This window comes from Mustela lutreola, chromosome X (assembly GCF_030435805.1).
Source record: "Mustela lutreola isolate mMusLut2 chromosome X, mMusLut2.pri, whole genome shotgun sequence".
Taxonomy (NCBI): domain Eukaryota; kingdom Metazoa; phylum Chordata; class Mammalia; order Carnivora; family Mustelidae; genus Mustela; species Mustela lutreola.
Window position 1 is genome coordinate 121,275,787 of NC_081308.1, and position 72,089 is coordinate 121,347,875.

The following is a 72,089-nucleotide window of genomic DNA, read 5'->3' on the forward strand; positions in this document are numbered from 1 at the left end:
CTACTACTGCCCCTGGCATCTAGCTTGGAACCTGAAACCATTCTCTGTAAGAGTTGCACGTGAGCAAATGTTCAGAGCTGGTAGGAAGGGGAATTTCCTACATGGTATTAAATAGAGAAGCCAGGATACAAGATGAGGACCCTCAAGAGAGAGCTAAGGGGTCCGCCCATTCCAGAACAGAGGGTATCCCACAGAATCCAAGGCGGGGGGCTGGTCTTGGCTAGACATCAAGGTGAGGATCCTGAGGGAGGACCAAATAGACCCAGGGCCCAGACAGAAGTGCCACAGAATCTAGTCTTTTGCCTGCTTTGGGCCCTGGGAGGCCCTAGAGCATGGCAGCCAAATGGGGTGTTCCCCTGATGTTCCACTAGGGCATCAGAGAGAGGTGAGAACTTTGATGTGAGGGGCCCAGTTTCCTGTCAGGAGAAGGGAGGGGACTCTGGCTCTGCCAGGCATCCAGAGGAGGATCTTAAGGAAGGGTTGAGAAGACTCCGCAGACCGAGGGGGACTCACAGAAAGCTGCCTATGTAACGAGAACGGGGGAGCCCAGGCAGGTCAGTCAGGCAGAAGTGCCCCCTCTTTGCATAGAGGGTGTCTCAGGAAAACAAGGGCCTTGGGCTGAGGGGTGCATCAGGTCTGCAAAAGGGAGGACAAGCAAGCCCTGTCAGTAATAGATACAAACGCTTTGGACACGTCCCAAGGTTTGTCTACAATCTCAGACGGCAGGGTGGTGACACGGAGCTTGCCCTGCCCCTGACGTCAACCCTCAGTTGCCCCGGTGCCAAATGGCCCATAAGATGCTCCCTCACTTTCATGTTGATGTTCTCGGAAAGGGGACAGTCTTCTGGGGCCAGTGAGCTCAGCTCCAGAGAGAGAAGTGGCTAAGGCTGTGCCGGGAGTCAAGAGGAGGCCCCTGAGCTAGGACGGAGGGGTTTCCCCACCCCAGACGTAGGGTCCCGGTTTCGCCCTGCCCATGGAGTCACTGCAGGGAGACCCCAAGCGAGTTCCCATATGTGGTGTGTCTGGACTTTCGTGTGAGGCGTGTGAGGGACTTGAGGCTTGCTCTGAGCCGAACAGACTTGGGTCAGAACAGCGATGACTCGTAGGCTCTGCCCGACTTCGAGGTGAGGACCCTAAAGCGGGAAGGGGGAGGCTTCCCCTGGCATGGGGTGGGGGCCGAGCTCTATCCTGCCGGTGCCATCAGTCCTGGAAAGTCCCGGGCACGGGTGGTCGGATTTGGAGGAACTTTCGTCTTAGGACGGGGAGGGTGTGAGGCTTCGTCTGAGGGGGTCTGACTCTATCAGGGGAGGGACGAGTCCCAGGCCTTGCTGGCACTAGAGGAGGACCCTGAGGGGGGGTGAGGGCAGCTCCACAGATAAAGGGGCCCCCACTGCCACCTTGCCCTTAATGTCAACCCTGAGAAGACCAGGCAGGGTCCCCGGATGTTCGGTGTCCTGACCTCTGAGAGCTGAGGGGTGGGGCTTCAGATCACCAGAGAGGGAGGAGTCATAGGTCTAGCCAATCACTGAGGTGAAGGCTTTGGCGGGAAGGCGGGAAGGCACCACCCATCGCCTCTAAAGGGCCTCTAGCCCGCCTCGCCCTCTGCAGTCATCCCGGGGAGACCCCGGGCAGAGTTCCCGTATGTGGCGTGTCTGGACTTTCGTGTGAGGAGTGTGAGGGACTTGAGGCTTGCTCTGAGCCGAGCAGACTTGGGTCAGAACAGAGAGGACTCCTAGGCTCTGCCCGACTTCGAGGTGAGGACCCCAAAGTGGGAAGGGGGAGGCTTCCCCTGGCATGGGGTGGGGGCCGAGCTCTATCCTGCCGGTGCCATCAGTCCTGGAAAGTCCCGGGCATGGGTGGTCGGATTTGGAGGAACTTTCCTCTTGTGACTCGGGGGGTGTGAGGCTTCGTCTGAGGGGGTCTGACTCTGTCAGGGGAGGGACGAGTCCCAGGCCTTGCTGGCACTAGAGGAGGACCCTGAGGGGGGGTGAGGGCAGCTCCACAGATAAAGGGGCCCCCACTGCCACCTTGCCCTTAATGTCAACCCTGAGAAGACCAGGCAGGGTCCCCGGATGTTCGGTGTCCTGACCTCTGAGAGCTGAGGGGTGGAGCTTCAGATCACCAGAGAGGGAGGAGTCGTAGTTCTAGCCAATCACTGAGGTGAAGGCTTTGGCGGGAAGGTGTGAAGGCACCACCCACCGCATATAGAGGGCCTCTAGCTCTGCCCCCTCCTTGCCCCTGCGATCATCCCGGGGAGACCCCGGGTGGAGTTCCCGTATGTGGCGTGTCTGGACTACGGTGTGAGGAGAGTGAGGGGCTTGAGGCTTGCTCTGAGGGAGAAGGCGGAAGCTTCCGCTGGCAGAGGGTGGGGGCCGAGCTCTGGCCTGCGGGTTCCCTCGGTCCTGGAAAGCCCGGGTACGGGTGCTCGAATGCGGAGTTTCCCGACTTTCGTCTTGGGATTCTGGAGCACCTGGGGCTTTCTGTCAGGGGTGAGGAGTTCCGTCCGGAGAGGGCGGAATCCCAGGCTCTGTGAGGCGTCGAGGTGAGGACCCTGAGGGAGGAGGTGGAGGCGCCCCTCCGCAGAGGTGGGGGCGGAGACCCGCCCACCGTCAACCCCGGGAAAGCCCAGACGCGTCAGACAGGGCCTGTGGTGACAGCGGTGCGGGCGTCCAAGGGTCGGGACACTTTGTGTGAGGCGCCTCCGACTCCGGTCCGCAGCCGGACCGCCTCAGGCGTTTCCCGGCAGGGGGTGAGGCCCCGGAAGGACAGCGGAGCCTCCGCTCACTGCAGATGAGGCGGGTGAGGTGGCGGCGCAGGGCGGGGGTGCGCGGGCAAAGCCCGCCGCGCTCGCTGTGGGCGCTGAGGAGCCTCAGGCCTGGCTTCCGAGTGTTCTGTCTCGGCTTCCATTTGGGGCGTCTGAGGGACGCGAGGCTAGTTAGAGCTGGACTCGGGGCGGCGGAGGGACGTGTCCCTGGCTTGCCCGCACGAGGTGAGCACCCCAGGGTGGGGGCCTGTCACCACAGAATGGGCGCGCGGCCCCCGCCCCGCCCCTAGCGTCTTCCCAGAATGCTCTGCTCAGCGCCCCGTGCGTGTTTTATCCGGACGTCGATCTTGGGGGTCTGAGGGACGCGAGGCTTTTCCTCAGGGAGGCCGATTCAGCTTGCGGGAGGGAGGAGCCCCAGGCCCCGGCAGGCGTTAAAACGAGGACCCTGAGAAAGGACTGAGGGGAGCCCCCGCCGCGGAAGGGGTGCCCCCAGCCCTCCGCCCCGACCCTGTGGTCTGCCCCGAAGGCTCCACGCAGGGCCCAGGTGTGGTGTATCCAGGCGTGGTGTACCCCGACGTGCATCTCGGAGCCTGAGGCAACGAGGCTTTTCCTGAGGGGTGTGGGCTCAGGTCAGTAGAGGGAGGATTCCTAGGCCCCGTGAGGCCTCAAGGTGGGCACCGTGAGGGGACAGTGCAGGGACCTCCCAGTCCAGACAGTGGGGGCTCCGTTAGGAGCCAGCCCCTCCTCGTGTCGGCCCTGAGGAGACTTGAGCAGGGCTGTGGAGCACAGGGACAATTCTTTCTCCCCCTGACTGACTTCTCTGGCATCTCGAGGAGATGTTGCCCATGGGGGAGGGGCCATCCTCAGGTCAGCAGAAGGGAGGGGATGCAGGCCCTGTCAGGAATAAAGATGAATAGATTTGCGCGGGTGATGGCACCTTTTACTGCAGACAGAGGGCTCCACTCTGCCCCCGCTGGCAGCCACGGGAGGACTCAGGCCGTGGTGGGCCGACGCCGTGTGCCCTCAGTTCCTCCACGATGTGGGGCGGCTTGTCTCATGGCAGTGAGGCCTTTGTCTGAGGGGGCGGTATGAGTACCTTAAGGGAAGAAGGACCATCTCCTCCCACTGCAGAACAGACGGGATTCAGCTCCTGCTGTGAGTCCTGGGGGTGGCAGGATGCGGTTTCTCTTTCCTTTTGTTTGGAGGTTCTCAGGGGAACGAGGACATAGGTCTGAAGGGTGAAGGGGCAAGGGCAGCTTCTTAAAGGGGGGAGTCCCAGGCCCCATCAGGGTTCAATTAAAGGACTCAGGACACCCCTGTCACCAGAGCAGACGGGACCCAGTGCTTCTCCACCCTTGCTGTCAACATGGGAGGACCAGGGACATAGTTGCTGGATGTGGCCACCCCTCCATTTTTTTCTGGTTGGGGGTCCAAGGGAAGCGAAGACCTTGGTCTGAGGGGTATAGCCTGAGTGCAGCAAAGGAATCCTGAGCCCTGCCAGGTGTCAAGAGGAGGACTCTGAGGGAGGATTTAGAGGACCTCTCATCCTAAAGACAGAGGTCTTGCAGAAACTTGCCCCTGCGTGAACCCTGGGAGGCCACACAGCAGGGTTGCCAAATATAGTGCTTCCCCATTCCCACTTTGGGAGTCTGAGGGAGGTGAGGCTTTTTCTGAGGGTTATAACCTCAGGTTAATAGAGGATACAGTCCAGACCCTGCCAGGCATCAAGGAGAGGACCATGAGGGAGGATGGAGAGGACCTTCCACCCTAGGTAGATGTGGTCTTGGTCTATCTTGAAAATGCCCCAAGAGAGAGGAGGTCCTAGCCCTGCCCTGCCCCTTCTGTCAACCCCAGGAGTCCACAGGCAAGGTTGGCTAGATGTGACATTTCCTTTTGTCTGGGGGAGAGTCTTAGAGAGGTGAAGACCTTGGTCTGAGGAGATGACACATCAGTTCAGAAGAGGGAGGAGACCCAGGCTCTGTCAGGAATCAAGTTAAGGACCCTTGGTGAAGCCTGAAACCACCTCCCCTCCCCTAAAAAGAAGGATGCCACAGAATCACAGCCCTGGAAGTGTGAGCAGGGTGGCTAGGTGGGAGGAACTCTCACTTCTGCTACAGACTGTACCAGGAATCAAGGGGATAGAGTGGCTCATAGAGCTGAGGTCTTCTTTGGAGGGGGAGACTTCAAGTCAGCAGAGAGTAGGACAGGCCTTTCCAGAAGTACAAATATCCTGAGGGAGGACTGGGTGTATTTTCCATGCTGGAATGGACCCCAGGTAGGAGTGGCTGGGTTTGGTGTCTTTTTACTTTTGTTTGGAGTATTCCAGGGAGGTGAAGGGCTTGGTCTGAGCTGGTGACTTCAGAGGGAGGAGTCCCAGGATCTGTGACAAGTCAAGGTAAGTTAAGGACCTTGAAGGAAGACTGAGGGTACCCCCAACCAGACAGAAGGAGCCTCACAGAAACTTCACCCTGTCCCCACTCTGGGAGGATCTGGCTAGGATGTCCAGATGTGGTACATCACTTCCTGCATGGGGTAGGTGGAAGAGTTTCTGGGAAGTGAGACCTTAGTCTGAGAGGTTGATTTCAGGTCACCAGATGGAGTAGGCCCAGGCCCTGTCATAAGTAAAGAATACCTTGAGGAAGACAGAGGGACATGCCCCCCCCCCCCCAATCTGAGACAGATGGAACCTAGCCCTTGCCTTCAGCCCTTGGGAGACCCTGGGAAGTGGTGACTGGCTGTGATGTCTCTACACTTTTGTCTTGAGGGACTTGGAGATGAGGTCCATTGTTTGAGTGTGAAGACAGGTCAGTTGAAGAAGCCACATCAGGTCAGAAGAGGGAGGAGTCCCAAGCTCTACCAGGAGTCAAGGTAAGGACCTTTGGTGAAGAACAAAGGTACTTCCCATGTCAGAAAGAAGAGACCCCATAAAGACTGGCTCACTTCTTTTCTCAGCCCTGGGACAACCAAGCAGGGTTGCCTGGATATAGTATGTCCTCACTTTCCAAGGTAAGGGAAGTGTCCCAGAGAGGTGAGGTCATGGCCTGAGGGGTGATAGTCAGTCAGCAGGGAGTAGCCTGGGCTGTTCCAGGAGTAAAGATGAGTGCCATGAAGGCAGAATTGAGGAGAACCCCACCACAGAACAGGTGGGGCCCTCCCCTTGCTTGTAGTACTGGAAGGATCTAGCAAAGGTGGCAAGATAAGGTTCTTCTTCTTTTTTGTGCAGGGGTTCTCAGGAAGGTGAGGGTCTTGCTCTGAGGAGGAGACACATCAGGTCAGCAGAGGGAGGAGTCCCAGTCTCTGCCAGAGTTTAAGCTAGGGACCCTGAGTGAGGACTGAAGGCATACCCAGCCCTACCCTGCCCCTGCTGTCAGCTCTGGGATGCCCTGGGGCATAGTGAACAGATATGGTATCCTGCCAGTCCCATCATGGTGGTCTCAGGGAGGTGAAGGCTTGCTCTGAAGGGGCCAGACCCAGGAAAGCAGAGGGAGGAAAACTTGAGCTGAGCTGGCTGGCTGCACCCTAAAGAGCTTTCTCATATCCTCCTATAGGTTTCTAGGAAACAAACCATCCAGGAAGACAGAAGCTCTCTGAGGCCCTACAGCACCACCCCCCACCCCCACAAAGAGCCTGTAAGTTGGCTTTTGTTAGAGCTGCCCAGTGTGTGTTTCTCTGCTGAGACCGCTGACCACCTTCCTCCCTCCCATAGGTCTGTGGTACCCCATCTCCCACTGTCTGGCTCATACTTCTTGGTACTGCCAACAGGAGTCATCATGCCTCACTCTCCAAAGCGTCTACGCCTTGCATTTGAGCCAGACTTTCAAACCCAAATTGAGATACAAGGTCTAAAAGTGGCAGATGTTCTCATAGCTGAGGACAAGGAGGAGACTTCCTCTGTTTCCTCTTGCTCTTTCAACTTCTCCTACCCCTCCACTTCCTCCTCCCCGCCTTCCTCTCCTGTGATTCCACTCTCCCCAGAGAAGGAGGAGGAAGAGGAGCCTGCTGCAACACTGAGTCCTCCCCAGAGTCCTCAGAGCTCCTTCTGCTCCTTCTCTGCATCATGGAACACATCAGAGGAAGTCTCCAATAGCCAAGAAGTAGAGGATACAGGTTCTCTGGAGACCTCAACAGACAATGAATCTTTGCCCAGAGACCCACTAGATAAGGGGGTGGCTGATTTGGTGCATTTCATGATCCTCAAGTATCGATTGAAGGAGCCCATCACAAAGGCAGAAATGCTGAAGGTTGTTGTCGAAAAATATAAGGAAAAATTCCCTGTGATCTTCAAGAAAGCTTCTAAGTGTTTGGAGGTGATCTCTGGCATTGATGTAAAGGAAGTGGACCCCACCACCCACTCCTATGTCCTTGTCAACTCACTGGACCTCACCCATGATGAGATGCTTAGTGACAACCAGAGCATGCCTAAAAATGGTCTCCTGATAATCATCCTGGGTGTGATCTTCATAGAGGGCAATTGTGCCCCTGAGGAAGACATCTGGGATTTCCTGAATATGATAGGAATATATGCTGGGAGGGAGCATTTCATTTATGGGGAACCCAGGAAGCTCATCACCACAGATTGGGTGCAGGAGAATTACCTGGAGTATCGGCAGGTGCTTAACAGCCATCCTCCACGCTATGAATTCCTGTGGGGTCCCAGGGCTCATGCTGAAACCAGTAAGATGAAAGTTCTGGAGTTTTTGGCTAAGATCAAAGGGACCGACCCCATTTCTTTCTCATGCTGGTATGAGGAGGCTTTAAGAGATGAGGAAGGGAGGGCCCAGGCCAGAACTGAGTCTGTAGATAATACTGCTACCACGTTCATTGCACAGCATTGGTCAGCAGCTTCTTCTGCCCCAACTGAAGAGTGAGCCCAAATATTCACTCTGTATTTGAAGAGGGAAGTCTTGGCTCTGAATGGAGGAGGGTTAGGGTCAAGCTAGGGAGAACACAGTATAGAACTTTGTGTTCCTGTTCTATATGGATGATTTGGAGGTTTATTTTTTTCCCCCTCTTGATATTCTTCAAATGCTGTTTTTTAAATATATAGGGTGTATTAGTTTTAGAATTGAAGTATATAAATGAATTTGTCACACATCTATTGTTTATCAGATTTAAGAATATGAATTTTGATATTTTATAAAACAAACTGGGGGACCTTCCCTCTTATTTTATGATCTGGAACAAGATAACATGATACTGGAATAGGAATTTCCTTTGAAATATGAAAAAAATGTAAAGGTGGTTAATTTTTGCATTCCCTTAACCACTTCAATTTATTGTTCTGTAAAATTAAAAGAAACCTACCTGGGTTTGCTTGGCTTACTGAAGAAAGTAGGCATAATCTTAATAAATCTTCTTGTAAAAAACCCTGCTTACAGACTCTTTTATTCGCCAAAGATTAATTAGATATTTTCTCCTTGGAAAGCACTGTGTTAATAGTGGAAATAGTAGGATAAACAAGACATCCTTAATCATAAAATGGTAAATGCTAGGAGCAGCAGTCATCAGGAAAATGGTGAGATGTCTTCTAATACCTAAAGAACAAGTAAGAACAAGGAGTGATGAAGTGGCTATCCAGATGTGGGCAGTCAAGTAGAAATGCCCAAAGCTGAGGCAATTTAGGGCTTTGGGAAACTGCAGTTCCTGCTTTGAGTGGTAGCAGGGGCCGGACTGTCAGGTGATGTGTTCTAGAAGTGACAGAAAAGTCTAGAATAGAAAATTTCTATTTCTAGGAATAGAAAATTGTGTAGTAGTTCCTTTTTTTTTTATCATGGATAAGTTAGAGAAATCTTCACCTGGAACAAGTTTGGAAAATATTCTGAACTCTTGTCTCAGTGCAGTTAACACAGTGCACTGAACTAGGTGTTTTACATACATCATCTGAAATGATTTCTTGAGAATAGGGGGATATTCCTTTGAGGTGGTATCCAGAAGTCACTAAGTTAGCCCTCTTCCCTAGCCAGAGAGAGCCAGAGCCCACTTCATTAAAAGAACATTAAAGGTTATCTTGAGTGTAATTTGGCTAAATCTAAGCATAACTAGGTTTTGGTGGGAGAGAAATGAGTGAAAATAGTGTTCTGGATGGATGAATAGCTAGGAGGGGAGGAAGGAGTTGGTCTTTGACTCAAATTTTAGAACCCTTTGAGTTATATCAGCTAAGAAAGACTAACTCAGAGCCAAATTATATATCCTCTAAGGGAAAATTTAATGCATTTTATTTGGTGAAGCAACATTTTTACCTAATTTGACATTTTGACTCCTATTTAGCTACATACTATCTGAGATGTCCTGGATGGACACAAAATCCCAGAGAAGAGGGCAGTAGGGCCTGGGGACAAAATACTATTAGAAATAACTGCTGTTCACTAAAGACCTGATAAATGCCAGGCACTGTACAAGATACTTTACATACATTCCAGCAGTCTTAAAAGACAGGGCTCATCAAATGCATTTTATAGATTATGAATCTGTGCTTGCTTTGGCAGCACATATACAGATGATGAATCTAAGGTTCATAGCAACGGGTAATTTCCCCAAGATTATACTGCTAGTAAGTGATGGGGCTGGGACTAGACCGTGGTCTGAATTTATCTAGGGCCCATGTTGGTTCTACTCATAATCTGAGGCAGGTTTTCTGTCTCTTAGCTAATTCTCAGTACTCCATAATGTTTCTCAGGCAGCAAAAAGAAGGGCTATGTGACAAGGTACTAAAAGCTGGCCCCTAAAGAAGGAAGAAGAAATGAGAATAAAACATAATTTGGGAATTGACTACACTTTATTCATCTAGTGTCCTCCTGCTCTGAACCCAATGATAACTTAATAGCTGATTCTGCCCAGCTTCTGGAATTTGGGTCCAGTTCTTAAATTTGGGTCCAATTTCTTAAATTACAGCACCTTCCCCCTTATCTTCCCCAGTGTACCCTCCTGTCCAATTCTGGAACCTGGCCTACTGACCAGCTCTTCACTGTCTTCTCTGAAGGCTGTGCTTTGCTCCCAGTGGACAAGCTATGGAGGCCAAGAAAAATTAATGTCATCCCACCTCAGGTTTAGCCTTAGCATAAGTACAGCCATCTCAGACCCCTGTGCCCAAGGGCTGAACTTTCCCCTACTTTACTTTAGTTCTAAGAACCCCCACCCTGCTTTAGACCTCAACGCTGCTTTAGTAACAGGAATCCCCACCCTGCTTTAGTAAAAGGAACCCATAAATACCCCTGCCTTAACTAAGCTCGGGGTCCAAGTCCCTACTCCGCTGTGTCGGGTATACTTGGCCCCAAGCTTAAGCTTGTTAAATAAACCCTCGTGTGATTGCATCGGTGTTGGCTCCTTGGTGGTCTCTCAGATACAAAAACTCAGGCATAACAAACTCAGAATCACTTGCCATCTCCCAACGAATATTCCTACTCCAGCAAAAGTCCCCTGCCTCTCCCAAATATCACTCTGTAGTCCTGATAACAACAGCCCCTTAAGCTTAAAAGTTTGATTTGGACAAGTGTTATTTAGATTGATCTGTATTAAGTTGAATGGTGACCCTTCAAAACATATGTCCAAGGCCTGATTTCCAGTATAGATTTCCTTCTCTATCTGAAAGTAGAGCATTCCTATGAAAAATGCTGTAAACCTAAATTGCATAACAGGGAGAAGCAATTACCATTAATTTATAAGGAAAATGTTTTTAGCATTCCCAGACACCAAAAATAACCTCTCTGAGGCTTTTCTGATACCTTAGGACACATCTTGGTAACAGATGTAAAAAATAAATCAAGATAAAGTACAGATGGTCAAAGATAACTTCAAAGGTATGGCGGCTTGATGCTGAGATGCCGAGTGTCGTTCTCAGGGGAAAGAGCTTGGTGGTGCCACCTTCTCTGCCTGGGGTGTGTGCTGCCTTTTTATAGGACTCACTGCAAAACAAATGCTGAACTCTCTATTTTTATTTTTCACCTTTATTTTTTAAAATCAAAAATCCTCTTGGAATTTCTTTCAGTTAGTGAAAACAGGTATCAACATAGATCTTTCATAAAAATGAAGTGGCATAATGTGAACTTTCTAAAAATGGGGCATACCTGTATGTGTGTATGTGGCCTTATAAGAGAGTAGAGTTTTTGAAAATGTAATTACTTTAGGAATCTCGAGTTGTGATTATCTTGGATTTAGGGTGGGCCCTAAAAACAATGAATGGTATAATAAGAAAAAAGAGAGGAGATTTTAAAGACACAGAGACACAGAAAAGGGGATGTGAAGAATGGAATCAGAGATTGGAGTGATGCACCTGAAAGAGAAGGAATGTTAAGGATTGATGGAAATTGCCAGAGGCTAGGAGAGAGCCAGGAGATAGAGTTCTCCTTCAAACTCGGCAGAAGGAACCAACTTGCTGGCACCTTCATTTTTGACTGTTGGCCTCCAGAACTATGAAATAATAAATTTCTATTGTTTTAATCAAGTCAATTAGTGGTAATTTGTTAGGGCAGCCCTAGGAAGCTAATACATGGTCATCCCCCATGGGTGTATTTAAAAAACCTCTCAGTGTTTTCCAAACAGGCTTGTGAGTAGGGTCTGATGCGACATGTAATCTACTGGTTATTGGGATATAATTCCGAAGTCAGATTATTTTTGAAACCACCCTGATATTTGCAGTAGGATTTCAATGGGATGCATTTTTTAAAATTGTCCACCGAACACATACCCAGATGAATGAGTTTACCATGTGGTTAAAACCCAAAGCCTCAAAACAAAACAACAAAACAAAACAAAACAAAACAAAACAGGAGGAACTGAGATGGTGGAGGAGTAGGGGGACCCTAAGTTTGGCCCCTCATTACAGCTAGTTATCAGATCATTCTGAACACCCAAGAAATCAATCAGAGGTCTGGGAGAACAAACACTAGAAGTCTACAAGTAGAAAGCGACCACATTTTGGAAGGTAGGAGGTGAGGAGACTTGAATCTGGTGTGATATAGCTGTGGATATGGTGGTGGGGAGGGAATCTACTTAAGGAGGCTACTGGGAAGTATTATAAGCAGTGGAGCACAAAATTGGAACTTTTAGAAGTCTGTTACAGTGGGGGACGTGCCCAGCTTAAAGGTGCTCAGATGGCAAAGTGAGATGGAATCCCTGGGTCACAAAAAGAACAGGTGGTGCTTAAGTGCTACACTATTCTCAGACATAGGAGTGTGGTAGCTGGCTGAGAACAGGGAGTCTATGTGTTGGCTTTCTGTAGTGTATTGCCATAAACTGTGAACCACTGCATGATTGTACGACCACTTTCCTGGGACTGGTCAGCAAAAGGCAGAAGCACGGTGAGACCCTCCTTGGGAGGAACAAGGCAGGTCTGAACTGCAAGAATCCCTAAAATTTGGAGTTTTGAAACTCAGTTGTGTGCCTGAGATAAAAGGTTCACCCAGGCAGGGTGAACACAGGGTCCTGATCAGGAAACCGGGAAAATAAGAATGATTGATTGCTCTTCTGTGAGGGCTCACTGAAGAGTTGGGGGATGTGAATTTTCAGCTCCAGGGGTAGAGAGCTGTCATATTCGTCCGGCCCATCAGCACTGAAAACCTCCAGAGAGCAAAATAGCACCGCCTAGTGGATTTCAGAGCCACTGATACCAAACCCTGCCTCCCTGTGCCCTGAAGGCAAATTTCCCAATAACACCAGTCCACCTGAGAATCAGAGCAGCAGACTTCACCCTGGAAGACCAGCACAAATAACTAGTTCACACCAAGTTTACTGATCATACAGTGATGCAAAGATTCAGCTCTAGGGGTAGTATCTAGCCTCCTTTGCACTTTTATTCTAGCCTCCTCTGCACTTTTATTCTTTATTTTATTATTATTTTTCACTTATATTCTTATTCTTTTTAAAATTTTATTACTAGATTTTAAAACAAAGACTGTAACAAGAGATGAAGAGACACTATATCATAATAAAAGGGTCTATCCAACAAGAAGACCTAGCAATTGTAAATATTTATGCCCCTAACTTGGGAGCAGCCAAATATATAAGTCTATTAATAACAAACTTAAGAAACTTATAATAATATAGTGATAGTAGGGGACTTTAACAACCTACTCACAGCAATGGACAGATCCTTTCTAAGCAGATCAACTAGGAAACAAGGGCATTGGAGGACACACTGGACCAGATGGACTTAACAGATATATTCAGAGCATTTCATCCTAAAGCAGTAGAATACACTTTTTTTTTCCAAGTGCACATGGAACTTTCTCCAGAATAGGTCATATATGGGGGTCACAAATCAGGACTCAACCAATACAAAAGTATTGAGATCATACCATACATATTTTCAGACCGCAATGCTACAAAACTTGAAGTCAACCACAATAAAAAATTTGGAAGGACCACAAGTATATGGAGGTTAACAAACATCCTACTAAAGAATGAATGGTCAACAGGGAAATTAGAGAAGAAATTAAAAAACTATATGGAAACAAATGAAAATCAGAAAAAGACAGTCCAAAACCTTTGTGATGCCGCAAAGGCAATCCTAAGAGGGAAGTATATAGCAATATAGGCCTTTCTCAAGAAACAAGAAAAGTCTCAAATACACACCTTAACCTTACACCTAAAGAAGCTGGAAAAAGAACAGCAAATAAAGCCTAAATCTAGCAGGAGAAGAGAAATAATAAATATTAGAGCAGAAATCAATGATATAGAAATTCTTTAAAAATGGCGACCGTGGCCATTGCTGCTATAAACATTGGGGTGCCAAACTATGGAAAGAACCAAGATGCCCTTCAACGGACGAATGGATAAGGAAGATGTGGTCCATATACACTATGGAGTATTATGCCTCCATCAGAAAGGACGAATACCCAACTTTTGCAGCAACATGGACGGGACTGGAAGAGATGATGCTGAGTGAAATAAGTCAAGCAGAGAGAGTCAATTATCATATGGTTTCACTTACTTGTGGAGCATAACAAATAGCATGGAGGACATGGGGAGTTAGAGAGGAGAAGGGAGTTGGGAGAAATTGGAAGGGGAGGTGAACCATGAGAGACTATGGGCTCTGAAAAACAATCTGAGGGGTTTGAAGTGGTGGGGGGATGGGAGGTTGGGGTACCAGGTGGTGGGTATTATAGAGGGCATGGATTGCATGGAGCACTGGGTGTGGTGAAAAAATAATGAATACTGTTATGGTGAAAATAAATAAATTTAATTTAAAAAAATTAAAAAAAAATTAAAAAGAAAAAAAAATGTAGAACACATCGGTGAAGCCAAAACCTGGTTCTTTGAAAGAATTAACAAGATTGATAAACCCCCTAGACAGACTTACTGAAAAGAAAAACAGACACAAATAAAATCATGAATGAAAAAGGAGAGGTCATAACCAAATACCACAAAATACAAATCATTATAGGAGAATATTATGAACAATTCTATGCCAACACATTAGTCAAACTGGAAGAAATGGATAAATTCCTAGAAACATATAAGCTGTCAATCCTGAAACAGGCTGGGACGCCTGGGTGGCTCCGTCAGTTAAGCATCTGCCTTTGGCTCAGGTCACAATCCTGGGTCCCCAGGATTGAACCCCACATTGGACTCCCTGCTCAGTAGGTAGCATAATACTGGAAGTCCCAACCTAAGCAGTCAGGAAATAAAAAGAAATAAAAGGCATCCAAATTGGCGAAGAAGTCAAATTTTCTTTCTTTACAAAAGATACGATACAGTATGTAGAAAACCCAAAAGACTGCACCAAAAAATTGCTAGAAGTGATATATGAATTCAGCAAAGTCACAGGATATAAAATACACAGAAGTCGGGCGCCTGGGTGGCTCAGTGGGTTAAGCCACTGCCTTCGGCTCAGGTCATGATCTCAGGGTCCTAGTATCGAGTCCCGCATCGGGCTCTCTGCTCAGCAGGGAGTCTGCTTCCTTCTCTCTCTCTCTGCCTGTCTCTCTGCCTACTTGTGATCTCTGTCTGTCAAATAAATAAATAAAATCTTTAAAAAAATACACAGAAGTCTGTTGCATTTCTATATACCAACAATGAAGCAGCAGAAAGAGAAATTAAGGGATTGATCCCATTTACAATGGCACCAAAAACTGTAAGATACCTAGGAATAAACCTAAACAAAGAGGTCAAAGATCTGTTCTCTGAAAACTATAGAACACTTATGAAAGAAATTGAGGAAGACACAAAGAAATGGAAAAACATTCCATGCTCATGGATTGGAAGAACAAATATTGTTAAAATGTCTATGCTACCCAAAGCAGTCTACACATTCAACACAATCCCAATCAAAAGATCATGAGCATTTTTCACAAGCTGGAACAAAGAGTTCTAAAATTTGTATTGGACCGGGAAAAAAACCTGAAGAGCCAAAGTAATGTTGAAAAAGAAAACCAAAACTGGAGGCATCACAATTCCAGACTTCAAGCTGTATTATAAAGCTGTACTCCTCAAGACAGTATGGTGCTGGCACAAAAACAGACACATAGATCCATGGAACAGAACAGAGAACCCAGAAATGGACTCTCAACTTTATGGTCAACTAATCTTCAACAAAGCAGGAAAGAATATCTGATGGAAAAAAGACAGTCTCTTCAACATATGGTGTGGGAAAATTGGACAGCCACACACAGAAGAATGAAATCGTCCCACTTTCTTACACCGTACACAAAAATAAATTCAAAATAAATGAAAGACTTAAATGTGAGACAGAAATCCATCAAAATCCTAGAGGAGAACACAGGCAGCAACTTCTTCAGCCTCAACCTCAGCAACATCTTGCTAGACATGGCCCCTGAGTCAAGGGAAACAAAAGAAAAAATGAACTATTGGCACTTCATCAGGATAAAAAGCTTTTGCACAGAAAAGGAAACAATCAACAAAACTAAAAGGCAACCTATGGAATGGGAGAAGATATCTGCAAAAGACATATCAAATAAAGGGCTAGTATCCAAGATCTATAAAGAACTTAACAAACTCAACACCTCCCCCCAAAAATCTAGTCAACAAATGGGCAGAAGACATGAGCAGACATTTTGGCAAAGAAGACATACAAATGGCTCACAGACACATGAAAAAATGTTCAACATTACACACTATCGGGGAATACAAATCAAAACTACAATGAGTTACCACCTTACACCAGTCAGAATGGCTAAAATTAACAACTCAAGAGAAAACAGATGTTGGCGAGGATGTGGAGAAAGGGTAACATTCTTACACTGTTAGTGGGAATGCAAACTGGTACAGTCACTCTGGAAAACAGTATGGAGGTTCCTCCAAAAGTTAAAGATAGAACTACCCTATTGCCCAGCAGTTGCACTACTAAGTATTTATTCAAGGGACACAAAAGTCTCAAATTGTTAACGTTAAAGAGGAAAAACAAAATAAGATGAAAATAGGGAGGCAAACCATAAGAGACTCTTAAGTATAGGGAACAAATTGAGATTTGCTGAAAGGTGAGGGGTATGGGGGATGGGATAGCTGGGTGATGGGCATTAAGAAAGGCACTTGATGTAATGAGCACTCGGTAATGTAATGAGCACCCAACTGATGAGACACTAAATTCTCCCCCTGAAGCTACTAATACATTATGTTAACTAAAAATATGTTAAATTATGTTAATGTTAAATAAAATAAACAAAATGATGCCCTTCAAAGGACAAATGGATAAGGAAGATGTGGTCCATATACACTATGGAGTATTATGCCTCCATCGGAAAGGACAAATACCCAACTTTTGTAGCAACATGGACGGGACTGGAAGAGATTATGCTGAGTGAAATAAGTCAAGCAGAGAGAGTCAATTATCATATGGTTTCACTTATTTGTGGAGCATAACAAATAGCATGGAGGACATAGGGAGATGGAGAGGAGAAGGGAGTTGGGGGAAATTGGAAGGCGAGGTGAACCATGAGAGACTATGGACTCTGAAGAACAATCTGAGGGTTTTGAAGGGGTGGGGGGTGGGAGGTCGGGGTACCAGCTGGTGGGTATTAGAGAGGGCATGGGTTGCATGGAGCACTGGGTGTGGTACAAAAACAATGAATACTGTTATGCTGAAAATAAATTAAAAAAAAAAAAAACAAAGTGAAACAAAACAAATACAAACCAAAAAGCCCAATAAATGGTAGATGAGAAAAGGCCATGAAAAGCTCTGTGTAAGCAAACATCTACAGAGGCTGAATTCTTAAAATCTTTGGAGTCCTTCTAGGAGGATGAAGAATGGTTCCTTAGCTTGATTAAAAAAGAAAAAAATACTCATTGTTATGGAGTAAATGTTTGTGTTCATCCCAAATTCACCTAGTGAAACCCTAACCCTCAATGGGGGAGTATTAGGAGGCCTTAGGGAGGTACTTAGGTTTTGAAGAGCCATGAGAGTGGAGCCTCTATGATGAGATTAGGGTTTTTATAAGAAGAGAGACCTGAGACCTCTTGGCCATGCAATGATAAAAGGAGAAAATGGCTGGCTGGCTGAAAACCAAGAAGGTCCTTGCCAGACATAGAATCTGCCAACATCCTGATCTTGGACTTTGTAGATCCTAGAACGATAAGAAATTCCTGTTGTTTAAACCATCTTATTAGAAAAAAAAAAATCTTATTATAGCAGCCCAGGCTAATTAAAACAACCATCCTTCCATGGCCCTTATGTACCTGCCCCACAGGAAAATCCTGGTTTGCAGTGTGCCAAAAGGTGTTCATGAATGTACAGTTATGTGGAAGGTAGCAGAGGCTCATAAATGAAGACTTTGACCATGCATCACAAAGGAGGAGAAAATTCTGTCTGCTGAGATTCTAGATGTTATTGCAAAAGGCAGTGCGGAAAAGTGCTAATAGTGAAGAAGGGTGAGTTCTCCCTGCTAAGATTCAGAGCATGCCTTGACAACTAGATGTGATCCTGTATTTGAGAGCACCTGTTGCATAGTAGGCTCTTGAAAAAGCTGATGAATTTCAAGGTAGATTTGGTTTTTTTGAAAACTCCTCCAAGAATGAAGAGGGCTGCTGTCATCACAAATTATAATTCCTTTTTCTTAAGCACCTACTGGATGACAGCTTCTGGGAGAGACTGCAAGTGCTCATCCACACCTTGTCTCTCTCTCTCTCCTTCCTTGGTGGCCCACTTGTAGGTAGGAGCCAGTATGCCATTTCCATGCTTCTTTCATTCAACACCAGCAAACATAGGGATCCAGTGTCGAGACGTAGAACTACAAGATTGGATCCCTGAGTTACCTGAGACCAGAAAGTCCCTGCCAACTCATGTAGGAACTTATGTGAATGAAAACAACAAAAATTTTGTCATGTTAAGCCACTCATATTTCAGGTTTTGTCTATTGTATTGGCTAGCAGTTATTTTAACTGATTAACACACACCTCCTATTTCTGGTTTTAGGCGTTTAAAAATATTTTACTTACAAAAGTTCGTACAGTCTTTTAAAAAAAAAAATCTAAAACTACAAACCAATCACAATTCTCCCTTTTACAAAGTTCCTCCAAAATCCAGCCCTCTTCTCAGAGTTAACCACAATGAACAATTTCGTGTGTATTATTTTAAAGCTTATTCTCTCTCTCTCTCTCTATATATATATATCCATATATTTCCTTTTAACATACTTATTAATAATGTATAATGGTGTATATAATCTTCCAGTTTCCTTTCCTTTTAATATACTTGGTAATATACTTGGTAACATGCAAAGGATAGTAATATTTCAAGTTTTTAATATTACCAAAATTGTGTTTCAATGTTCTTTCACAAATTGCTGTATGTGAATATTGTATACTCTCACAAACATCTTGCCAATCTTTTAAATTTTGGTCAAAATTATGAGCAAAAAATATTGAGTCAATGTTATTTTAATTTGTGTCTCTCATTTTCTCATTCAGTTAAGCAGAAAATTAATCTCTCACACATATGAAGGTGGATTTATGCAGTGATGTCCTGAGTAAGGAGGTGAACCCTGAAATGTCATCAGGACATTCTTCCTTTATTTGAGAAGCAAGGATTCAGCCAGAATGACCAGGAGCCAGGGAAGGGGACCAGACAAGACACCCTTAGTCAGTGAGGGACATTAAAAGCATCCTGGGCAGAGCAATTTCCAGAGTCCACAAGAGAGACCACATGCAAAACCAAGTTCAGAGAGCCCCTGGCAAGCTGGCAGTCAGGGCTCTGAGTGCAGAGTACAGTGTAGGAAGAGTCCAGAAGGAAAGATGGTGGGGAATCTGGGGGAGTGGTATTAGACAACTTACATGAATTAAGCTTGGGAAACCTCGGAATCATCACTACCGGCTGGAAGTCTCAGTGTGGTCTGAGTAAAGACGTCAATGGAGAAGTGGCCCTGCAGCTTGCCAGACACCAGCCCCTAAGTTAGGGCCACCCTAAGTTCTGTCAGGAAGAGCAACACTATTGGGTACTCTTGAGTACAAGGGTCCAGTGCACCCTTGCCTGTGTCCCAGCACTGAGAGCTGCCCTGGTGCCTGCTGGGGGCTGGGGTGTGTCTCCTCTGTGCACAGTGGACCCCTCTGCAGAGGCTGGGGCTATGTGAGTGAGTGGAGGTGATGACTGATGTCTGAGAGTGGGGACAAACCAGAAACACTAGTGAGCAGGGGAAGGGACTGTGCACCTGCAAGGACAGGGTGGTTGGAGGGGTAATGCCCTGGGACTAATCACCTTGTTGACTTGGCAGGTAAAGGGCTGAGTGTGGATGTGCCTTGAAATAGGTCTGGGTATTGTCCCTGGCTCAGGATGCCTTCCCCAGATTCTGAGCTGTTGACACACTAGAGGGCAGGTGTCTTATGGCTATGACTGTTGGTCTACGTTTCCACCAGACAGAAGATTGGTCCAAGGTGCCGACATTTGCAGGGTGGATGGAAACCCGTGGAGATGGCACTCTTCCTTGTTAAACTGAGTGGGGGTGAGAGGATTTGTGGGGTCCAATGGAGGAAGCATAGTGTGCTACCTATTGAGAGTATCTCCACCTTTGAGATGATGTTTGTATGTAGGGAGGAGATGTCCCAAATGACACTCTCAGTGAAAGTTTCCCATGGGAATTCCAAAGTTATGTGAGCAGCTGTGGCACTTTGGGCTTCTTCCAGGCAGGGGACAGGCTCCACATTCCGAATAATCGAATGTGACCCTCTTGCGTTTTGATTGATTCATTCATTATTTCATCCACTGATTCAACAAATATTTATTGAAAACATAACGAGTTAAAAACACCAATTAAACAGAGCAAGCAAAAATGACAAGGCACTTAATTCAGGCTGTGGGTGGGAGAAGGTGAGGAGACAGATTGTAGGGTAATCCTGTGAAAGGGTGGTTGAGAGTGTATAATGAGTCTGACTTCTGACATTGTTGACTAGATAGAAGCTTGAGAGTGTATAATGAGTCTGACTTCTGACATTGTTGACTAGATAGAAGCTGTTCTTCCTACCTGAGATTGAGGACAGCGGAAAGTCTGTGGTGTCTGCAGTTAGGGGTAGAAATGAAGAAGGGTGTGGCAGATCAGGTAAGTGTGGGTCATGTCGATGGTGTCGTTGAGAGGGCTGTCCAGGTGAAGCTGCCCAGTGGGTCATAGGAATCATGGATTGGACTATCAAAGGAGGCACTTCGGTTGGAGACTAGATTAGGCCACATCAATGGGGTCACATAGTTAGCAACTAAAATCAAAGTTTAATAAATCCAGGGAAGACTTGAAAGGGAAGAAGAACTCATCAGTTTCAGGAAACAGGAAAACATTTTCTGGTGGATTTCTGGGTGACTACGTTTAAAAGTATGTATAACTATATATACTTATATATATACATATATACATATGCTTTTATGTATAACTCTATATAATTACATATATACTTTTGTATATGACATATACATACACACATATTTATATAATATATACAGATATGTATGCATATATATACATGCCTGTGTATTTGTGGTTAATATTATATATGCAGTGATATGGGTTTGCAGTCACATATCTGCTATTTCAGGTCTTTTTTAAGGCTCTGCTCTTGGCATTGTTGGAGCAAGTTTAAGCTTACACACACCAATACCCAGACATCCCTCTAATCAAGTGTGTCTGTTTTAGGAAGCTGGCAGCTTTGCAGTAACTAAAGTATTTCATGGCATACAGAGCAAGGGACTGGAAGTTAATCTTGGGTCAGGGGCTCTGGAGGCCATTTCTCCATGAGCCATTCTATAACTGGTGGACAGTGGTCGTCAAAATTTTAGACATGAGAATTCTCATTCCGACTGAAGCCCTCTGTAGAAGTCCAATACAAATACAAGTGTTTTAAACATCTGTTTTCCCTGTTGGTGAGTGAGGGACTCCTGCCTTAGGGCTATGAGGAAGGTTGAGCATATGACATCTGACAGATGAGATTGACAGTTTCTTAATTACATGTACTTAGAGCCCAGCAGAGGAGGACACGGCACCGCCACGCAGGGCCACACAGGGATTGCACTTGGGAACAGCAAACAGCCCAGACTGTGGAAGGTATATGGACTTTGAAGAATTAAGACTACGGGATGATCCCTGGTTCCCATGTAATTGGCTTGCTAAAATAGTTTTGCAGGCTGGCAGGAACTGAAACCTACTCAAGAATAAGTTAAGAACCGAGCCCAGTTCTCTTTGTAAGGAGGCTAACTCAGTTAGGAGACCTTATCCTCCAAAGCAGAGTGAAACCACAAGTTAGATTATTCAAGTCCCTCCCAGTTTCTCAGCTGTCAAGGCAGCACAGCGTATTGAGCCTTAATTTTAGTCCTTAACACTGCAATGACCAGGTGCCTGCCTGAGTGGCTCAGTCCCTAAAGCGTCTGCCTTTGACTCAGTGACTCTAATCCCAGGGTCTGGCTCCTTGCTCAGTTCCCTCTCCCCCTGTGCCTCTCTCTGCTCAGGCGTGTGTGCTCCCTCTCTCTCAAATAAAAAAAGTCTTACAAAGGAAATAAACTAAACACTACAATGAGGAAGGCAGAGCAGTCTAACCCAAGTGAGGACTGTCACCCCAGACTCTGGCCTACTTAGTACCCTTCCTTCTTCCTCAGGAAGTGTGGCCCTGACACCTCGCCACAGAACTCCCGTTTTCAAATGTATTATTTGTTCTTGATTCTTTATTCTATTTTAGATGAACCACACATCCTCTTTCCTCCTGTTAACATTTTTCTTTCTTTATATTTTGGCCCATGGCCCTTTTTCTAAAGCTCATCAATCCCTGAGTTCTACCAAATGATTTTGATATAAAGGCGTTTCTATAGATATTTAGTTGTGAAATACATGCACATTATGTTTTCACTGGTATAAACATTTAATATTTCTATTTTTTCTTTTTTAAAATATGGATTCATATTTTCTAAAAACAATGGAGTAATAAAGTACATAACTTGTCGAGGCTGGCTTTTCCCATCTAGTAAAATGCTTTTGAGAATCATTCCATTGGTTCATTCCTTCTTATTGCTGAGGAGCATTCCCTTGTGTGGATGCACCATCGTTTGGTCATCCATTCACCTGTAGAAGGATATATTTGTGTGGTTTTCAGGCTTTGGAAAAACATGAATAGAGTTGTTGTAAACATTCATGTGTAGGTTTTGTTTGAGCATAAGTTTTTATTTCTCCCAAGAATAGGATTTCTGAATCATATGGTAAATGTGAATTTATTAGAAATTACCAAATCATTTTCCACAATGGCTGTACCATTCTACATTCTCACCAATAATGTATGAGAGTTTAAGTTATTCTTCATACCTGATTGTACTGTAGCACTTAGTAATGTACATATATATACTTAAAATTTTAGTTATTTTCAAGTTATGTCTTTATTTCAAATATCTAGTTATATTTCAAAATTTTAGTTATATCATGATATAAAATTGTGGTTTTAATTTTCATTTCTCTAATGCCTTACTATGTATAACAAGTTTTCATTTATTCATTTGCCAACCATATGCCTAGTTTAATCACGTGTCAGTTGATGCTTTTTGCTCATTTTTAAAATAGGGTTTCTCTAATTTTTGAGTTTTGAGACCTCTATATATTCTTGATACAAATCTTTTATTAGCTATTAATTTGAAATATTTTCTCCCAGACTGTAGTTTGGTTTTTATTCTCCTAGCAGGTGAGTTTCTCAGAGCAAAAATTTTAATTTTGAAGATGCCAATTTATCATTTTGTTCTTTTATAAGTCACGCTTTTGATGTCATGTTGAAGACTTCGTTCCCTAATTTGGGGTCATGAAGACTTTCTCTGGAGCTGAGAACTGATCTTCCATTTCCAACCAGGTTGAAACTGGTAGTGCCAGGACTTTGCTGCCAGGATAATGTTGGCAGGTATCAGCAGGGAGTTACCCTTCACATTACCTGCCTGGCAAAGGCAGGCAACATTCTAATTCCCCTACAAGGTGGTGTAGATAGAGTAGAGAACAAATTTTCCATCTCTTACCTGGCAGAGTAGGAGGTGCTCTGACTTCCCTTCAAAGGTAACATGAACAGGATGCAGGGGCTACTGAACCTCTTCTCTCCTGAATGCTGCTGAACTAGGCAGTCTGAAGCAGGGCTATTTGGTGCTCTACTTCCCCTTCCCTATCCACTTTCCCAGTATCATTGGGGCCAGTGGTGAGCTGAGAACTTACCCTACCCCACAGTAATAAAACAGGAAATAAAATAACTGAAATAATTTTGGAAAAAAAATTAACTAAACCACTGTGAAGTGTTAGTTACTTTTTCCACATTTGCCAGGAAGGTGTCAGCTCAGTGAAAGAGGGAGCTGAACTTCTACTCTATCTGTCTGCAATCAGGCTGTGTAGTCAGCACCCTACTTTTGCTGGGGAGATATTGGTAGGGACCAGAAGGAAGCTGAACATGGGCACCCACAAGCCCTTGCTGTACATCTCAACAGGGGAAGTGGTTGCTAAAAAAGAAAAAGTAATAGATTCTAGAGTTCATAATATAAGGCCCACAATGAGCCAACACTTAGGTAAAAAAAAAAAAATGCTGGAATACCTGACAAGGATTTTAAAGACTTCATAAAACTAGTTCAACAGGCAACTACAAATTCTCTGTAAAAAATATAAAAATAGTAGATTTCAGGGAAGGAATAGAAATATGAAAAAAGTAGCAGATAGAAAATATAAAACAACTGATATAAAAATCTCACTCTGTGGGCTTAGTAGTAGAGTGCAGATGACAGAGGATAGAATCAGTGAACTTGAAGAGATCAATAGAATTTACTGATCTGAAAAACAGGGAAAATAGACTGACCTTTTAGATATAATCATCAAAATCCAGTCAGGAGACTTTTGCTTTTGAAAACATGGAGTAAATATATTTTACCTAATATTCTTGTTAAGAACAACTAAAAATACTAGATATTATACTTAAACATAAAAAGACACTGAAAATTGGAAAGAAGAAGCCAGATTGGCTAGGGGCCTAAGGATGTGAGGAATGGCAAAATGGTGAGTTCCCTGCATTTCTTTGTCTTGCATCCTATATCCCAGACTTGGATCCGAAGAAGCCAGCAATCAGGAAATGACAATGGATGCAGACAAAAGAAGTCCCAGCAAAAGCCTGTTCCCTCTAGCCAGAGGACCAGGAGAGGGGCGGGCTAGCAAGGTAGAAAGCTTTTAGATAAAAACTGCTCTACTCCAATCCAATACCACAGAAATATTTTCAACCCCATCCCCCCCCACACACCAGTCAAGGCTGAGGAACACAGACTTCCACCTTCACCAGACTGTAATATGGCATTCCAAGCCCCTTGCCAGAGTGGTGTCAGAGAAGGCCAAATGGAGACTGGGGACTGTCATCAGCATTGAGCATCAGTGGTGACAGTGGAAACCACTTGGGGGCCTGGAATTTTACCCCTTCCAGTGGAAAGGATCTGAGGTATCCCTCAACCATTGGATATGAACAGAAGCCCAGTTAGGAACCTAGACTTCTACCCTCACCTGTCAGTAACAAGGTGGGAACACTCCCTTTTACCCTACTAGAACAGTGTTAGAGAAAGCCAGCTAAAACAAAGTTTAAACAAAATTCAGAGTCTCATAATATAATATACAATATGTCCAGATTTCCACCGAAAATCATCATTCCAAAAACTATGAAGATCTCAAACTGAATGAGAAAGGCAATGAATGGAGGCTAATGATAAGAGGATAAAATTTAAAGCAGCCATTATAACAATGTTTCAGTGAAAAATTATGAGCATGATTAAAACAAATTAAGGATAGCCTCAGAAAAGAAACATAGTTTCAGCGAAGAAATAAATGATGTAAAAAAGCAGAAGTTTTATAACTGAAAAAAATACAATAACTAAAATAAAAATTGACTGACTGGGTTAACAGCAAAATGGAAGAGACAGAGGAAACAATCAGTGAACAAAAAAAAAAAAAAAAAAAAAAAAAAACTTGAAAAAAAAAAAGAACAGTAGAAATTCTGCAATCTGAACACAAAGGAAAAATAAACTAAAAAAGAAAGACTAAATAACTTGTGAAAATATAATATAAATCCATGTCACTGGAGTCTCAGAATAAGAGGAGAAAGAAGGGTTGAAAAAATACTCTAAGGAATAATGACTAAAAATTTTCCAAATTTGGTAAAAAACCTAATCCCACAGATTTAAAAAGCTGAGTTAATCCCAAAGATCTAAATAAATAGAGACATACCATACTTTTGATCAAAAGACTCAGCATAGTCAAGAAACCAGTTTTCCACCAAACTAATATACATGTTTAATATAACTACCATAAAAAATCTCAGCAAGATTTTTTTTATAGATATAGACAAGATGATTGTAAAATTTATATGGAAGGGGAAAGGAAGTAGAATAACTAAAACAGCTTCAGAAAAGAATAAACTGGTAGGAATCAGTCAAACCCATTTTCAAGAATTATTTTGTTGGTTAACTGAACAATAATAATAGAAATATTAGTAATAATAAAAGAATTTTGTAGCTACAGTAGTAAACATTACATGATACTGTTGGAGGGATAGACATTGTTGGAGGGAAAGATATTGTTGGAGGGATAGACATTGATCTATGTTATAAATCAATGGAATAGAATATACTACTCAAAAATAGACCTATTTAACTATGCCAAGGTGATTTTTGACAAAGTTGTAAAAACAATTTAATGCAGAATGAAGAGCCTTTTCAATAAATGGTACTGAAATCCATAGGCAAAAAAAGGGAACATTGACCTAAACATCACAACTTATATAAAAATCAACTTAAAACAGGTCACAAAGACAAATGTAAGATGAAAAACTATAAAACTAATAGGAAAGAAATAGAAAATCTTTGGAATCTAGTGCTTGGCAAGAGTTCTTGGCCTTGATACCAAAAGCACGATGCATAAAAGGAATTCATAAATTGAATCTCCTCAAATTTAAAACTTTTGCTCTGTGAATGGCCCTGTTGAGAAGATGAAAACATAAGCTACAGACTGGGAGAAAATATTTGTAAACCACACATCTGATAAGGAACTCATATCTAGAATAAATAAATAATTCAAAATTTAACAGCAAAAAACAAACATCTGGTAGAAAATGGGCAAGAAAACATGAAAAACATTTTATTGCTTATATACAGATGGCCAAAAAGCACCTGAAAAGATGTGCTAGCTATTAGGGAAATTCAGTTTAAAGCCTATCAATCATGTATAAATTATTGATGGGAACGTAAAATGGTACAGCTAGTCTAGAAAACAGTTGACAGTTTCTTAAATTAAAAAAAATACCAAACATACTCTTACACATGACCCAGAAATTACAATCCTGGACATTTATCCCAGAGAAATGAAAAATGATGTTCATGGAAAACTGTACATGAAAATGTATAGTAGCTTTATTAATAAAAGCCCCAAACAGGAAACAATCTAGATGTCCCAGAATTGTTAAACAAACTGTGGTATATACATACCATGAGATAGCACTCAGCAATAACAAGGAATGAACTACTGATAAACACAAGTTGGATGGGTCTTTAGAGAATTTTGCTGAGTCAAACAGCCCATTTTAAATGGTTACATACTGTATAATTGCATGTATATATCATTCTTCAAAGGGCAAATGTATAGAAATGGAGATGAGATTATTGGTTGATAGTGATTAGGGAGGGTTGCGGCAGGAGGGAAGTTGATGTAACTTTTAAAAGGCACACGAAGAATTCTTGTGATGATGGGAATACTCTATTTTCACTCTATATTGTAATAAAGTTTTGCAAATTGATATTCTTGGAGAAACTGGGTAAATGTAAGTGTGATATCTCTGCATTATTTCTTATAATTTCATGTGAATCTATAGTTATCTCAAAATAAAATGTTTAATAGTAAAAACAAAAATCCATTCTAAGAATTTATGTGAAAAATGGCCCTGTTTCTTCAAATAAATTACAAAGGGGAAAAAAAGATGGAGAAGGAAACTATATATTTAAAGAGATTTAAGAGACATTAACACAACTTCAATAGTTGAAGCTCATTAAGATCCTGGTATGAGCAAACAAACTTTAAAAGAATAAAAGTAGGTAAAATTTGAATGTTTACTGTATATCAGATGATATTAATGAATTATTTTTATTTTAATGTGATAACAGCATAGTGGTCATGTTTAAGAATCAGTCTTTATATTTTAGAGATACACACAAATATTAATTGATATTCTTTCAGGTGTTTGCTTCAAAATAATTTAGGTGATTAAGGTAGACATAATTCTCAGATGGCCCCCATGAATCCCACCCCTGATGACATGAACTCTGTAAACTCTTCTCCTTAAATATGGGTGAGACTGTGAATATGATAAGATATTGCTTCCATGATTATGTTTTTCTATATAGCATAAGACTTTTCCAGATTTAATTAAGATACTTAATGGGCTGACTTTGAATTAACAAAATGGAAGGTTTTCCTAGTTGGGCCTGACCTAATGAGGATAGTCATGAAAAGGAGATAAGAAGCAGCAGTAAATGCTTTTCTGCTGTCCTTGAAGAAGCAAACAACAATGTTGTAAACTGCTTATGCAGAGGGCCACATGCCACAGATTTGAAAGTGCTCTCTAGGAGATGAAAGAAGCTGCTGGCTAATAGCCAGCAAGAAAACAGGGACTTCAGTCCTATAACCACAAGGAATTGAAATGTGCCAGCAATCACATAAGCTTGGCAGAGGGTCCCCAGCCCCACATAAGACTGTAACTCCAGGCAATACTTTGCAGCTTTGTAAGACCACGAGTAGAGAAATCAGTTACACTATTTCTAGACTTCTGACTTTCTGTGAGATAATAAATGAATGTTGCTTGGCGTCTTTAAGGATATTGATAATTTGCTATGCAACAGTAGAAAACAAATACAAGATAGTATAGATAAAATTGGCCAGGAGTTAGTAATATTTGAAACTGGGTGATGAATACATGGTTTTCATTATACTACTCTCCCTACTTTTGTATGTCTTTGAGGATTTCTTCAATAGTAACTTTTTAACATTCTCATGGTGTTTTACTGCCTAAATATTTGACTTGTGGGAATTGGCAGAGATGGCATGATATGTACGGTTTATTGCCTTCTCTGAGAGGGTAGAACCTGAGCCCCAATCCCCTCATTTCTTTCAACAAGTGGATCTGATACTTCTGGGGAAGATGGCAGAGTAGGAAGATCCTGGGCTCATCTTACCATACTGATATTCCTAGATAACACCCACATCAGTGTAAATAACCCAGAAAATGACCCAAAGACTGACAGAACGGACCCTCCACATATAAATGTAGAGGGTAGGAAGGGCAGAGACATGGTTGGGAGTCAACTGACCTATGGGAGAGTCCGCAGGAGGGAGGGGCACAGCAGGTGTGGGGAGAGGAGAGGAGAAAACCTGCACCAGACACCCTAGGCACAGTAAGCACTGAGAAGATGAATCCTCATAAAATTGGGCTTTGAAGGCCAGAAGGGCCTGGTGTTGTGAGTTTTTGACAATCAGTGGGGCTTAACACCTGCAACTTAAAAAATCAACGGGCTAAGAGGGTGAAAAGAAACAGAGCCCTTGCCCTTAAAGCTCCACTGAGATAGAACTTAGAAGCAGCAGTTTGAAAATGTTTAGGGTGCAGAGGAAGGAGATTTATTTAGTAATATCAGAGTAAGTGCTGGAGGCTCAGGGAACTTTGGGAGACTTCTTCAAGAACAAAAGAGCCAACGGGAGCCATTTCCTTCTCCTGCTTCCCATCCTAGATACATAAACACGTTCAGGAATCAGTGCAGTGCCAACGCACTTCACTTACCTTGCTAACGGTGCACCCTGCCCCTGCATGCTTCTGTGGATCTGCCCCATCCAACCTGGCCAGACTCAGCAGGAGATTTCCTGGATGGCTGTAGCTCCCCTTCTGCAGTGGACCAGCACGGAATTTGCTGACACTGTGCTCTCCTCTGGACTTGCCCCCTCCAATATGCCCTTGAGTGGAACCCATCCTCAGTGGTGCCACAGTCTAGGAGTGAGCAAGCAGTCCCAGCAGGGGTCAGTAGCACTCCAAAGTGACTCCCGGCCCTGGGATAGGGGAAGATAAACCACACACACACACACAGGTCTGACTGGTCTGACTGTAGGCCCCAGCAGTGGGCTGGGGGCAGGCCTTAATTCTGAATGAAGGCCCCACTCACCAATGACAGTTTCCCAGGGGAAACTTGGGAGACAGAACAGGGAGAGCACCCTGCAGTTTGATGGGACCACAGCTCTGGTGAAAGCCTGGCCTAACTCAGCTCGAGCCCTAGGTGGCCGTGGACTGGCCCGCTAACAACACTGGACTCAAACCATGCCCACAAACAGGCAAAGAGAGCCATTGCAGACAACTTGACTGAAGGCTAATGTGGCTCAGCCAAAATAATAGGAAATATGCAACCCACTTATGAGATACCCTTGAAGTGCCAGGCTCTGGTGAACAAAGAACACTGCTCTGCAGGGCACCACAGGATCTCTTCTTCATAAGGCCACTACTTTCAAGAGCAGGCCAGGTAGCTGACATTACTAACATATAGAAACAGATACAGAGATTTAGACAATATGAGGAGACAGAGGACTATGTCCCAAATGAAAGAACAGGACAAAATCACAGGAAAAGTTCTAAACAAAAGAGAGATAAGTAATATGCTTATCTGATGCTAATAAAGAGATGCTAATGCTAATGCTAAAGAGAGAATTTAAAGTAGAGTAAATTTAAAGTAGAGTAAAGTAGAGTAGAGAATTTAAATAGAGAATTTAAAGTAATGGCCATGAAAATATTCACTGTACTTGAGAAGAATGGAGGATCTCAGTGAGACAATCAACAAAGATATAGAAAACATTAAAGAAAGGTCAGAGATGAAGAACTCAATGATTGATATGAAAAATACACTGAAGGGAGACTAGGTATGCTAGAAGAAGCAGAAAAATGGATCAGTGACTTGGAGGACAAAGTAATAGAAAGCGATCAAGCTGAACAGAAAAAAATAAAATATGAAAATAAACTTAGGGAACTGAGTGACACCATCAAGCATAATAGCATTTCCATTATAGGGATCCCAGAAGAAGAGAGAGAAAAGGGGGCAGAAAATGTATTTGAAAAATAATAGCTGAAAACTCTCCAAATCTGGGGAAGGAAACAGAAATTTAGATTCAGGAGGCACAGAGAGCCTCCAACAAAATCAACCCAAGGAGGGCCACACCAAGAAGAATAGTAATTAAGATGACAAAAAGTACTGATAAAGAGCAATTTAAAAGCAACAAGAGAAAAGGAGACAGTTACATGCAAGGAGTGCTGTAAGGCTATCAGCTGATTTTCAGGAGAAACTTTGGTAGCCAGAAGAGAGTGACATGATATAGTCAAAGTGCTGAAAGAGGAAAAAAACCAACCAAACAAAACCCTGCAACCAAGAATACCCTATTGGGCAAGGCTATTATTCAGAATAAAAGAGATAAAGAGTTTCCCAAACAAAAGTAAAGGAATTCATCACCATTAAGACAACCTTACAAGAAATGTTAGAGAGGACTGTGTGAGTGGAAATGAAAGACTGAAAGACCGTAAGAAGGAGTTAGAAAACTAGAAAGCACAAAAGGTAAAAATTAACTGTATCTGTACAAACCAGTCAAGGGATTCACAAAATAAAAGCGTGTAAATAAGACACCATATACCTAAAACATAGTGGCTGAGGGGTATGAGTAAAAATTTAGTACTTTAAGAAGTATTCAAACTTAAATGGCCATCACCTTAATATAGACTGCTATAAGTCTAAGATGTTAATATATAAACTTAATGGTAAATGCAAATAAAAAACCAGTAATAGATATGCAAAAAATTATGAGAAAGAAACCCAAGTATACTATTAAAGAAAGCCAGCAAATCATGAGAGAAGAGATCAAGAGAAAAGAGGAATGGAGAATTACAAAAACAACCAGAAAACAAGGAACAAAATGGCAATAAGTACATACCTATCAATAAATACTTTGAATATGAACAGATTAAACACCCCAATTAAAAAAAATAAAATGACAGAATGGATAAATAAAAAGACCCATCTATATGCTGCCTATAAGAGACTCATTTCAGACCTAAGGACATGTGCAGATTTAAAGTGAAAGGATGGAAAGGATGGAAAAAAAATTATACAAATGGAAGTAAAAAGAAAACTAAGATAGCAATACTTATATAGGACAAAATAAACTTAAAAAAAAAAAAGACTGTTAGAAGAGACAAAGAAGGGGCGCCTGGGTGGCTCAGTGGGTTAAAACCTCTGCCTTTAGCTTGTGTCATGATTCCAGGGTCCTGGGATCGAGCCCTGCATTGGGCTCTCTGCTCAGCAGGGAGCCTGCTTCCTCCTCTCTCTCTCTGCCTACCTCTCTGCCTACTTGTGATCTGTCTGTCAAATAAATAAGAAAAATCTTTAAAAAAAAAAAAAAGAAGAGACAGAGAAGGATAATATATGACCATAAAGGGAACATCCAACAAGAACATACAACAATTGTAAATCTTTGTACAACCAACATGGGAGCACCCAAATACATAAAGCAGCTAATAGTAAGCGTAAAGGAAGTAGTCAATAGTAATGTGATAATATTAGGAGACTCTAATATCCCACTTACATCAATGGATACAACATCCAGATAGAAAATCAACAAGGAGGGGTGCCTGGGTGGTTTAGTTGGTTAAGCCTCTGACTCTTGATTTCAGCTCAGGTCATATTTTGGAGAGGTGAGATTGAGCCCCACATCAGGCTTCACACTCAGCATGGAGTCTGCTTGAGATTTTCTTCCTCTGCCCTCCCCCTACTCTCTCTGTCAAATAAATAAATAAATAAATAAATAAATAAATAAATAAAATCTTTAAAAAATCAACAAGGGAACTGGCTTTCAATGAAACACTGGACCCGATCTAACAGATATATTTAGAACACTCCATACTAAAATAGCAGAATACATATTTTTTCCAAGTGCACATGGAACATTCTTCAGAATAAATCATATGTTAGCCCATAAAACAAGTGTCAACAAATCAAAAAGGACTGAAGTTAGGGTACCTTGGTGGTTCAGTTGGTTAAACATCTCCCTTTAGCTCAGGTCATGATCCCAGGCTCTCTGCTCAGTGGGAGGCCTGCTTATCCTTCTCCCTCTGCCTGCCACTCCTCCTGTTTATGCTCTCTCTCTCTGTCAAGTAAATAAATAAAATTTTTTTAAAAAAGATTGAAGTCATACCATGCATCTTTCCTCACCACAATGCTATGAAGCTAAAAATCAACCACAAGAAAAAATTTGGAAAATACACAAGCATGTGGTAGTTAAATAATATTTAACTAAACAATGCATGGGTCAACGAAGAAATCACAGAGGAAATAAAAAATACATGGAGACAAATGAAAGTTAAAACACAATGGTCCAAAATCATTGGGATGCTATTCTAAGAAGGAAGTTTATAGCAATACAGGCCTATGTCCAGAAGCAAGAAAAATCCCAAATAATAACCTAAACTTATACCTAAAGAGCTAGAAAAAGAAAAAACAAAACCCAAAATCAGTAGAAGGAAGGAAATAATAAAGATTAGAGCAAAAAATGAGTGAAGCAGAAACTAAAAAATAATAGAACAGATCAATGAAACCAGGAGCTGGTTCTTTGAAAAAAAAATTACATTGATAAAACTTTAGCCAGACTCATCAAAAAAAGGAGAGATAAAGAGGACTCAAATAAACAAAATCAGAACTGTCAGAAGAGAAATCACTTCTACCACAGAAATACAAAGGATTATAAAAGAATATTATGAAAAATCATGCCAAAAAAATTGGATAGCCTAGAAGAAATGAATAAATTACTAGAAACATATAACATACAAAAAGTGAAGCAGAAAGAAATAGAAAATCTGAACAGACTGATTACCAACAATGAAATGGAATCAGTAATCAAAAAACTCCCAACAGGACCAGATGGCTTCATAGGTGAATTCTACCAAATATTTAAAGAAATGTTGATACTCATTCTTGTCAAACTATTACAAAAAATAGAAGAGGAAAGAAAGCTTCCAAGTTCAATTTATGAAGCCAGCATTACTCTGATACTAAAACCAGATAAAGATAGTACAAAGAAGAGAACTGTAGGCCAATATCTCTAATGAACATAGACACAAAATTCCAACAAAAAAATAGCAAACAAAATCTATCAACATTAAAAAAGGGGCACATGGGTGACTAAGTGGGTTAAGCCTCTGCCTTCGGCTCAGGTTATGGTCTCAAGGTCCTGGGATTGGGTCCCTCATAGGGCTCCCTACTCAACGGGGAGCCTGCTTCCCCCCCCCCTCTGCCTGCCTCTCTGACTACTTGTGATCTCTCTCTCTGTCAAATAAATAAAATCTTTAAACAAATACATTAAAAAAATCATTCACCAAAATCAAGTGAGATTTATTCCTGGGCTGCAAGGATGGTTCAGTTTTCATGAATCAATCAACACGATACATCATATCAATAAGAGAAAGGATAGGAACCATATGATCATTTCCATAGATGCAGAAGAAGCATGTGACAAAATAAGACATTCATTCATGATAAAAATCCATACTCAGCAAAGTAGGTTTAGAGGGAATATACCTCAACATAATAAATGCCATATATGAAAAACCCACTGCTAACACCATTCTCAATGGTGAAAAACTGAAAGCTTTTCTCCTAAGATAAGGAACAAAACAAGGATGCCCACTCTCACCACTTCTTTCAACACATTACTGTGAAGTTCTAGCCACAGTAATCATAGAAGAAAAAGAAACAAAATGCATCCAAATTGATAAGGAAGAAGTAGGCTCAGGTCATGATCTCAGGGTCCTGGGATCGAGTCCCGCATCGGGCTCTCTGCTCAGCAGGGAGCCTGCTTCCCTCTTTCTCTCTCTCTGCCTGCCTCTCCATCTACTTGTGATTTCTCTCTGTCAAATAAATAAATAAAATTTAAAAAAAAAAAAAAAAAAAAAAAAAAAAAAAAAAAATAAAACTTTCCTTATTTGCAGATGACATGATATATATAGAAAACCCTAAGGACTCCACCAAGAAGTACTATAATTGATAGATGAATTCAGTAAGTTCTCAGTATACAAAATCAATATGCCGAAAACTATTGCATTTTTATACACCAATAATAAAATAGCACAAGGAAAAATTAAGAATACAATCCCGATTACAGTTGGACCAAAAATGATAAGATAAGATACCTAGGAATAAACCTAACCAAGGAGGTAAAAGACCTGTGCTCTGAAAACTATAAAACACTAATGAAAGATGTTGAAGAGACACAAACAAATGGAAGGATAACTCATTCTCATGGAGTGGAGGAACAAATGTTTTCGAAATGTCTGTACTACCCAAGGCAATCTACACATTTATTGCAATCCCTATCAAAATACCAATAGCATTTTTCATAGAACTAGAACAAATGATCCTAAAACATGTATGGAACCACAAAAGACCTCAAATATACAAAACAATCTTGAAAAAGAATAAAACTGAATGTATCACAATTCCAGATTTCAAGATATATTACAAAGCTGTAGCAATCAAAACAGTATGATACTAGCACAAAAATAGACACCTATCAATATAACATAATAGAAACCTCAGAAATAAACCCACAATTATATGGTAAATTAATATTCAACAAAGCAAGGAAGAATATCCAATGGGAAAAAGATAGTCTCTTCAACAAATGGTATTGGGAAAACTAAAGAGCTCCAGGCAAAAGAATGAAACTGGATCAGTTTCTTACACCATACACAAAAATAGACTCAAAATGTATTAAAGACCTAAACATGAGACCTGAAACTATAAAAAATATAGGGAGCACAGGCAGTACTTACTTTGACATTGGCTCTAGATATGTTTCCAGAAGCAAGGGAAACAAAAGCAATAAAAATGAACAGAAGACATGAACAGACAATTCTCCAAAGAAGGCATCCAGATGGCCAATAGATACGTGAAAAGCTGCTCAAAAATCACTCATCATCAGGGAAATGCAAATGAAAACTGCAATGAGGTATCATCTCACACATGTCAGAATAGCTAAAATAAAATAAAAAAAAACACAAGAAACAACAAGCATTGATGAGGATGAGAAGAAAGACGGGTTCTTGTGCACTATTGGCAGAAAGGCAAACTGGTACAGCCATGCTGAAAAAACTGTGGAGTTTCCTTAAAAAAAAAAAAAAAAAAACCAGAAATAGATATACCATATGATCCAGTAGTTCTACTACTGGGTATTTACCCCAAAACTATGAAAACACTAATTCAAAAGGATATATGGATATATGCACCCTTATGTTTATTGCATTATTTCCAAAGTAAAATTATGGAAGAAGCCCAATTGTCCATTAATAAATAAAGAAGAGGTGAGATATGTATATATATGTGTATATATATACACATATATATACATACATATATATCATATATATAGTGAAATTTTTTATATATATGTGTGTGTGTGTATATATCTATACACACACACACATATATATAATGGAATATTATTCAGTGACAAAAAGGATGAGATCTTGGCATTTGTTATTTGTGACAACATGGATGGGCCAGAGGGTATTAGGCTAAGTGAAATAAACCAGAAAGTGAAAGACAAATGCTGTATGATTTTACTTATATGTGGAATCTAAAAAACAAAATGAATAAACAAGCAAAAAGCAGACACAAACCCATAAACACAGAGAACAAACTGATGGTTGCCAGAGGAAAGGGTTGTGGGTGATGAGCAAAATGGGTAAATGGGAGTGGTAGATACTGTCTTTCATTTATGGAATGAATAATTCCCAGGAATAAAAAGGGTACAGCATAGGGAATATGGTTGATGATGCTGTAATAGCACTGTATGGTGACAGATGATAGCTACATTTGTAGTAAGCATGGCATAAAGTAGAAACATGTTGAATAACTGTGTTGTACACTTGAAACTAATGTAACATTGTGTGTCAGCTATACTTCAATTAAAAAAAAGAAGCAAACCTGGTGTTCTCACCTTAAACTCATCTTGCCTGCTGCCTTTCTGGCCATTCTTTAGTTCTTTTCCAACATACAGTAATTGTGAAGTTTTGATACAGGAGGGTAAGTGTACATGTGTATATATGTTAATGGGCATACATGTGTGTATATCTGTATGTATGAAACTGATAAGCTACTAAAATAAAAAACTTAACAAAGTAGAAAAGAAAATTACTTTTAACTTCAGGCTCTCTTTTGATAGTCAAAATTCTGGAATCCTACCTATAAATCTATAAACTCACCTGTTTATAGGTATCAAAGTTATCTGGTGCAAGAAAAATGGAAAAAGTGATCAGTGCCTTCGTTGGGTCTACCAGTATGTTAAACAGAAACTTTAGGCCACTTAAACTTTGTTTTCTCCTCTTATAAAGTATTACCTATGCTAAATATTAAAGTTAGTTAGCAACCTTACATTTTTCCTTTTCTAAAATAGGACCAAACTTCCTATCTTATCTACCTTATCATTTATTTTTTCTGTGTATTTATAACAACCAGTGAAATGCCACATCTACTCCTCCTTAAAATAGCAGAATTATCCAAGAATCACATCTAGAATTTATGTCATAAACTGCTTTCTAAAAAAGTCAATTCATGGAAACAGAGAATAGAATCTATTCTAAGCAAGAATTCTTTCTCCAATAATTGCACCAAGAAGTTAAACACTTTCCATTATAGAGAATGCACTATTTGTTCCCTGAGCAGCAACAGCAAAAGTAGCTTGCGGCCCTTTAGCTTCTCCAAACATTTATTACTTTTCCTCAATTCACTGATATGGGCAAATGATGTTTTCACAATTTTATATAAATTGCTATGCAAAAGTAGCTTCCAATCCAATTCCTTAGGATCCACTTGTGACTAGAGTGGCATCTCTATATTGAAAATTATGGAGTTGTCATTATTCTTAAGAAAATCTAGGGGCACCTGGGTGGCTCAGTGGGTTAAGCCGCTGCCTTCGGCTCAGGTCATGATCTCAGGGTCCTTGGATCGAGCCCCACATAGGGCTCTCTGCTTAGCAGGGAGTCTGCTTCCCTCTCACTCTCTCTGCCTGCCTGTCTGCCTACTTGTGATCTCTCTCTGTCAAATAAATAAAATCTTAAAAAAAAAAAAAGAAAATCTACTGGGTCTCAGTAAGAGAGTACTGGCCTCATCCAGTTTGACTATTACAATACGTATTCTGACACTGAGCCAAAGTTTACTTCACTCTTAACTCTGCCCCTAGTCCTAGTTTTCTACTCATATTAGGACTGCTGAACAAATAAACTGACCTTTCTGCCCCCAACGCTCTTGACATATCTGAAGTTCAACTCTCATGTGTGTTTCAAAGAATTTTAAGTATTCCTGAGTGGCAAGAAATGGCAAGTTTAGGCAGGGTTTACTTAATTATTGCCTAATTGGTTTAAGGTTGGGTCACACTTCTTGTAACCATTTCCCACAAAACTGAAGCTCCCAATGGGGCTGGAGACAATTAAATTAATAATATAAACTTCTGAGAGAATCATCCATTGCAGCAAGAAAATCTAAAACTTAAGGCTCCAGGGGCCAGATTTATGTTAAAAACACAGGTCACACAGCAGTAAACAACTCTATAAACAAACTCTCCTTACTTTAAGGAGAGTAAGGTTGATGTCCTTGGAGGACTATTAAGGTACTTGTTTGAAGGTAATATATGACAATGACAAAACCCCCTAGAAATCTTCTGGAAAAATGATCATCAGTTCAGGACTACAGCGAAGCTATAAATATTTCATAACATCATGCTGAGGCCAAAAAAAGTTTCTTGGATTTCCATTCCCCAGCCTCCCTTCTTATGTAACTTCCTCCACATGAATGTTCAGACGTTTTGTAAATGGCTGATGCATGCAAAACAGGCAGCAAAAGGAACTGAAAACCAGGACTCCATCAAGACACCCAAATAAGAAAAAGATGGTTTAAATTTCAATTTTCACCTGTGTGAGCCTGCCTGTATTGATGCTAGTGAGCACCAAAAAGAAAAGCGATTTAGACAAAAAGAAAGTGAAGGAAAGTAAAAAATCCAAATATTTCACCTTGAAACAATCTCTGACTTGCCTTTCACCTCCTGTGAAAGAGTCCAAGGTCAGGAATCTCTTCCAGATCCAAGAGCTCATTTGTTTTAATTAAATTTGCAGTTTTTGGAAAGGAGCGTCTTGCTTGGTACCAAGGTGCAGGGAGTGGGGAAGTCCCCAGATGACATTTGATGATCCTCTCCTATTTGTAGACAAAAAAACAAACAAACAAAAAAAGGAATTAAACTTGTACTTCAGGCAAGTGTCTTTGTAAATTGCAAATCATTCCCACACTAAGGACAGCTTAGACATAAAAATAAAAGGAAGCTTTAGAGTAGATATAAATTAAAGTATGTTTGAGAATATTTCATCTTGGATGCCTGGGTGCTCAGTTAGTTAAACAACTGCCTTTGGCTCAGGTCATGATCCTGGAGACCTGGGACCCAGTCCTGCATCGGGCTCCCAGCTCCCTAGGGAGTCTGCTTCTACTTCTCACCTCCCCTCTCATGTTCTCTCACTGTCTCTCTCTCTCTCTCTCTCTCAAATAAAAAAATAATTAATTAAAAAAGAATATTTCATCTTTCTCAAACACTTACTGGGCACCTACCATGAATTAATTGTGATTTTCATTAATACCATTAAAGGGCTCACAGCATAGAAGAAGCAGACATGCAAGTTAGTTCTTATAACACACCAAGAGAGTTGTTATAGACTGAAGAAACAAAGTGTTATGAGAACACAGAAGACATGATGCTTGGAGGACAGCATCACAGAAGAAGTGATGTTGTAGTAGAATCTTGGCAAATGGTTATAAGTTTTTACATTCCATGCAAAAAGAATGGATTTGTAAAATAATGTGCTCAGAGGCGGAGTCAAGATGGTGGAGGAGTAGCAGGCTGAGATGACATCAGGTCGCAGGAGTTTAGTTAGATAATTATCAAACCATTCTGAACACCTACAAATCCAACAGGAGATCGAAGAGAAGAAGAGCAGAAATTCTAGAAACAGAAAATCAACCACTTTCTGAAAAGTAGGACGTGGGCAGAAGTGAATCTGAAGTTATGGGAAGATAGACTGAGTGGGGAGGGGCCGGGTCCCAGCAAACGGTGGAGCAGCAGAGCACAAAATCTGAACTTTTAGAAGTCTGCTCCACTGAGGGACGTTGCTCAAGAGGCTAAGCGGGGGTGGAGCCCTTGTGAGGTCAGCATGGTTTCAGGTCCTGCAGGGTCACAGAAGGATTGGGACTGTCTGACTGTAGCAGAGCTCGCAGGTATTAGAGCACGGAAGTCAGCTAAAGCATGGAATTCATTGCTTTCTCCCCATGATGCTTTAGTCTTGCAAAGTTAATTAAATTTTTTAATTTAATTTTTTTATTCTAATTTTTTAACTTTTACTCTTTCCCCTTTTAACGTTTTTTTAACTAGTTTATCTTAACAATACCTTTCTTAAAATCTTTTTGAAATTTCATTATTATACTCATATTTTATCCACCATTGTATCTACTTTTATTTTTTGTATACATATAGGGTTTTTTCTCCTAAAATTTTTTGGGATACAATGTCTTCTAATACATCAAAATATACCTTAAATCTAGCACAGGGCTTTGTTCTAGTCTCCAGCCTGAGCAAATTCTCTCCACTTTCTTTTTCTTTCTTTTCCCAACCAACTTATCAACTACTTTTTTAGAATTTTTAAAAATTTTCATCTTTACAGTCATATTCCATCCCTTCATCCTGTTTATCCTTATTTTTGTTTGTTTGTGTGTGTGTGTGTGTGTATTTTTTTCCTTTCTTTAAAATTTTGGGAGGTAGTTTCTTTTAAGAGACCAAAATATACCCCAAATCAAGTGGGTGGCTCTGTTCTATTCACTAGTCTAACATATATGTGTATATATATATATATATATATATATATACACACACACACACACACACACACACATGTGTGTGTGTGTGTGTGTGTGTGTGTATTATTTAAAAAAAATTTTTTTGAACTTCTCCCTTTTTTCTCCCCACAATTTGGGGTCTCTTCTGATTTGATTAACACACATTTTTCTGGGGTCTTTGCCACCATTCCAGTATTTTATTCTCTCGTTCATATACTCTTATCTGGATAAAATGACAAGGTGGAAAAACTTACCACACAAAAAATAAAAAAGAACAAGAGGCAGTACCAATAGCTAGGGATCCAATCAATATGGACATTGGTAATATGTCAGATCTAGAGGTCAGAATGACAATTCTCTAAGGTGCCAGCTGGGCTCGAAAAAGGCATGGAAGATATTAGAGGAACCCTGCTTAGAAAAATAAAAGCCATTTCTGGAGAAATAAAAGAACAAAAATCTAAACTAGCTGAAATAAAAATGGTATTAATGAGGTGCAATAAAAAAAATGGAGGCTCTTACTGCTAGGATGAATGAGGTAGAGAAGAGAATTAGTGATATAGAAGACAAAATGATGGAGAACAAAGAAGCTGAGCAAAAGAGAGACAAACAACTACTGGACCAGGAGGGGAGAATTCAAGAGATAAGTGATACCATAAGATGAAACAATATTAGAATAATTGGGATTCCAGAAGAAGAAGAAAGGGGGGGGGGGAGAAGGTATATTGGAGAGAATTATTGTAGAGAATTTCCCTAATATGGCAAAGGGAATAAGCATCAAAATCCAGGAGGTGCAGAGAATCCCCTTCAAAATCAATAAGAATAGCTCCACACCCTATCATCTAATAGTAAAACTTACAAGCCTTAGTGACAAAGAGAAAATCCTGAAAGCAGCCCAGGACAAGAAGTCTGTAACATACAATGGAAAAAAATATTGAAAGGGGTCCTCTAAGCAAAGAGAGAACCTAAAATTAGTAGACCAGAAAGGAGCAGAGACAATATACAGTTACAGTCACCATACAGGCAATACAAGGGCACTAAATTCATATCACTCAGTAGTTACCCTGAATGTAAATGGGCTAAATGCCCAATCAAAAGACATAGGGTATCAGAGTGGATTAAAAAAAATCTATCAATATGCTGTCTATAAGAAACTCATTTTAGACCCAAAGACACCTCCAGATTTAAAGTGAGAGGGTGGAAAACAATTTACCATGCTAATGGACATCAAAAGAAAGTTGGGTGGCAATCCTTTTATCAAATAAATTAGATTTTAAGCCAAAGACTATAACAAGAGATGAGGAAGGACACTATGTCATCCAACAAGAAGATCTAACAATTTTAAGTATCTATGCCACTAACATGGGAGCAGCTAATTACATAAACTAATTAATAACAAAATCAAAGAAACACATCAACAATAATACAATAATAGGAAGGGACTTTAACAGCCCCTCACTGAAATGGACAGATCATCCAAGCAAAGGACCAACAAGGAAATAAAGGCCTTAAAAGACACACTAGACCAGATGGACATCACAGATATATTCAGAACAGTCCATCCCAAAGCAACAGAATACACATTCTTCTCTAGTGAACATGGAACATTCTCCAGAATAGATCACATCCTGGGTCACAAATCAGGTCTCAATGGTACCAAAAGATTGGGATCATTCCCTGCATATTTTCAGACCACAATGTTCTGAAGCTAGAACTTAACCAGAAGAGGAAATCTGGAAAGAACTCAAATACATGGAGGCAAAGAGCATCCTACTAAAGAATGAATGGGTCAGCCAGGAAATTAAAGAAGAATTGAAAAAAATCATGGAAACAAATGAAAATGAGAACACAACTGTTCAAAATCTGTGGGACACAGCAAAGGCAGTCCTGAGAGAAAAATATATAGTGATCCAAGACTTTCTCAAGAAATAAGAAAGGTCTCAAATACATAACCTAACCCTACACCTAAGAGCTGAAGAAAGAACAACAAAGAAAGCCTAAACCCAGGAGGAGAAGATAAATCATAAAGATCAGAGCAGAAATCAATGAAATAGAAACCAACAAACTAACCCCAAAAAACCAATAGAACAAATCAATGAAACTAGGAGCTGGTTCTTTGAAAGAATTAATAAGATTGATAAACCCCTGGCCAGACTTATCACAAAGAAAAGAAAAAGGACCCAAATACATAAAATCATGAAGGAAAGTGGAGAGATCACAACCAACACCAAAGAAATACAAACAATTATAAGAACATATTATGAGCAACTATACGCCAGCAAATTTGACAATCTGGAAGAAATGGGTGCATTCCTGAATGAATAAGTCATGGGGATGAAATATACAAAATAGTCAATGGTATTGTAATAGCTTTGTATGGTGACAAGTGGTAGCTACACCTGTGGAGAGTATAATATAACATATGAACTTGCCACATCGCTATGTTGTACACCTGAAACTAATGTAACATTGTGCATCAACTAGATTTCAATTTAAAAAAAAAAAAAAAAGAAACAATTGAAGAAAACAGAAAAAAAAAGATTTAGGCTTTCTCTATCCTTTCTCTTCTCTTTCTGAGTCTTCAGTGAGAATTGCCCTAAACAGTCTATTTACTGAAATGTAGATTTTTTTCTAAAATGTACCTCCAGCTCTTTCAGCCTCTGCCCATTACCCAGTTCCAAAGCCGATTCCTCATTTTTGGCTATTTGTTATAGCAGCAACCTCACTTCCAGGACCAGTTTTCTGTTTTAGTTTGTTTAGGCCACTATAACAAAATACCACAGAATGGATAGCTTATAAATAGCAAGTTTATTTCTCACAGTTCTGGAGGCTGAAAGTCTGAAATCTGGGCACCAGCACAGTTGGATGAAGTCCCTCTTCTGGGTCACAGACACAGACATATCCTTACATGGTGAAAAGTAGCAAGAGAGCTCTCTCAGGTCTCATGATTTCATAAGGGGATTAATCTCATTCACGAGGGCTTTGTTCACATGACCTAATCACCCCCAAAGGCTACACCTATTAATCCATCACACTGGATGTTAGGATTTCAACATGTAAATTTGGGGGGGATACAAACAGAGCACACTCTTTGCAGTGTCAACAACTGGAGGGTGGCAGTAATAAGAATGGGGAGACCTGTTGGGAAATTATTTGAACAGTAAAGACAAGCATTCATAAGAATTTGAACTAGAGTAATAGTGGGAATGGGAGAGTGGAAAGATTAGTGTGCACTCACCAACACTTCGAATGGTTAGTCTTTTCAGTTCAGCCATTTGGTAGGTATGTAATGGTATTACCTTGTGGTTTTAACCTGTATTTTCCAAATTACCACATTGAGCATCTTTTCATGTGCTTATTGGCCACTTTTGACTCTTATTTGTTGCTATGTATGTTCAAATTTGTAACCCATTTTTATTGGATTACTAGTTTTCTTATTGTTGAGTTTTGAAAATTCAATACATATAAACTGGACACATGTCTTTAATTAGATATGTGATCTTCCAATATTTTCTCCCAGGTTTTGGCTTAACATTTTCTTAACAACATTTAAGAGAGGATTTTAAAAATTTTGAAGCCCAATCTATCAGTTTATTTTTTATGGATTTGGTGTTTTGGCATCATATCTAAGAAATGGTTGTCTAACTTAGGATCACAAAGATTTTCTTCCATGCTTTGGTCTGGAAGTTTCATAGTTTTAAAGTTCACATTTAGGTCTATGTTTGATTTTGAATTATTTTTTTTAGCATCTTAATTTAATTTTATTTTTTTCAGTGTTCCAAGATTCATTGTTTATGCACCACACCCAGTATTCCATGCAATTTGTGCCCTCCTTAATACTCACCACCAGGCTCACCCATTCCCCCCCCCCCAAAACCCTCAGTTTGTTTCTCAGGGTCCACAGTCTCTCATGTTTCATCTCCCCCTCCGATTTACCCCAATTCACTTTTCCTTTCCTTCTTCTAATGTCCTCCATGTTATTTGTTATGCTCCACAAGTAAGTGAAACCATATGATAATTGATTTCATCTGCTAGACTTATTTCACTCAGGATAATCTCCTCTAGTCCTGTCTGTGTTCATACAAAAGTTGGATATTCACCTTTTCTCACTGCATAATATTCCATTGTATATATGTACCATATTTTCTTTATCCATTCACCTGTTCAAGGGCATCTTGTCTCTTTCCACAGTTTGATGATTGTGGCCACTGCTGCCATTAACATTGGGGTACATATGGCCCTTCTTTTCACTACATCTGTAACTGTGGGGTAAATATCCAGTAGTGCAATTGCAGGGTCATAGGGTAGCTCTATTTTTAATTTTTTGAGGAATCTCCATGCTGTTTTCCAAAGTGGCTGCACTTACTTGCATTCCTACCAATGGTGTGAGGTATAGATTTAAGTTATTTCTTTTTTTAAAATTTTTTTGCACTTGGATATTCAGTTGTTCCAGCACCACTTATGGAAAAGACCATTCTATCACAGCAGTATTGCCTTTGTGTAATTGTTAAAAATCAGTTGTCCATATAAGTGTGTGTTAATTTATGAACTCTATTTTCTTCCATCAAACTACTTGTCTATTGTTATGCTAATGCTATGCTGTATTGCTTAATGTAGTTTTATAAAAAAACTGTAATATCAGGTAGTATCAAACAACTTTGTTCTTGTTCAAAGTTGTTTTGGCTGCTCTAAGTCCTTTATATTTTCACATAAATCTCACAGTTGGCTTGTCAATAGCTACAAAATTTTTGCTGGGAATTGATTGGATTTGCACTGAATCTACAAATGAAGTGAGGAAGAATCAACATCTTAACAATATTGAGTCTTCTAATCCATAAAAATATGGAATATATATCTACTTATATAGCTTTTAAAAAATTTCTTTCATCAGTGCTTTATCATTTTTATGTACAGATCCTGAATGTATTTTGTTAGATTCATATCTAAATTCTTCACATTTTAGTGCTGTTGCAAATGGTATTTTTTACTTCAAATTTTAATTTCCAATTTTTCTTTGCTCGTATGTAAGAATGCACTTGACTTTCGTATATTGTCCTTACATCATGTTGTATCCCACAACTTTGCTGAACTCACTTAGTTCGAAGATATACATGTATATTCAGATTCCTTGGGATTTTCCAATGACAGCCAAGTCATCTGTAAATAGAGACAGTTGTATTTCTTCCTTTCCAATAGGTATGCATTTTATTACTTTTTCTTGACTTATTGCACTGGCTAGGTCTTACTTTTATTTTTAAGTAAAAAATAATATTTTATTAAGGGTTCTGGGATCAATTTTCAATGATACATTGACAGGGTTTCTAGAAAGTACTTACTGAGTGATGAGACTGATTGTTGAAAGGGATTCCAACATTTCTTGAAGGAGTTTCCATTGTACTGATGGAATGAGGGTAAAACCATTAATGTTCTTCATTGAGGCAGGAGTCAATAGTAAAATCCACCCCCTGAATTGAAGAGAAAAACCTGGCAATTTTTTTCAGAAGGAAGTATAGCATGGAAGTAATATTGTACTTGTAAATACAAGTACACTTGTAATATCAAGTAATATTACAGAACATCTATTTCATTTGGTGCTTAGAATAACTCACAGATATTGGTATTACTAACTTCTTTTTGCATACAGAAAAACTAGAATTCAGACAATAGAAGATTCTACCTAAACTTACACATACTTATGAGTTCTCATTCAATGCTCCAAGAATCACTGATCTATTTAGAGATCCTGATTTATGAGTTGGGGAAACCCTGGCCTCTTCTGTAAGGGCTAAGACCAGTCTATATTATGTGGTAGTTTTATATATTGTCCTACTGGTGTTCAAGTGTTAGAATAGAAGTTTCTGAAAAACTGTCCTTTTGCTTTTATGTAATCAATTGCACATCAGGGAGTTGTACTTTTTCTGACATCTTGACCCTTTAGACACGACATGGTGAGTACCTGATTCTTTGATAGCTGAACAGATAAATGATTTCCACTAAGTTATTTCCCTGCCCCGACACTCTATGGTTCTGACTGCAAAGAAAGTTCAAGGACACAGAAGTGCTTCTGATGCATGAAGCTTTCAAACAGAGTCTAGAGACCCCAGGGTTGGACTTGATCTTGCTAACAGGTATAGAAAATGCCTCAGTTAGTGTGTTTCCATTTCCATTCAAGAAACCTCCAGATGCACTCTGGGTTAGTTTGTGTATGATTTATGTCTTTGCTTCAGTGATGTTGGCTTCAAATAGTAGCCCAAGTATGTCTCTTTTTGGCAAAAGCTTTCACAGACCCTACCGTTTTTGTGTTCTGACCTCCTTTTGCACCTTTAGGACAGCATTTCTCACTGCTTTATAAAGAAGTTATAGTAGAGATATTTCAGTTTTACAGCTTCTTCCTCCCTTGCCCACCAGGCTGTGTGTTCCTTGAGGACAGTCTCTGTGTAATTGATCACTGTATCACATATGTTGAGGGAAGGGGTTCAGTACTAGTGTGAGCACGAAATAAATATTCACTTAATGGAATTGAAGAGTAGTTTTTTGGTTCTAGATATATGCAGCAACAAAATATTCTTTCAAGTTAGTTTCACTATAGATTTATTTTCTGAATAGTGAAGCAGAAGATAGTATGAGACTTGGGTGGCCGATATCTTTAAGCAATGCTTCTAGTGACCCTATTAGGAGGAGAAAAGTTGGAATTGTCATTTTTTTTTCCAGTTGAGTTGTCTCTTGTTGGGGCATACTCCTTACAACTCATTGGACATATAATTAAGGTTTTCCATATGCCCAGAATGTGAAAAACAAGAAAGGTCTTCTAAAAGCTTGTATTCTAGCTGGACTATAAGAAAATAATCCAATTAACAAACAAAAAATATAAATACAGGTTGTTTTGATATGAAAGAATGAACAGAGTGGTGTGTTAGTGTGGTGGAAGAGGGATGGAAAGACTTCTCAGGAAAGACCTCTCTGAAGACATCACCTTTGTCTTGCGATTTAAATGATCAGAAAAAAGGCCAGTCACATGAAAAGCTAAGAAAAGAAGACTCAGGTAGAGAAATCAGCAAGCACAAAGATTCTGAGGTAAGAAAGAGCTTTGCTGCTTTAAGGAACAAAAACGAGGCCAGTGTAGTTAAAATAAGAAGAGATGGCTAAAGTAAGATCGGAAAACTAGCAGGAGCAGATCCTCTGTGATCAGGTAACCTATGAGAACAATGGGGAACCATATTCTGAGTGTGATGGGAAACCACTTAGGATATTTAAACAGGAGAATGATATGATCTGATTTATGTTTGGGAATTAACTGTGTTTGGTGATTAGACTCTCACGTGTGAGGGGCAAGAGTGAAAGCAAACTAAAGAGAGATAATAGTGATTTGGATTATCATGGCAGCAGTAAGGCTGGAGAGAAGTGCTTGGGTTCAGGGATATATCTTGAAGGTAGATTAACAAAACTTGTTGGATTGGATATCAATGATTAGAGAATGGAAAGAATGAAGGATGGCCTCTTGATTCTTGGTTTGAGCAACTGGATGGATGGTAGTGCCATTTACTAAAACACAAATACTGATGAATGAGTAAGCATTAATTTTGGAGTGAAAAATCAGGATCTTGAGTCATATTGAGTTTAAACAGTAATAGAGAACTGTGTGGAGATATTATGAATAAAGCAATCTGAAGTTCATAGAAAAGGTCAAAGCTGAAGTTATAAATTTGGTATATGGATGATAGTTAAAGCCATACAATTGGGTGAGATTTTTTTAGAGATAAAGTATTTTTAGAACAGAGTAATTCAATATTGGGGCTCTTCAACAATGAAAAGCCAAGAAAAGGAAGATGATATTGAGGTTTGGCCAAGTGGGTGTGAAGAACATCAGAAGAGTGTAATGTCCTGAGTGTTGATAGGTGAGAGGAGTTTAAGAAGGAGAGTTTAAGACAGAAACAGAGAAGGGTCTATGGGATTTGGAAGCATGAAGATCATTGGTTACTTTAAGAAGAAGATTAGGAATTTAAGTCGTTACTTCCAATTTCTCAAAGAAGAATAAGGTGAAGCCATCTGCTGTTGAGTGTGTGAGTGAGGCTATTGTAGGTTTAAAGAAAGAAGAAAAGGTACAAAATGGATATGATGAAAGCAAATTTGCTAGGGAAGTGTAGGATTTCTGGGCACTATAAATTGCCCATGTGAGGCTTAGGATGATGGATTTAAAGAGAATTTTCCCCAAAAATGTTCAGCTATTAAGTCCTACATGTGAGGAAGTGATATTTTTGGGTTAAACCAAGGTTGAGATTTTACTCCTTGCTTTGATCCCTTCTATCCTTAGAAGGGCTAAGAGAAAGAGAGTGATAATGGAATTTAATTTGGATAAAGAAAGGAGGATGCAAAAAAATGGTGATGGGACTTGAAAATGCAATGGGGTTGATGGATTGGAGACTATAGGTTGGTTGAGAAATTGTTGGAGTGGGGGTACAGGAGGAAGAATGAGAGGTTGAAATCAAGATTTCAGAGTTATTTATAATACTAAACTTGTGTATGTGTACATGAGAGTAAGTGACTTAGGTGAGGTGGAGGGAAAAAAGTACTGGAGAAAGTTAAGAAGCTGTGAATATACAGTATTGGACATTCAATGTATGTGGTTATTGACATAATGTTCTATAAGCATTATGACTGGAACAGAATTGGAAATGGTGTCAGCAAACCATAGCCCAAGTCTCTAATGAATGAAGAAGAGGCACTGAGAGGTCAGTAGTTGGCAGCAACCAGGAAGGGTAGCAGGTGGTTTTGTCTGATGCCCTGGGCATTAATAGAGCTTGAGATTTTGAAGAAAAGACATGATTTTGAAGTAGCAGTGAGGAATAAGTCTGTCCCCAGCTCTGGATTCTAAGATTATGAGAGAAAAATATTCAGCTTTTACAGCTGCATGTTCTCATGGGACAGCCAGTTCTCAATTAAGGTAAGGGGATGAAGGGATGGATCTAGGAAGGGGTTGAAGATATAAGAGACTGGATTAAATAGGAAACAAGTTCCCAAGAATTTAAATAGGACAGGCAGGAGACTGGGTCAGATTAAGGAATATAGAAAGGAGTATAGGGAGGAAAGTCTAGGAGAGAGGGTAAACAGGGGTGCGAGGCATTATGAAACCAGTCATAAATTTTTATGGGCAGATCAGCAATGTGTTCAAGTTACACATCCAAATATTATACTTAATTTAATGGTGTGATAGTTGTATGTATGTGATTCGGTGGCCTTGTGGGTGAATAGGCAGTCCTGCAGTTTATCATGCTTTATCTATCCAGAGCAGGAGGTCATATGATGGACACTCTCTTCTAGTGGAATAGTTGAATCTTTCCAAAAAATAGACTGGGGGAGATTCCCTTTGTGCTTATGAGCATGGAGAAATGCTGGTGCCTAATATATTATCCCTGAGTTCTACATAATGTGCAGCTTCTGACCACTTGGAATGTGCTTACTACTGAGAATGTATGACCCATCATAAGCCAAAGAGATATAAGGTAAATGTCCTGCTATCAGGCATTAACTTCACTCCTTCAGAAATTCAGCCAAACTCTGCTCTGGTAGAGTTATTTTTGGTGGTTCAGAAGTATACTACAAGGACACATGGGTATTGCTTTGGGATTATAAGGAAGTTGGGTTGCATCTTATCCTCCATCACCTCATGGCTGGATGGCAATTATTATACCACCCTTCATGGTAGAATTTCCACTTCCCATTCTGGGGAGCCAACTACCCTCATTCTTCCCTCTACTTATTTTCCCATCCTACATTTAGCCTCACATACCTCCTCTAGAACTGGGAAGGGCTTTTGTTTTGGCCCATATTAGAGATACTTTCTTTCAACTCTGCCAGGTTTCCTAGGGCAGGATTGGATGTCTTCACAAGCTCCTGGACAATATTTGCTGATTGTGATCATTCATTTACCTTGACAGCTCTACCTCTGGTTTTCATTCTGATATATATTTAAGTACACTTCTTTTAAGTAGGCATGAATAAAAAAAGGTGCACAAATCGTAAGCATGCAATTCTATAAATTTTTATGATGTAAATACACTTATTTACACATCAATCATATCAAGTACCCCTCAGACCATCTTTATGATCCCTCCCTGTCGCTATGCCCCTCCTATCAAAGTAACTACCATCCTGAATTTTAAACTGCTTTCAGTGTCTCTTTTTCTCCACTCCCAGTCTTCTCAGTAGACTTAATGAAGGTCGGTTATGTCTACCCAGTTTACTGTCTCCTTACAGAAAGCAAGACCGTATTGTAGACTTTCTGATTTGGGATATTTGAAGCACTTTCATCCAGCAATTCAAAGTCAATATTCTTTCTAATTAGAATAATCTAATTATGAAGCCTATTAAAAATAAGATGAATTTCCCATAATGCTTGGGCAGCAAGAGAGACATTCTGATGGTGGGATAATTTTTAGGCATGGTTACTAAAATGGTGTGATCTATAGCTTGACTTAAAATGTTATATAAGCTAATTTCAAGGGTTTTCTAGTTTGACTAGGGTCTAGATAAGTTGCTTATGGGGACAAGGTCTTTCTTTGTGCTTAATAGGGATAGATATTACACTTGGGTTTTACTTTCTCCACCATTTTGTACCTCATGCTCCAATCAGTTCCAAAATTAGTTTTCTTCTCACATTCACACATGATATCATGTTTCCCTCTCATCTTCCCCTCACCCTTACCATAACATCTCTGATCTCATGTACTATTGTTCTTCTTTTTCACTCTGCTTGCACCTAAACATGCCAGGACAACTCCCATCCTGGAACTTCGCACTTGCTGTTCCTTCTACATGGAACTCTCCCCTATAGCTATACAAATAGCTCACCCCCACGCTTCTTTAAATTTTTAAATTGTCACTTTCTCTGTGAAGCCTTTCTTGGATGTTTCTATCTAATATGTTAATCCTCATTCCAAACATTTTTTTTCCCTTTTCATGCTTTATTTTTCTCTCCACAAGTACATGAATATTTGTTTATCTGTTTTGTTCATCATTGTTTGTCTAATACCTGAAACAGTGCTTGACACATAGTAAATATCAATATCTGATGATGGGATCACCCTGTTGAAGCAACCTTGTTTCTAAGTGAGCCCATGCTGACCATGAATACTAATATGATGATGTACTAGAACTGCCATTCAGTGCTGCTTCATGGCACCTAGTTTTGCATATAAATGAATGAGTTATTACCGGTCCATAGTAGAAAAAGTATGCTATACATAAATTCTCCAAATGTAGTTATTGGCACTCACTGTAACACCAATAATCATTTATTCAGTTCCCTATTGTTGGACATAGAGATTGTTTTCAACCTTTGATGCTATAAATAGTGCAACAAAAAACATCTTTGTATTATAATCTTTGTTTGACTTCTGTTATATTCATTTTGGTATTCTTTGTATACCTAAGATAGTTTTGTGCTGAAGAAAGCCAGTACATAATTGTTGGTTACTGAATTAATTCTACTGTCTATAAATGCTTACTGTTGTCACTTGCTGTTTTCCATTTTGTGCCAGTGCTAGATCAACCAGTCAACAAGAGTTGGTGGATATTTCTTTCATTCAGCAATGAACAAATTTTGAGCATATGTTATATGTCAAACACTGTTCTAGGCATTGTGGATACATTCACTTATATGTGGAACATAAGGAAATGTGCAGAGGACTACAGGGAAAGGAAGAGAAAACTGAATGGGAAGAAATCAGAGAGGGAGACAAACCATGAGAGACTCTGGATTCTAGGAAACAAGTTGAAGGTTACAGAAGGGTTGGGTGGGGGAATGGAGTAACCTAGTGATGTGTATTAAGGAGGGCATGAGTTGTGATAAGCATTGGGTATTATATGCAAATAATGAATTATTGAACACTACATCAAAAACTAATGATGTACTATATGTTAGCTAACTAAAAATAATTTTAAAAAAAGAAAAAAATGGACTGGATCTCTATCCTCATGGAGCTTATAGATCAAATAGGGATAACAGTCCTTAAATAGACATATATGATGTTTAATTTTATATGTCAACTTGGTCAGGCTATAGTGCAACATTGTTCCAGTCAAACAGCAATGTAGATATTGCTATGCAGATTTTTTTAAGAATATGTGATTAACATATAACTTAGTAGGGATGCCTGGGTGGCTCAGTTGATTAGGCATCCTACTCTTGATTTCAGCTCAGTTCATGATCTCAGGGTTGTGAGATCAAGTCCCATGACAGGCTCTGTGCTGGGTGTGGAGCCTGCATAAGATTTTCTCTCTCCTTCTCCCTCTGCCCTTCCCCTGCTACTTGTGTGCATTCTTTCTCTCTCTCTCTAAAAACAAACAAATAAAAAAATATTACTTAAAATACATTGAATAAAGCAGATTGCTCTCCATGGAGTGGGTATGCCTCATCAAATCAACTGAAAGCTTTGAGAAGACAAAGACTGATGCTCCCACAAGGAGAAGGAATTAATCTCAAGACTGCAACATATATATCCTGTCTGTGTTTCCAACATGCAGAATTCAGACTCAAGACTCCAATATCAACTCTTACCTGAATTTCCAGCTTGATGGACTGGGAAACTCCAACACAACATGTATGTAATTATTTAGATATAGATTATGATAAGTGCTATGAATTGTATGTCTATAAGTGGGACCTAAGGTAATTCTGCAGTCAGAGGATATCTCTTTAAAGAAGTAACTTTTTAAAAAATTTGCTAGATACATAGAAGTTTTGCAGGCAAAGAAGACAAATTTGTAAAAGGAGAAGTAACTCAAACTGTGAACGATCTATGATGAAAGAGATTGGTTCATTTACGGTTGGAGTGTGTTGAATGTGCTATGTGCTGGGTGTGAGATGAGGCTGGAGAGTCAAGCAGGGGTCAACTATGCAAAACCATGTAAGTCAAGATTGTGACATTTTCCTGAAGGCACTTTGTAGCCGTCTGACTTTAGGAAAGTCATTTAATCTTCCTGAGCCTCTTTTTCCTGATTTGTAACATGGGGGTAATATAATGTCCCCTAGATAAGAAGTCAATCACATAATGTATGTAAAGGACCCAGCCCAGTGTTTGGTAGAGAGCAAGCGCTCAAGCCATGGGTACTGTCATTCTCTTCTGAGTTAAATCCTACCCAGTCTTAACTCACTGAGCCACCCAGGTGCCCTAAATCCTACCCAGTCTTTAAGAGGCAATTCAATACCTGTGTTCTCCACGTGGACTTTGTGGACAAATCTGGTATGCCCTGATCTTTTTCTTCTTTGAAGTTGAATTGTCCCAAGAGTCTTTTTGAGGTTTCCCCTTTATTGTTTTAAATCTGTCACCTCCTCCAGCTGATTTCTAAGTGGTCTAAGGGTAGAACTTATGTCTACCAGTTTTCTGTAGGCTCTGTTTCACCACAGTAGTTTGTTTAAATGGCTGAAAACTTGTGCTTTTGATTACCTTTCTCGTGGTGAGTTCCCTTCACTGTATCACTTAGCTTTTTTTGGCCACAGGTACACCTTTGCAATAGGATCCCCCGGGGGGTTAGAGGCACAGATACAGAGACTTGGGAGGTAAGTAAAACCCAATTGGATTACATGGGAGACAGAAGCCAGGACCTTCAACTTGAGCACAAGGAAATACACAAATGACCCTTCAGGATATGACACAAGCATTTTGGTTTGTCATACTTTTATAGCTTATACCACAGGACATCATTCAGTTTTGCTTTCTACCTTTTGTTCCTTTTTTGTTTTGTTTTGTTTTACTTTCCCCAGAAGACCTGATAAAGCTATGCCTATGTTTGCATCTTTTTTTCTCTGTGTTGTCTTTTATGGAATTGTTTTGTATGAGTATCAAGGAGGAGAAGTAGGGCCAATGATTCAGATTTATTATTACAAACATTTTATTTGTGAAGTCATGAGCAAACTTTAGAGAAGTTCAGCTTCCTATCTTTCAGTAAAGGAAGGAAAGAATTTCCCTTTTAGCCTACTTGTCACTTGCTCATTCCCAGGCTATTTCTGAATGTGGGAAATCTCTAAGTTTTACTGGCTCTCATTCTCAGCAGGACTGGGAGATATGTTTCTATATACCTGATACTTCCTTCGGCTACTAGGGGAATTATTTTTTATGCTAATTAGCCTATTTCCAAACTTCAACAGCATACCAAAAAGCCTTGAAATAATAATTTACCTCTTTTCCTATTTGTATATAGCAAATATTTCATACTAAGTTGAACATGGAATGTGGAAACTGGAAAATCACACAATAGCAAATTTTAAGTTGAAGAGTTAGATGCATTTAAATTACTTAAAAGAATGATCTGATTAGCAGTTGTTATCACTGAAGTTGCAGTTCAATTTAACATGGCATATGCTCAATAAAGTCAAGCATCTCCTATTCTTAGAGGAATTTTTTACTTGCATTGGTTTCTACTGCCAGCAACTCTGAATGCTCAGGGAAGAGACATAAAGAGCTGCACATTGCCTCATAGGTTAACTAGTTTCTGTTTGTTGTATTGATTGAAATCATGATGCTGGATTTTCAAGTCAGAATTTCATCAGTGTTATTGGGCGACTATTCTTGTGATTTAAAAACAAAGATTTAGACTACTTAGAATAAAGGAAAAAATAATTAATGGGGTCATAGGAACATGAAAAAATTGTGTCTCAAGTCAGCGTTTATATTTTGGGTAGACTATTAACATGAGGTGGCTTCTACCTTGAGAAAATAGGGACTTTCTTAGTGAGAAGAGAGATGGATTAATCAAGAACCAAGTAAAGCTCTAATAGCCATGTTTTGGGGCTAGGAAGCAGAGCACTTGAGTTTGACCCTCCAGATCTACCCACTCACTGGCTTGCCTGACCAGAGAAGGAAGTCATTTATTATTATTATTATTATTATTATTTTTGGAATCTCTGTTTTCCATGTGAATCATTAACATTTTGAACAGTAAATGAAATAATAGATATGTGAGAACACCTGGCTTAAATCAGAACAGGAATCTGAAAACATATTGGAAATCACAAGACTGTACTACAAATCATAACTATTTTTCATTAGTTATTTATTAACTACAAAAACACTTTGAGGTAATTATTTTCTTAATCTCTAAAATTTCACCTTATTGTCATATTTTCATGTTTCCTCCCTCACGGTTATTCTGAAGGAGAATATAAATGAAGAATAATTTGGATGTCATCCTAAATCTTTAGGGTTTTCTTTTTGTTTGTTTGTTTTTCTTTAACAGAGAGATGGAGCTTGTCTGTGGTTATAGCAGAGTCACAAATTTGGTCACTACCTTATTTGGTCATTAATTTCCATTGTCTCTGCCAACCACATCTTTTATTAAAACAAAACTCACTGGCTTATGCTTTATCTATCTTTAGGGACATTCTGATATTTCTTTTGTAGTGCTGAGAGAGAAACACTTGGCCTTTTTATATGTCCAATATTATACTTGCTACCCTCTGGGCATTTAATAAATGTGTGTATTATCATCTCTATTTCTATTTCTAAGTCTTCCATGTGTTGTTGAGTCTTCTCTTAGGTTATGAATAATATACATTATATACCTTCTTCCTGGAAAGACTGTTACCCTGTTGCAGCCAGGATATATTTTATGCCTTATCTGGCCTTTCTAGATCCTCATAGGTTTGCTCACATTTATAATACCAAAATTATTCTCACACTAAAATGCTAGCACCGTGTCCATATCTAATCCATGACTGAATCGACCGTTATTGTGAATGTGCTTGGCATCTGCAATTTCTGATATAGTTTAAAAATATGAATATCACTTGGCTTCCAATAACAATTTTAGATCTTCTGCAAAGCACATAGCTTTCCTCTATCTGCATGCTAATTATTTAATAAATCCATTTAGTGCCTCCTAAAGTAGTTTGCTTAACAGGAACAACGTATCATATTTCCATATAAAGTGCTTATAAAAATAAGATGGGATAGAATGTTTCCAGAGAAGAATGATTATGGGGTTGAGCTTTTCAAAGCTACAGTATTAATTTATAAAATTATTTAAATATATTTCAAATTATTAACATTGCACTGAAAATGTTGTTGGCTACTGGCTGGAACTTGACATAAAATGTCTCATTCATACAGCAATTTCATTTCATAAACTTTTGTTAAAATAGTCATTTATTAAACTCAGACAGGGGAATATCTTCTCAGGGTACTTTTTCCTTAGTTCTATTATTTTTTTTCTTCGAAGTTTTTATTTAATTTCCAGCCAGTTAATATACAGTGCAATATTAGTTTCAGGTTGGAATTTAGTGATTCATCAGTTACATGTAACACCTGGTGCTCATCACAAGTGCCCTCCTTAATACCCATTACCTAATTAACCCATCTCCCCACCGATCTCCCCTGCAATAACTATCAGTTTGTTCTATTTAAGAGTCTGCTTCTTGGTTTGCCTCTCTTTTCCCCCTTATGTTCATTTGTTTTGTTTCTTTTTTTAAAAAATCATTTTTCTTATCTTTTAAGAGCAATGAGTTACATATTTTTTTTTCTTTTTTAGGATTTATCTATTTATTTGAGAGACAGAGAATGGGAGAGGGGCAGAAGGAGAGGGAGAGAAAATCCTCAGGAAGACTCCCTGCCGAGCATGGAGCCAGACTTGGGGCGTGATCCCAGGACCCCAAGATCATGGCCTGAGCTGAAACCAAGTCGGGTGCCCAACTGACTGAGTAAACCCAGGCACCCCTGTTTTGTTTCCTAAATTCCATATATGAATGAAATCATATGATATTTGTCTTTTTCTGACTGACTGACTTCGCTTAGCCCAATACTCTGTAGTTCCATCCACGTCATTGTAAATGGCAAGATTTCATTCTTTTTATGGCTGAGTAATATTCCTGTGTGTGTGTGTGTGTGTGTGTGTGTGTGTGTGTATACATACACACAAACATACATACCACATCTTCTTTATCGACTCATCAGTCAATGGCTGTATGGGCTCTTTTCATAACTTGGCTATTGTTGATAATGCTGTGATAAACATTGGGGTGCATGGATCCCCTTGAATCACTATTTTTTTATCCTTTGGGTAAATACTTAGTAGAGCAATTGCTGGATTGCTGGGTATTTCCATTTTTAACTTCTTGAGGACCATCCATACTGTTTTCCAGAGTGGCTGCACCAGTTTGCATTCTCACCAGAAGGGCAAGAGTTTCCCCTTTCTCTGCATCCTTGCCAACAGGTGTTGTTTCCTGTGTTGTTAATTTTGGCCATTCTGACCAGGGTGAGGTGATTTTTCCATGTAGTTTTCATTTTTATTTCCCTGATAGTGAGTGATATTGAGCATCTTTTTATGAATCTATTAGCCATCTGGATGTCTTCTTTGGAAAAATTGTCTATTCATGTCTTCTGCCATTTTTAAAAATCTGGATTGTTTTGGCGGTTTTGAGTTGTATAAATTCTCTATATATTTTGGATACTAATCCTTTATCATATATGCCATTTGCAAATATCTTCTCCCATTCCATAGATTGCCTTTTAGTTTTGTTGATTGTTTCCTTAGCTGTGCAAAAGATTTTTATCTCGATGAAGTCCCAATAGTTCATTTACAAACTGCTTTGTTTCCCTTGCCTCAGGAGACATATCTAGTAAGAAGTTGCTAAGGCCCACGTCAAAAAGGTTACTGCCTGTGATTTCCTCTGTGATTTTGATGGTTTCCTGTCTCACGTTTAAGTCTTTCATCCATTTTGAATTTATTTTTTTGTATGGAGTAAGAAAGTGGTCTAATTTCACTCTTTTGCATGTTGCTGTCCAGTTTTTCCAACACCATTTGTTGAAGAGATTGTCTTTTTCCCATTGGATAATCTTTCCCACTTTGTCAAAGATTAGTTGACCATAGTTGTAGGTTTATTTCTGGGTTTTCTATTCTGTTCCATTAATTGATGTGTCTGTTTTTGTGCCAGTACCATACTGTCTCGATATCTACAACTTTGTAATATTACTTGAAAGCTTGAATTGTGATGCTTCTAACTTTACTTTTCTTTTTCAAGATTGCTTTGGCTATACAGGGTCTTTTATGGTTCCATATAGATTTTAGAACTGTTTCTTTTAGCTCTATGAAAAATGCTGGTGGTATGTTGATAGGGATTGCATTAAATGTGTAGTTTGCTTTGGGCTATATAGACATTTTAACAATATTTGTTCTTCTAATTTTTGAACATAGAATGTTTTTCAATTTCTTTGTGTCATCTTCAATTTTTTTTATCAGTGTTTTATAGTTTTCAGAAAACAGGTTTATTAGGTTTATTCCTGGAATCTTATAGTTTTTGGCGTGGTTGTAAGTGGGATCAACTCCCTGATTTCTCTTTCTACTGCTTCATTAGTGGTGTATAAAAATGCAACAGATTTCTATATGTTGATTTTGTCTCCTGCAAATTTACTGAATTTTTATATGAATTCTAGCAATTTTTTGGTGCAATCTTTTGGGTTTTCTATATAGAGTATCATGCCATGTCATCTGTAAATAGTGAAAGTTTGACTTGTTCCTTGCCGACCGGATGCTTTTTATTTCTTTTTGTTGTCTGTTCGCTGATGCTAGGACTTCCAGTACCATGTTAAATAACTGGTGAGAGTGGACTTCCCTGTCTTGTTCCTGAGTGTAGAGGAAAAGTTCTCAGTTTTTCCCCATTGAGCATGATATTATCTGTAGGGGTTTTGTATATCACCTTTATTATATTGATGTATATTCCCTTTAGCCCTACTTTGTTGAGGGTTTTTATCATAAATGGATATTGTACTTTATCAAATGCTTTTTCTGCATCTATTGAGAGGACCATATGGTTTTTATCCTTTCTTTTATTAATGTGGTATATCACGTTGATTGGTTTATGAATATTAAACCACCCTTACAATCCAGGAATATATCCCACTTGATGGTGGTGAATGATTCTTTTCACATACTGCTGGATTTGATTTACTAGTATTTATTGAGAATTTTTCAACCATGCTCATCAGGGAAATTGGCCTCTAGTTCTCTTTTTCAGTGGAGTCTTTGGTTTTGGTGTTAGGGTGATGCTGGCCTCAGAATAAATTTGGGACTTTTCCTTCCATTTCTAGTTTTTGGAATAGTTTGAGTAGAATAGGTATTTACTCTTCTTTAAATGTTTGGTAGAATTCCCCTGGGAAGGCATGTGAACTTCATTTGTTGGGAGATGTTTGATTACTGATTCAACTTCTTTGCTGTTTATTGGTCTGTTCAAGTTTTCTGTTTCTTCCTGTTTCAGCATTGGTAGTTTATATGTTTCTAGGTATTTATCCATTGCTCCTAGATTGTCCAACCTTTTTGGCATATAATTTTTCATAATATTCTCTTGTATTGTGTATTTTTGTGGTGTTGGTTTGTATTTCTCCATTCTCATTTGTGATTTTATTTATTTGGGTACTTTCTCTTTCTTTTTGATAGATCTGACTAGCGGTTTATCAATTTTATTAATTTTTTAAAGAACCAGCTCCTGGTTTCATTGATCTGTTCTATTGTTATTTTAGCTTCTATATCATTTACATATGCTCTAATCTTTATTATTTCCCTTCAGCTGGTTTTAGGCCTCATTTATTGTTCTTTTTCTAGCTCCTTTAGATGTAAGGTGAGGTTCCATATTTGATATTTTTCTTACTTCTTGAGGTAGGCCTGTATTGTTATATAATTCCCTCTTAAAACTGCTTTTACTGAATCCCAAAGGTTTTGGACTGTTGTGTTTTCATTTTCCTTTGTTTCTATGTATTTTAAAAAATTTCTTCTTTGATTATCTGGTTCATTCTTTAGTAGCATGTTCTTTAACTTCCAATGTATGTGTGGTCTTTCCAAATTTTTTCTTGTGGTTGACTTCAAGTTTCATAGTATTTGGTCTGAAATTATGCATGGTATGATGTCAATCTTTTTGTGATCCAGTATGTCATCTATTCTGGAGAATGTCCCAAAAGCACTGGAGAAGAATATGTATTCCACTGTTTTAGGGTGAAATGTTCTGAATATATCTGTTAAGTCCATTTGGTCCAGTGTGTCATTCAAAGCCATTGTTTCCGTGTTGATTTTCTGCTTAGACGATCTGTCCATTGATGTAAGTAGGGTGTTAAAGTCCCCCGCTATTACTGTATTATTATCAATGAGTTCCTTTATGTTTGTTACTAATTGTTTTATATGATTGGGTCCTCCCATGTTTGGTGCAGAAATATTTACAATTGTTAGATCTTCTTGTCGGATAGTCCCTTTTATTGTGATATAGTGCCCTTCTTCATCCCTTGTTAAGTCTTTGGGTTAAAATGCAGTTTTTCTGATGTAAGTATTGCTACTTTGGCTTTCTTTTGATGTCCATTTGAATGATAAATATTTCTCCATCCCCTCACTTTCAATCTGCAGGTCTAAAATGAGAAATACAGCACAGAGATGGATCTTGTTTTTTTCTCCATTCTGCCACCCTATGTCTTTGATTGGAGTGTTTAGTCCATTTACATTCAGAGTAATTATTGATAGATATGAATTTTGTGTCATTTTATTACTTGTTTTGTCACTTCTGGAGATTTTCATTCTTCCTTTCTACTCTTTGTCATTTTTGTTCTTTCCTTTCCACTCAAAGAGTACACTTTAATATTTCTTGCAGGGCTGATTTAGTGGTTATGAACTCCTTTAGTTTTTGTTTGTTTGAAAAACTCTTTATCCTTCCTTCTAATCTGAATGAAAGCCTTACTGGATAGAGTTTTCTGGCTACATATTTTTCCCATTCAGTGTGTTAAATATATTATGCCACTTTCTTTTTTGTTGCCAGGTTTCTGTGGATTGATCTGCAGCTACCCTTAGGGTCTTTCCTTGTAAGTTAGGGACTTCTTTTTTCTTGCCTTTTTTTAGGATTTTTTCTTTATCACTGTATTTTGCAAATTTAATTGCAATATATCTTGGTGTTGGCCTGCGTTTGTTGAATTTGATGCAAGTCCTCCATGCCTCCTGAATTTGGATGTCTGTTTCCTTTTCCACATAAGGAAGTTTTCAGCTATAATTTTCTCAAATAAATTTTCTGCTTTCTTTTCTCTCTCTTCTTCTTCTGGGACTCTGATGATCTGAATGTATTATGCTTCATGGAGTCACTGAGCTTCTTAATTCTACATTCATGGCCTAATGTTCTTCTTTCCCTCTTCTTTTCAGCTTCATTATTTTCTATTGTTCTAGCCTCTATATCACTTATTCATTCTTCTGCTTAATCTGTCCTTGTGTTCACTACATCCAGTATATTTTGTATCTCAGTTATTGCAATTTTTCATTTCTCTTTTTAAACTCTTTTATCTCTGTGGTAAGGGCCTCCCTGAAATCTTCCATCCTTTTTTCAAGCCCAGTGAGTATCCTTAATGACTGTTGCTTTAAATTCTCTGTCAGGCATATTACTTACATCTATTTTGATTAGATATCTGGTCATGACCTTTTCTTGTTATTTCAATTGAGATAAATTTCTCTGTCTTGGCATTTTGTCTAAATCTCTGTCTTCTTCTCTGTATTAGAAAAGTCTGTTATGTCTCCTGATCTTGAGAGTAATGGCTTTAAGAAAAAGAGGCCATATGGTGTCCAGGGCCTGGTGCTTCAGGGGGTGTCTGGTGTGTGCTGTGTGTACTTTGCTGCTGTTTTGGTTGCTCTATTTTCAGGCCAGTGGTTGGAAGAGGCTTTCCTTGCCTGACTTGGGAGTGTTTGGACCTTGGCCAGAGTGTGGCAAGTTCTAACTAGGCATGCTCTGGTCTGTTTGTTAAATGAGACCTGATGCTACTTCTGCTAGAAATGAAGCTTTGCAGAATTCTGTGTTTGGGATTTGTGGTGTTTGCAGGGTTTCTTTTTACTTTTTTCTTTTTTTTAAAGAGTTTATTTACTCATTTCTCATTTGTCACAAAGAGATATCACAAGTAGGCAGAGAGGCAGGCAGAGAGAGAGGGGGAAGCAGGCTCCCCGCCAAGCAAAGAGCCCGATGTGGGGCTCGATCCCTGTACCCCAAGATCATGACCTGAGCCAAAGGAAGAAGCCCAACCTGCTGAACCACCCAGGTGCCCCATTTGCAGGGATCCTAATGGTCTTTTGGGAAGGGGTCCACTGTGTTGGGACTTGGGCACACTTACGTAAGAAGGGCAATATCAGCAGAGCACATGGGGTGGGGGTTGGTGTAAGCAGGTTAGGCAACCAGTGTTGGCACTGTGCTCTTTACTAAGTTGATTCTATGTTTATGCTGAAGGGTTGGAGAGGGAAATAGTGCTACAAGCTCCTTTGTCCTGTGAGAAGGGGTCTCTGTGTTTGCTGTTTTCAAGCAATCCCATGCAGAAGAGTGAATTAGCTCCCCCTGTATGTCCCTGGCATTTTTCAGATTGGTGTTTTCATCCTGTTTCCAGGTTCCTTGCCTGCCTGGGGCAGCACAGAGCACTTTGCGCTGTATACCAGCCAAACTTGCTCACTTTGAAAACTCCAAAGTTTAGGGGTGTGGTGTGGTAGGGGCCTGCACTGGTCTTCTAGTGTCTGCCACACTGAGACAGATACAGATTTGACTGAGAAGGGCAGTTGTGCCAGAGCACAGTGGGGTCGGACCTGTAGCAAGCAAGCTAGGCAGCCAGTGTCTGGGAGAGCCACCCTCAGCTGGTGAATCTGTGCCTATGCTGAGGGATTGGGGAGGGGAATGCCACATGCTGGCTTTTGGTCCCCAGAGAAGCATCTCTGTGAATGTCACTTTTCACAAATGTGCTCCAAGAAGAGCAAACAATCTCTCGCTTATGAGCCTCAGGCATTCTTCAGATTGTGCCATTCTCTCCCCAGGTTGCTTGCCCAGCTTCTCTTCAGGAGTAGGGCAGCACTCTTAAGGCTCTATCCCGGCCAAGCCTGCCAACTTTTAAAACTCCAGTCTTTGGGGACGCCTGGGTGGCTCAGTTGGTTGGGCAGCTGCCTTCGGCTCAGGTCATGATCCCGGCGTTCTGGGATCAAGTCCCACATCGGGCTCCTTGCTCGGCGGGGAGCCTGCTTCTCCCTCTGCCTCTGCCTGCCATTCTGTCTGCCTGTGCTCGCTCTCTCCCTCTCTCTCTCTGATGGATGAATAAAATCTTTAAAAAAAACAAAAACAAAAAAAAAAAAAACTCCAGTCTTTGGATGTCTGGGTGACTCAGTCAGTTAAATGTCTGCTTTCTGCTCAGGTCATGATCCCAGGGTGCTAGATTGAGTCCCACATCAGGCTCCCTGCTCAGCAAGGATACTGCTTCTTCCTTTCCCTGCTGCTCCCCCAACTTGTGCTCTCTCTCTCTCTGACACATAAAATCTTTAAAAAACGTGGAGGGGGAAAGAAGAAAGATGGTGGAGGAGTAGGAGACCTACATTTCATTGGGTCTCAGGAATTCAGCTAGATAGTTATTAAATCATTCCAAACACCTACAAACTCAACAGGAGATCGAAGAGAAGAACAGCAGCAATTCTAGGAAGAGAAAAACAACCACTATCTGGAAGGTAGGATGTGTGGAGAAGTGAATCCGAGGCGATCATGGGAAGCTAGACTGCAGGGGCAGAGGGTGACTCCTGGCAAGGAAAAGAGCACCAGAGCACAAAATCGGAACTTTTAGAAGTCTGCTCCACTGAGAGATGTCACTCCAGTGGGGGGTAGAGACCTCGCAGGGAGAGTGTGGTCTCAGGACCCGTGGGGTCACAGAAATACCAGGGGTGTCTGAGTGTGGCAGAGCTGCCAGGTATGGGAGTGGGGTAGCCGGCTACAGAGATGAAGCCGAGCAATGGGCTCTCAGCTTGGGGTTACCTTAAACTGTGATCCAAGACACAGTTGGACCACTGCTCTTCAAGCAGGGACTCCACAAGTGGCAGAGCCAGCGAGACTCACCTTCCTCCTTTGGGAGGAGCAGCGCAGGAGCACATGGCATGAATCTGCTGGGTTTTGAGACTCCAAACGGGGCCGTGCGCCAGAGACAGAGATGCTCAGTCATTGGCTGGGTGAGCTCGGAGCGCAGCCAGAGACCAAGGAGACCGGAGGGATTGACTGCTTTTCTCCGAGGGCGCACTGAGGAGTGGGGCCCCAACTCTCAGCTCCTCTGAGCCCGAGACTGGGAGGCTGCCATTTTCATTCCCGTCCTCCGGAACTCTATGGAAAGCATTCAGGGAACAAAAGCTTCTGAGAGCAAACCTGAGCAGATTCCTTAGTCTGGCCCCTGGCAAGGGAGGTGCAATTCTGTCTCGGGCAAAGACATTTGAGACTCACAGCAACAGGCCCCTCCCCCAGAAGATTAGCAAGAACATCCAGCCAAGACCATGTTCACCGATCAATGAACACTGCAAAACTTCAAGATATGGGAATATAGCACATAGAATTCATGGCTTCTTCCCATGATTCTTTAGTCTTTCAAAGTTAATTTTTAAGATTTTATTTTTTTATTTTTTTTAAATGTTTCTTCTTCCCTATTTTATCCTTTAAAACTAATCTTATCAATACTTTAAAAAATCTTTTTACATTTTCATTGTTATAATTATATTCTATCCCTTCATTGCATTTAACCTTATTTTTTGTATACATGTAAGTTTTTCTTTCTTTCAAATTTTGGAATAGAATTTCTTCTAACAGATCAAAATATACACTAAATCTAGCATATGGCGTTGTTCTAGTCTCTGGCCTGATCACATTACATTCTCTCCTTTTTTCCCCCTTTTTTCAACCAACTTCTTATCAATTCCTTTTTAAAAATCTTTTTAAATTTTCATCTTTACAGTCATATTCCATCCCTCCATTGTGTTTACCCTTATTTTTGTATACATATGTTTTTCTTTCTTTAAAACTTTGGGAGGCAGTTTCTTCTAACAGACCAAAATACACCCATAATCTAGTGTGTGGCTCTGTTCTATTCACCAGCCTGATCATATTCTTTTACATATACCATCCACTTTTTTCAAAGAAATGGAAAACATAATTGTAAAATTTATATGGAGCCAGAAAAGACCTCAAATAGCCAGAGGAGTGTTGAAAAAGAAAACCAAAGTTGGCAGCATCACAATTCCAGACTTAAAGCTCTATTACAAAGCTATAATAATCAAGACAGTATGGTACCGACACAAAACCAGACACATAGATCAATGCAATGGAATGGAATAGAGAGCCCAGAAATGGACCCTCAACTCTATGGTTAACTAATCTTCAACAAATAGGAAAGAATGTCCAGTGGAAAAAGACAGCTTCTTCAACAAATGACGTTGGGAAAATTGGACAGCCATATGCAGAAGAATGAAACTGGACCATTTACTTTCACCACACACAAAAATAGACTCAAAGTGAATGCAAGACCTCAGTGTGAGACAGGAATCTATCAAAATCCTTGAGGAGAACACAGTCAACAACCTCTTCGACCTCAGTCACAGCAACTTTTTCTAGGAACATTGCCAAAGGCAAGGGAAGCAAGGGCAAAAATGAACTATTGGGACTTCATCAAGATCAAAAACATTTGCACAGCAAAGGAAACAGTTAACAAAACCAAAAGACAACCAACAGAATGGAAGAGGCTATTTGCAAATGACATATCAGATAAAGGGCTAGTATCCAAAATTTATAAGAACTTATCAGGGGTGCCTGGGTGGCTCAGTGGGTTAAAGTCTCTGCCTTCAGCTTAGGTCATGATCCCAGGGTCCTGGGATCAAGCCCTGCATTGGGCTCTCCGCTCCACAGAGAGCATGCTTCCTCCTCTCTCTCTGCCTGCCTCTCTGCATACTTGTGATCTCTGTCTGTCAAATAAATAAATAAATAAAATCTTTAAAAAAAGAACTTATCAAGCTCAACACCCAAAGAACAAATAATCCAACCAAGAAATGGGCAGAAGACATGAACAGACATTTCTGCAAAGCCGACACCCAAATGGCTAGCAGACACGTGAAAAAATGCTAACATCACTGAGCATCAGAGAGATAAAAATCAAAACCACAATGAGATACCACCTTACACCAGTCAGAATGGCTAAAATTAACAAGTCAGCAAACAACAGGTGTTGGCGAGGATGCAGAGAAAGGGGGACCCTCCTACATTGTTGATGGGAATGCAAGCTGGTGTAGCTACTCTGGGAAACAGTATGGAGGTTCCTCAAAAAGTTGAAAATAGAGCTACTCTATGACCCAGCAATTGCACTACTGGGTATCTACCCTAAAGATGTAAATGTAGTGATCCGAAGGGTCACGTGCACCCAAATGTTTATAGCAGCACTTTCCACAATAGCCAAACTATGGAAAGAGCCTAGATGTCCCTCAACAGATGAATGGATAAAGAAGTTATATATATATATATATATATATATATATATATATATATATATACATATATATATATGTATATATGCATATATATATAAATATTGTGCAGCCATCAAAAAATGAAATCTTGGGGCACCTGGGTGGCTCAGTGGGTTAAGCCTCTGCCTTTGGCTCAGGTCATGATCTCAGGGTTCTGGGATCGAGTCCCACATCAGGCTCTCTGTTCAGAAGGAAGCCTGCTTCCCACTCTCTCTACCTGCCTCTCTGCCTACTTGTGATATCTTTCTCTCTGTCAAATAAATAAATAAAATCTTTAAAAAAATGAAATCTTGCCATTTGCAAGATGTGGATGGAACTAGATGATATTATGTTAAGTGAAACAAATCAATCAAAGAAAGACAACTATATCATGATCTCTCTGATTGAGGAATTTAAGAGGTAGGATGTGGCGTCATGGGGAGAAGGGAGGGAGAAATGAAAACAAGATGGGACCAAGGAGGGAGATAAACCATAACAGAATCTTAATATCAGGAAACAGCCTGAGGGTTGCTGGAGTGGAGGGGGTTGGGAGGGATGGGGTGGCTGGGGGGTGGACATTGGGGAGGGGATGTGCCATGGTGAGTGCTGCACATTGTGTAAGACTGATGATTCACAGACCTATATCCCTGAAATAAATAATACATTATATGTTAAAACAAACAAAAAACAAACAAACAAAAAAAACCCTCCAGTCTTCAAGTCCCACTGGTTGCAAGAACTCACAAAATTTAGCCCCTCTTGTTTTCCGTACCAGTGGCTTTGGGGAAGTGTTATCCCTTTGTGATTCCCCCATGTGCTCCTCTGTTTGTTGCCTTTCTCTAAGACTGGAGCTCCCTCCTCTCCACAGGCGGCACACTTGATCCATTTCTCTCTGAAACCATGTGTCTGCACTTCCTACCTTCCTTGATATGGCATCTTCTCTTCCTCTAGTTGTGCAGTTTGTTCTTTCAGTCCTCAGTTCAATTTCTTGGGCATTCAGAATGATTTGATAGTTACCTAGCTGTGTTCAAGGGATGTGGCAAGCCTGGGGTCCCCCTACCACACCACCATCATAGCTCCCACCTTGGGTGTTCTTTCAATGTATTCCTTTTGACTTTGTACTCCTACATCCAAAAATATTTCCTTGAAGACATTGCATTCTATATTTATTTATAATATGGTAATTGATTGCTATTTTTGAAGAAAAATAATCTAGATGTCTGATTTGGATCTTAAATACAAACCACTTTAGAATGTGATTTTTTACCCCTTTTTGAAGGACTAACAACGAGTCAATCACTTATTAGACCTTTATGGAGCACTCCACTGTTGGAAAGCATATGCTAGGTGCAGAGTTCTATGGGAAATGCAGTGAAGTATGAACCATAGCATATCACAGACACACATTTATCTCTACAGGTATTGGAAGTGATTCATAACATGGACTTATTTCATCTTACCTTAGTACTCATTGTGTACCTTGATCTGAATCATTTTATTTCTGACACCCCCACCACTTGCGTTTATGTGCTGACCTATTTGTACTTCAAGTGCTATATGTTTAAAGTGCTATTATAGAATTTTGCAAAAAGCTAATGTTCTTTAGTGAAATTTTTTTCTGAGTGATAGAATGGAATTTAAAACTAGGGCAAACACCCAATCTGGCAAAGATTTGTAAAGTAGTCCTCTTTTGCACCCCATAATCTAACTTATCTCTAGTTCTAGAAAGGACTGGGAAGCCTGAGGATTTAACAAGTCTTTGGTGGTGGAAGTTGGGGTGTGGGTCTCAGGTTGAGGGACAATATGATGCAGAAAACCCAAGACATAGGCATGGTGCTGGGAGAGAAAGAGGCTCATTGCATAGATTAGGAAGGTAAAATTTTGTCAGGTGATTTGAGACAGTCAAACTGATTCACTTATTGACATTCTTAGAACCGAAAGCATGTACTTTGGAAATATCACCTTTTTAAAAAAAGATTTTATTTATTTATTTGAAAGAGAGAGAGAGAGAGCAGGATGTGTGAGTAGGGAGCCTGATGAGGGGTTTAATCCCAGAACACTGGTATCATAACCTGAGCTAAAGGCAGATACCTACTGAGCCATCCAGGTGCCCCATAAATATTGTTTATTCCCGTTTGTGTTGTGTATTTATATTTTATGTCAATTTAATTTTTATATTTCCATCGCATGTAGTAAAACTTTTGGTTAACATCACCCCGCTCCACCCTACAAAATGGATTCTTGTCTAACTGTAGATTGGTATTTTAATAAGGGAGTCTTGTTGGGAAATAAAAGAAGAAGGAAGGCATTAGGAGCTGACAGTAGAGTCAACTTTTTTATTCTGCACACTCTTTGGGGCCTCTTGCTTTGGAATTCAGGGACATCTTGGTGCTTTAAAAATGAAGGCCATCCCTTATTTGTGATACAGTGTTCCTGGGTAGGAGTGCAAGTTACCTCCTTCACCAGGCTCCAGTCACACAGGAGAGCCCAATGTAGACTTCAATTATACTTTGGGACCAGAGTAGAGCAGTGATCTACATGCACTCAATTTACTCATTTATCATGTACCAATTATTAATTGAGTGCCACGTACTGTTTTAGGGTGAAGGGATAATGGGAAATGAGACAGATAGTCCCTGCCCTCATAGACAATAATAAGTTATTTACTTTGATTTACATATCATCATCTGAGAGGGACTGGCAAAGGAGCACCAAGAAAAGTACCCTTGACTAAGAATAGTACCACTAACTGTTGGCTAGGTAGCTCCAAAGTCTCCTATTATACATTTAGTTCAGCAGACATTTATCAAGCATCAACTCTGTGTTAAGACTGGTGCCAGGAGCCAGAGATCCAAAGCACTAAGTTCTTTGAGACTTATCAGTGGAGGCTTCTGTTAAAACCCATATATTATCTGGGATAGAGAATAGGTTCACTATCAGTTTGGAGCATTCCAACATTAATCAGGTGATTAGTCCCTGGCTAATGTTGGGCCTTAATTAAATGATTAAAAATCAAGGGCAAGTTCACTTTACTAGCTGTATGTATATGGCAGCAGAGTCAGGTAGGAGGTGGGGGCATAGTACAGTCCTAAAACATGGCAGACTACATATCAAACTCAGAAGGGGAATTATCTTCTTAGGGTATTATCTCTATGTATTTCTTTTCAAAGACCCAGCACAAAATGAAAATACAGAGCCCCTTGTTCAAAGGGCGGGAAAAAGTAACATTGAAGGAACAAAAATATAGTTTTTCCCTTTAAAAATATTTGATTACTTGTGAAACATATTAGGAGTAATAGTGACATATGAGTAATAATATAACCTTTCAAATTGCAAATAATAATATTTTGGTGTCATAATTTGATAAATACAATAAATGATTATGATGATAATACTTATCAGCATATCACAAGACTTCTGGTTCACATTTCTGCAAACTTATTAATTATATAATCCAAATTTATACTCATAATAAGTTTCCCTTTTTAAAGATTTATTTATCTTAGAGAGAGAGATCACTTGCATGCACAAGTGGGGGAAGGAGCAGAGGGAGAGAGAGAATCTCAAGCAGACTCCCCACTGAGCACAGAGCCCAACATGGGGCTCAATCCTAGGACCCTGAGATCATGACCTGAACTGGAATCCAGAGTCAGCTGCTTAACTGAGTCACCCAGGCATCCCTTAACAAGTTTATTTTCAATTGATATAATTGAAAGAATCATCAATTGTTCTTGGCAAATGTAAGATTGCAAGTAAGTTTTGATGGTTTTTTAATTTTGAGAAGGATCTTTCTGCTGATGCAACTGTTGCTAGAGATTTCAAGAGTATTTTTGAGGCTATGACAACATTGGGATAAATTTTTAATGAATCATTTCAAAACACAAATTTTAGTGCATTCTGAGCTGATGAGTCTCATGAAAAAGAACTTTTTCTAAAAGATTCAACTTATCATACAAAAGATGGAGAAAGAAAAATGAGAGAGAGGCACACACATGCAGAATGCTATCTTTACAGAATCAGGCCTGCATTCAACTCCTGATTCCTCTCTTACTAGGTGAGTGACCCTAACCAAATCACTTCAACTCTGTGACCCTACATTTTGTTTTCTGGAAAATGAGAATAATTATGGCACACAACTCTTTTTTTGTATTAATCAAGAACCTGTTCTGTATCTGGCACTGTTTTAGGTGCTGGAGGCCCCTCATGGGCCTATATTCTTGTAAGGGAATTCACAAAATAAACAAAATATGTAAGAGACAATTTTAGTATGTCATATGGAATAAGTGCTGTAGAAAAAAAGCATGAAAGGTTAGAGAGTACTGGGGTAGGGAGAAGAAAATCATTTTAACTAGGTCAGGGAAGGCTTTTCTGATGAGATAGTATGAGCAGAGATCAGAAAGACCTTGCAGATTCTTGGAAAAGAACTCTCCAAGGAGAAAGCACAACAAGTGCAAAGACCAGGAAAAGGAAGGGAGCCATATGGAAGGCAGTTGGGTAGATCATGTAGGCCTCAAAAGGTCAAGACTTTTGCTTTTACTATGACTGAAATTGGGAGCCATAGCAGGGTTTTGAGGGTTTTGAGGGTAGTGACATAGTGTAATGCAGGTTTTCAAAGGATCATCCTGGCTGCCGTATTGAGAATAGAGCTAGGGAAAAGGTGGAAGGGTAGAGGCCAGTGGGGAAGTGATTGCCATAATTGAGAGACAGATGATGAGATACAGTATTGAAGAGGGTTAAAAGCACACCTACCCTGGATAGATTTTGATAGCAGTGTGACAGGATTTTCTGACGGACGGGATGTCTGGTCAGAGAGAAGAAGCGGAGTTGAGGAAACTTCGTGTTTTTTGGTCTGAGCAACAGAAAACTTCAATGAGACGATAAACATAAACTGCTCAGCACAGTGCTAGGTACGTAGTTGGTGCTCAATTAATTCCTATCATATCTAAATGATCCTCAGAATCCACAAGCCAGTGCATACAAAATAGATCACATCACTATAATAACATACATATTCCTCACTCTTTACTCTCCTAGCTTGGATCACCAAGCAACCCACCTTCACTTAAACTGACATTCAAGGAAAGAGCCCTAGACTGAATGTCAGAAGCTCAGGATCCTAGTTCAATGTCACTGCTGGCCTGTTGTGTGATCCCAGGCAAGCTGCTTTATTGCTTAGCAACCAGGGGGATTTATTGACACAGTAGAATTTAATAACATCTGCACTGCCTAGCTCACCAGGTGGTGGGGCCAAGACAAAACCAAACTGCCAATCATATTGATGTAAAAATGTACTGATTTTGAAGGTGTTAAAGAAATGCCAGATTATCATGTGGGAATGTTCATTATGGTGCTATCTCTGTGGAGATTTTAGCTTCAGTTAGGAAAGACTGGGGCTGTAACCCTTTTGGCTTTCTTAGAATAACATACTTGAAGTCACTCTGAGTGATAGTCTCAGTGCTAAGCATCTACCATCTTCCATGGTCACCCAGCTAGAAAGTTATGAAGCCACGATTCAAAACTAGGTCTGACTCTAGAACCTACTCTTTGAACCAACAGGTTCTCCTGACATTTCTGATGAATCCTGGGAGTGGTTGTATTCCTGACTGTCTACCTTGAGAAACCATAACACACTGATGTGTGTGCCCATTCACAGCC

The 72,089-nt window shown here is 40.1% G+C and overlaps 1 protein-coding gene and 1 long non-coding RNA gene across 2 annotated transcripts; both read left to right on the forward strand.

The window, feature by feature from the left end:
• Window positions 1-5,080: 5,080 nt before the first annotated feature.
• Window positions 5,081-6,395, forward strand: LOC131821137 (uncharacterized). The gene is made up of 3 exons (XR_009349842.1): window positions 5,081-5,159; window positions 5,529-5,632; window positions 6,313-6,395. It is a non-coding gene; the product is annotated as an uncharacterized LOC131821137 (long non-coding RNA).
• Window positions 6,396-6,478: 83 nt separating this feature from the next.
• LOC131821470 (melanoma-associated antigen 10-like) lies at window positions 6,479-8,063 on the forward strand. The gene has a single exon (XM_059157601.1). It carries the CDS (start codon window positions 6,535-6,537, stop codon window positions 7,630-7,632), a length of 1,098 nt encoding a protein of 365 aa, XP_059013584.1. The 5' UTR covers window positions 6,479-6,534; the 3' UTR covers window positions 7,633-8,063.
• Window positions 8,064-72,089: the final 64,026 nt, after the last annotated feature.

What these genes read in the sequence shown, in the direction of transcription:
- LOC131821470 (XM_059157601.1), top strand. Translation starts at nt 6,535, where the DNA reads ATGCCTCACTCTCCAAAGCGTCTACGCCTTGCATTTGAGCCAGACTTT.